This window comes from Salvelinus fontinalis, chromosome 8 (genome assembly GCF_029448725.1).
Source record: "Salvelinus fontinalis isolate EN_2023a chromosome 8, ASM2944872v1, whole genome shotgun sequence".
NCBI classification, from domain to species: Eukaryota; Metazoa; Chordata; class Actinopteri; order Salmoniformes; family Salmonidae; genus Salvelinus; species Salvelinus fontinalis.
The window spans coordinates 32,916,094-32,981,899 of NC_074672.1; the positions used below are offsets into that span (position 1 = coordinate 32,916,094).

The 65,806-nt window shown below is 44.7% G+C and overlaps 1 protein-coding gene across 1 annotated transcript; it reads left to right on the top strand.

Annotated features, from left to right (window-relative positions):
* Positions 1–33,059: 33,059 nt before the first annotated feature.
* On the top strand, positions 33,060–36,451 carry mafba (MAF bZIP transcription factor Ba). Its single transcript, XM_055932865.1, has one exon. It carries the CDS (start codon positions 33,271–33,273, stop codon positions 34,330–34,332), a length of 1,062 nt encoding a protein of 353 aa, XP_055788840.1. The 5' UTR covers positions 33,060–33,270; the 3' UTR covers positions 34,333–36,451.
* Positions 36,452–65,806: the final 29,355 nt, after the last annotated feature.

Genomic DNA, 65,806 nt, shown 5'->3' on the forward strand with positions numbered 1-65,806 from the left:
TGGACCCCCCTGCAGACCGCAAGCCAAGATGTAGCTGGCCCCCCCTGCAGACCGCCGGCCAAGATGTAGCTGGCCCCCCCTGCAGACCGCCGACCAAGATGTAGCTGGCCCCCCCTGCAGACCGCCGGCCAAGATGTAGCTGGCCCCCCCTGCAGACCGCCGGCCAAGATGTAGCTGGCCCCCCCTGCAGACCGCCGACCAAGATGTAGCTGGCCCCCCCTGCAGACCGCAAGCCAAGATGTAGCTGGCCCCCCCTGCAGACCGCAAGCCAAGATGTAGCTGGCCCCCCCTGCAGACCGCAAGCCAAGATGTAGCTGGCCCCCCCTGCAGACCGCAAGCCAAGATGTAGCTGGCCCCCCCTGCAGACCGCAAGCCAAGATGTAGCTGGCCCCCATGCAGACCGCAAGCCAAGATGTAGCTGGCCCCCCCTGCAGACCGCAAGCGAAGATGTAGCTGGCCCCCCTGCAGACTGCCGGCGAAGATGTAGCTGACCCCCTGCAGACTGCCGGCGAAGATGTAGCTGGCCCCCCCTGCAGACCGCCGGCGAAGATGTAGCTGGCCTCCTGCAGACCGCAAGCCAGGATGTAGCTGACCCCCCTGCAGACCGCCGGCCAAGATGTAGCTGGCCCCCCCTGCAGACCGCCAGCGAAGATGTAGCTGGCCCCCCCTGCAGACTGCCGGCGAAGATGTAGCTGACCCCCTGCAGACTGCCGGCGAAGATGTAGCTGGCCCCCCCTGCAGACCGCCGGCGAAGATGTAGCTGGCCCCCCCTGCAGACTGCCGGCCAAGATGTAGCTGGCCCCCCTGCAGACTGCCGGCGAAGATGTAGCTGGACCCCCCTGCAGACCGCAAGCCAAGATGTAGCTGGCCCCTCCTGCAGACCGCCGGCCAAGATGTAGCTGGCCCCCCCTGCAGACCGCCTGGTGATTCCCAGGATGCGCTGCGGGCATCTATGTGGAATCGCTTGAGATATTTGTTGTGGCGACTTTAAGTGACCCAGGCTTCACAGTTGTAAAGAAGTGTGGTGATGCAGACGGCTTGGGAGACGGAGACATTGGTGTAGAGGTGGAGAGCCCTGTTTTGGAAGACCCTGCATCTGAGTTTCCCGAAGGCAGCTGATGCTTGATCCTATTTAGAATTTTGAGTTTGATGCTGCAGTGAGTGTTTGTATACTTCTGACCCACTGGGAATGTGATGAAAGAAATTAAAGCTGAAATAAATCATTCTCACTACTATTATTCTGACATTTCACATTTTTAACATAAAGTGGTGATCCTAACTGACCTAAGAAAGATCATTTTTATTAGGATTAAATGTCAGAAATTGTGAAAAACTGAGTTTTAATGTATTTGCCTAAGGTGTATGTAAACTTCCGACCTCAACTGTATATATAAATATATATATTTATATTTAGGGCAGACACTTCAAAACCTTGTTTATTATTGTTAATTGTTTGACTGTCCTTGTTGCCATTTATTAATGTAAATTCAACGCTGCTTTTTTATGGGCTTCAGTATTAAAGGCAATTTATTTATATACTTAAAGGGTCCAAAAATTCAAAATCAAATAGCTAAATGATCCTTACACTACGCGGCCAACGCTAAGTGGACACCCATTCAAATTAGTGGATTCGGCTATTTCAGCCACACCCGTGTATAAAATCGAGCTCACAGCCAGAGAACCTCCATAGACAAACATTGGCAGTAGAATGGCCCATACTGAAGAGCTCAGTGACTTTCAACGTGGCACAGTCACAGTATGCCACCTTTCCAACAAGTCAGTTCATCAAATTTCTGCCCTGCTTGAACTAATGCACATGATTTTGGAATGAGATGTCTAACGAGCAGGTGTCCAAATACTTAAAACAATTCCATGTCATTTTAGCACCCCCCCCCTCCCCCCAACTTCTTAGACTCTAAAGAATTGCTAAGAATAATGTGCAAATATTGTACAATCCAGGTGTGCAAAACTCTTAGAGACTGACCCAGAAAGGTGATTCTAACATGTATTGACTCAGGGGTGTGAATACACTACATTACCAAAAGTATGTGGACACCTGCTCGTCAAACATCTCATCCCAAATCATTGGCATTAATATTGAGTTGGTCCCACCTTTGCTGCTATAACAACCCTCCCCTTTTCTGGGAAGGCTTTCCACTAGATGTTAGAACATTGCTGTGGGGACTTGCTTCCATTCTGCCACAAGAGCATTAGTGAGGTCGGGCACTGATGTTGGGCGATTAGGCCTGGCTCACAGTCAACGTTCCAATTCATCCAAAAGGTGTTCGAGGGGGTTGAGTCCAGGGCTCTGTGCAGGCCAGTCATGTTCTTCCACACCGATCTCGACAAACCATTTCTGTATGAACCTTGCTTTGTGCACCTGGGAATTTTCATGCTGAAATAGGAAAGGGCCTTCCCCAAACTGTTGCCACAAAGTTGGAAGCACAGAATCATCTAGAATGCCATTGTATGCTGTAGTGTTAAGATGTCCCTTCACTGGAACTAAGGGGCCTAGCCCGAATCATGAAAAACAGCCCCAGACCATTATTTCTCCTCCACCAAACTTTACAGTTGGCACTATGCATTGGGGCAGGTAGCGTTCTCCTGAGCTTGTGTGGACTACCACTTCACGGCTGAGCCATTGTTGCTCCTAGACGTTTCCACTTCACAATAAATCAAATCAAAGTTTATTTGTCACGTGCGCCGAATACAACAGGTGTAGTGCAAAAAAGGTATTAGGTGAACAATAGGTAGGTAAAGAAATAAAACAGTAAAAAGACAGGCTATATACAGTAGCGAGGCTATAAAAGTAGCGAGGCTACATACAGACACAGGTTAGTCAGGCTTGTTACGCACGCCTCTGAGAAGAGGGAACGCAACTCCCTGCTACAACTCAACTCTCTGAAGTGCAAGAGGTATGGACTGTAGGTGCGAGTAAGGATGACACAAAAGCAGAATTTACCGTTTACTAGAATTTATTTTCTTACACGGTAATATGGGGAAAAGGGGCTGGACGGAACCAAAGCAAAGAAAGTAAATATCAAAGTTCCCCCTCTCCTATCTAACCTGCCTACCCACTTAACTTACCTAACTTAACACCGCCTGGTGCCCTAACCAAAATACAGGGGGTGGTCCGCCCAGGTCTTACCTAGTGTGTCTAGACAGTAAATATACTACGGGTATATGTATGCCCGCGGGCCTCTTGCCTAAGCACTCCCAAAGTGCCTTCTCCTTCCCCCCTGGGAACAAATGAAACAGAGTAATTATTAATGATTTCACAAACACTCAAACACAGGACATAGAAAAACTGCTACCAACAACAACAGTACATACCACACTTTCTGATACACAACCCACACTATATCACAATCTAATGTTTCTCTCTCAATCTCCAAATCTCTACTCCTTATCTCATCTCTCTCCAAAACTCTCCTGGGCAGAACACTGGCTTTTATCTTCAGGTGGCAATGGTGATTAGAGTCAGCTGCTTCTTGACGAGGGGGCGGGGTCAGCTCCAATCACCAATTAGCCTGGGGTTGACCAATCAGCTGGTTGGGGAGTACTTCAGGAAGCCATCTCCTGAAACACACACTCAAATACAAAACATAACACAGAAACTGGGGAACGTAACAGGCTGATTGAGGTAGTATGTACATGAATGTATAGTTAAAGTGACTATGCATATATGATAAACAGAGAGTAGCAGCAGTGTAAAAAGAGGGGTTGGGGGGGCACACAATACAAAAAATCTGGGTAGCCATTTGATTACCTGTTCAGGAGTCTTATGGCTTGGGGGTAAAAACTGTTGAGAAGCCTTTTTGTCCTAGACTTGGCACTCCGGTACCGCCTGCCATGCGGTAGTAAAGAGAACAGTCTATGACTGGGGTGGCTGGGGTCTTTGACAATTTTAGGGCCTTCCTCTGACACCGCCTGGTGTAGAGGTTCTGGATGGCAGGCAGCTTAGCCCGTGATGTACTGGGCCATACGCACTACCCTCTGTAGTGCCTTGCGGTCGGAGGCCGAGCAATTACCGTACCAGGCAGTGATGCAACCAGTCAGGATGCTCTCGATGTTGCACCTGTAGAACCTTTTGAGAATCTCAGGACCCATGCCAAGTCTTTTTAGGTTCCTTAGGGGGAATAGGCTCTGTCGTGCCCTCTTCACGACTGCCTTTGTGTGTTTGGACCATTCTAGTTTGTTCTTGATGTGGACACCAATAAACTTGAAGCTCTCAACCTGCTCCACTACAGCCCTGTCGATGAGAATGGGGGTGTGCTCGGTGCTCCTTTTCCTGTAGTCCACAATCATCTCCTTAGTCTTGGTTACGTTGAGGGATAGGTTGTTATTCTGGCATCACCCGGCCAGGTCTCTGACTTCCTCTCTATAGGCTGTCTCGTCGTTGTCAGTGATCAGGCCTACCACACTACAATAACAGAACTTACTACAGTTGACCGGCATCTCTAGCAGGCCTGAAATAGCCAAATCCACTAATTTGAAGAGGTGTCCACATATTTTTGTATTTATTGTGTAGTTCTTTATTATATTTTCAATAAATTAGGATAATGTTCTGAAAACATGTTTTCACTTTGTCATTATGGGGTATTGTATTTAAAAAATATATATATTTAATCAATTTTGAGTTCAGGCTATAACATAACAAAATGTGGAATAAGTCAAGCGGTATGAATACTTTCTGAAATCCCTGTATGATCCTCTTGGACACTAAGTTGTGTATGTCTATTGGTGCGTGTAAAGGGATATCCATATGATTTTATGGACAGTCTGTTTGTTTTTTGTATTAGTGTGCTGTATCATGTGTGTTTATGTGTTTCCATGTGAGTGTGTACATGAGTGTATATGTTAGCGTATGTATGGCCTCCATACTCTAACAGTTGGTGTTGGGTGACCATGGCCTCCATCCTCTAACAGTTGGTGTTGGGTGACCATGGCCTACATACTCTTGTAGTTGGTGTTGGGTGACCATGGCCTCCATCCTCTAACAGTTGGTGTTGAGTGACCATGGCCTACATACTCTTGTAGTTGGTGTTGGGTGACCATGGCCTCCATCCTCTAACAGTTGGTGTTGAGTGACCATGGCCTACATACTCTTGTAGTTGGTGTTGGGGGACCATGGCCTCCATACTCTAACAGTTGGTGTTGGGTGACCATGGCCTCCATACTCTGACAGTTGGTGTTGGGTGACCATGGCCTACATACTCTGACAGTTGGTGTTGGGTGACCATGGCCTCCATACTCTGACAGTTGGTGTTGGGGGACCATGGCCTCCATACTCTTACAGTTGGTGTTGGGTGACCATGGCCTCCATCCTCTAACAGTTGGTGTTGGGTGACCATGGCCTCCATCCTCTAACAGTTGGTGTTGGGTGACCATGGCCTCCATACTCTAACAGTTGGTGTTGGGTGACCATGGCCTCCATACTCTAACAGTTGGTGTTGGGTGACCATGGCCTCCATACTCTAACAGTTGGTGTTGGGTGACCATGGCCTCCATACTCTTACAGTTGGTGTTGGGTGACCATGGCCTCCATACTCTTACAGTTGGTGTTGGGTGACCATGGCCTCCATACTCTAACAGTTGGTGTTGGGGGACCATGGCCTCCATACTCTTGCAGTTGGTGTTGGGTGACCATGGCCTCCATACTCTGACAGTTGGTTTTGGGGGACCATGGCCTACATACTCTGACAGTTGGTGTTGGGTGACCATGGCCTCCATACTCTGACAGTTGGTGTTGGGGGACCATGGCCTCCATACTCTTACAGTTGGTGTTGGGGGACCATGGCCTCCATACTCTTACAGTTGGTGTTGGGGGACCATGGCCTCCGTACTCTTACAGTTGGTGTTGGGTGACCATGGCCTCCATACTCTAACAGTTGGTGTTGGGTGACCATGGCCTCCATCCTCTAACAGTTGGTGTTGGGTGACCATGGCCTCCATACTCTAACAGTTGGTGTTGGGTGACCATGGCCTCCATCCTCTAACAGTTGGTGTTGGGTGACCATGGCCTACATACTCTTGTAGTTGGTGTTGGGTGACCATGGCCTCCATCCTCTAACAGTTGGTGTTGAGTGACCATGGCCTACATACTCTTGTAGTTGGTGTTGGGTGACCATGGCCTCCATCCTCTAACAGTTGGTGTTGAGTGACCATGGCCTACATACTCTTGTAGTTGGTGTTGGGGGACCATGGCCTCCATACTCTAACAGTTGGTGTTGGGTGACCATGGCCGCCATACTCTAACAGTTGGTGTTGGGTGACCATGGCCTCCATACTCTAACAGTTGGTGTTGGGTGACCATGGCCTCCATACTCTAACAGTTGGTGTTGGGGGACCATGGCCTCCATACTCTAACAGTTGGTGTTGGGTGACCATGGCCTCCATACTCTTACAGTTGGTGTTGGGGGACCATGGCCTCCATACTCTTACAGTTGGTGTTGGGAGACCATGGCCTCCATACTCTTACAGTTGGTGTTGGGAGACCATGGCCTCCATACTCTAACAGTTGGTGTTGGGTGACCATGGCCTCCATACTCTAACAGTTGGTGTTGGGGGACCATGGCCTACATACTCTGACAGTTGGTGTTGGGTGACCATGGCCTCCATACTCTGACAGTTGGTGTTGGGGGACCATGGCCTACATACTCTAACAGTTGGTGTTGGGTGACCATGGCCTCCATACTCTAACAGTTGGTGTTGGGGGACCATGGCCTCCGTACTCTTGCAGTTGGTGTTGGGTGACCATGGCCTCCATACTCTTGCAGTTGGTGTTGGGTGACCATGGCCTCCATACTCTTACAGTTGGTGTTGGGTGACCATGGCCTCCAGTTGGTCTTAGCAAGTATTTATGTATGGTGCACACGGTCGCACCAGGTGATTCCCAGGATGCGCTGCGGGCATCTATGTGGAATCGCTTGAGATATTTGTTGTGGCGACTTTAAGTGACCCAGGCTTCACAGTTGTAAAGAAGTGTGGTGATGCAGACGGCTTGGGAGACGGAGACATTGGTGTAGAGGTGGAGAGCCCTGTTTTGGAAGACCCTGCATCTGAGTTTCCCGAAGGCAGCTGATGCTTGATCCTATTTAGAATTTTGAGTTTGATGCTGCAGTGAGTGTTTGTATACTTCTGACCCACTGGGAATGTGATGAAAGAAATTAAAGCTGAAATAAATCATTCTCACTACTATTATTCTGACATTTCACATTTTTAACATAAAGTGGTGATCCTAACTGACCTAAGAAAGATCATTTTTATTAGGATTAAATGTCAGAAATTGTGAAAAACTGAGTTTTAATGTATTTGCCTAAGGTGTATGTAAACTTCCGACCTCAACTGTATATATAAATATATATATTTATATTTAGGGCAGACACTTCAAAACCTTGTTTATTATTGTTAATTGTTTGACTGTCCTTGTTGCCATTTATTAATGTAAATTCAACGCTGCTTTTTTATGGGCTTCAGTATTAAAGGCAATTTATTTATATACTTAAAGGGTCCAAAAATTCAAAATCAAATAGCTAAATGATCCTTACACTACGCGGCCAACGCTAAGTGGACACCCATTCAAATTAGTGGATTCGGCTATTTCAGCCACACCCGTGTATAAAATCGAGCTCACAGCCAGAGAACCTCCATAGACAAACATTGGCAGTAGAATGGCCCATACTGAAGAGCTCAGTGACTTTCAACGTGGCACAGTCACAGTATGCCACCTTTCCAACAAGTCAGTTCATCAAATTTCTGCCCTGCTTGAACTAATGCACATGATTTTGGAATGAGATGTCTAACGAGCAGGTGTCCAAATACTTAAAACAATTCCATGTCATTTTAGCACCCCCCCCCCTCCCCCCAACTTCTTAGACTCTAAAGAATTGCTAAGAATAATGTGCAAATATTGTACAATCCAGGTGTGCAAAACTCTTAGAGACTGACCCAGAAAGGTGATTCTAACATGTATTGACTCAGGGGTGTGAATACACTACATTACCAAAAGTATGTGGACACCTGCTCGTCAAACATCTCATCCCAAATCATTGGCATTAATATTGAGTTGGTCCCACCTTTGCTGCTATAACAACCCTCCCCTTTTCTGGGAAGGCTTTCCACTAGATGTTAGAACATTGCTGTGGGGACTTGCTTCCATTCTGCCACAAGAGCATTAGTGAGGTCGGGCACTGATGTTGGGCGATTAGGCCTGGCTCACAGTCAACGTTCCAATTCATCCAAAAGGTGTTCGAGGGGGTTGAGTCCAGGGCTCTGTGCAGGCCAGTCATGTTCTTCCACACCGATCTCGACAAACCATTTCTGTATGAACCTTGCTTTGTGCACCTGGGAATTTTCATGCTGAAATAGGAAAGGGCCTTCCCCAAACTGTTGCCACAAAGTTGGAAGCACAGAATCATCTAGAATGCCATTGTATGCTGTAGTGTTAAGATGTCCCTTCACTGGAACTAAGGGGCCTAGCCCGAATCATGAAAAACAGCCCCAGACCATTATTTCTCCTCCACCAAACTTTACAGTTGGCACTATGCATTGGGGCAGGTAGCGTTCTCCTGAGCTTGTGTGGACTACCACTTCACGGCTGAGCCATTGTTGCTCCTAGACGTTTCCACTTCACAATAAATCAAATCAAAGTTTATTTGTCACGTGCGCCGAATACAACAGGTGTAGTGCAAAAAAGGTATTAGGTGAACAATAGGTAGGTAAAGAAATAAAACAGTAAAAAGACAGGCTATATACAGTAGCGAGGCTATAAAAGTAGCGAGGCTACATACAGACACAGGTTAGTCAGGCTTGTTACGCACGCCTCTGAGAAGAGGGAACGCAACTCCCTGCTACAACTCAACTCTCTGAAGTGCAAGAGGTATGGACTGTAGGTGCGAGTAAGGATGACACAAAAGCAGAATTTACCGTTTACTAGAATTTATTTTCTTACACGGTAATATGGGGAAAAGGGGCTGGACGGAACCAAAGCAAAGAAAGTAAATATCAAAGTTCCCCCTCTCCTATCTAACCTGCCTACCCACTTAACTTACCTAACTTAACACCGCCTGGTGCCCTAACCAAAATACAGGGGGTGGTCCGCCCAGGTCTTACCTAGTGTGTCTAGACAGTAAATATACTACGGGTATATGTATGCCCGCGGGCCTCTTGCCTAAGCACTCCCAAAGTGCCTTCTCCTTCCCCCCTGGGAACAAATGAAACAGAGTAATTATTAATGATTTCACAAACACTCAAACACAGGACATAGAAAAACTGCTACCAACAACAACAGTACATACCACACTTTCTGATACACAACCCACACTATATCACAATCTAATGTTTCTCTCTCAATCTCCAAATCTCTACTCCTTATCTCATCTCTCTCCAAAACTCTCCTGGGCAGAACACTGGCTTTTATCTTCAGGTGGCAATGGTGATTAGAGTCAGCTGCTTCTTGACGAGGGGGCGGGGTCAGCTCCAATCACCAATTAGCCTGGGGTTGACCAATCAGCTGGTTGGGGAGTACTTCAGGAAGCCATCTCCTGAAACACACACTCAAATACAAAACATAACACAGAAACTGGGGAACGTAACAGGCTGATTGAGGTAGTATGTACATGAATGTATAGTTAAAGTGACTATGCATATATGATAAACAGAGAGTAGCAGCAGTGTAAAAAGAGGGGTTGGGGGGGCACACAATACAAAAAATCTGGGTAGCCATTTGATTACCTGTTCAGGAGTCTTATGGCTTGGGGGTAAAAACTGTTGAGAAGCCTTTTTGTCCTAGACTTGGCACTCCGGTACCGCCTGCCATGCGGTAGTAAAGAGAACAGTCTATGACTGGGGTGGCTGGGGTCTTTGACAATTTTAGGGCCTTCCTCTGACACCGCCTGGTGTAGAGGTTCTGGATGGCAGGCAGCTTAGCCCGTGATGTACTGGGCCATACGCACTACCCTCTGTAGTGCCTTGCGGTCGGAGGCCGAGCAATTACCGTACCAGGCAGTGATGCAACCAGTCAGGATGCTCTCGATGTTGCACCTGTAGAACCTTTTGAGAATCTCAGGACCCATGCCAAGTCTTTTTAGGTTCCTTAGGGGGAATAGGCTCTGTCGTGCCCTCTTCACGACTGCCTTTGTGTGTTTGGACCATTCTAGTTTGTTCTTGATGTGGACACCAATAAACTTGAAGCTCTCAACCTGCTCCACTACAGCCCTGTCGATGAGAATGGGGGTGTGCTCGGTGCTCCTTTTCCTGTAGTCCACAATCATCTCCTTAGTCTTGGTTACGTTGAGGGATAGGTTGTTATTCTGGCATCACCCGGCCAGGTCTCTGACTTCCTCTCTATAGGCTGTCTCGTCGTTGTCAGTGATCAGGCCTACCACACTACAATAACAGAACTTACTACAGTTGACCGGCATCTCTAGCAGGCCTGAAATAGCCAAATCCACTAATTTGAAGAGGTGTCCACATATTTTTGTATTTATTGTGTAGTTCTTTATTATATTTTCAATAAATTAGGATAATGTTCTGAAAACATGTTTTCACTTTGTCATTATGGGGTATTGTATTTAAAAAATATATATATTTAATCAATTTTGAGTTCAGGCTATAACATAACAAAATGTGGAATAAGTCAAGCGGTATGAATACTTTCTGAAATCCCTGTATGATCCTCTTGGACACTAAGTTGTGTATGTCTATTGGTGCGTGTAAAGGGATATCCATATGATTTTATGGACAGTCTGTTTGTTTTTTGTATTAGTGTGCTGTATCATGTGTGTTTATGTGTTTCCATGTGAGTGTGTACATGAGTGTATATGTTAGCGTATGTACTGTATGTGTTTGTAGGGGGTGGATGTGTACAGGAATAGGGCTTGTAAATACATTTGTTTGGGGATAGCGGGTGTGAGGATGAAATATTGTCCAAGCGATATGGAGCAATGTGAAACACAAACACACACGCATGCACGCACACACACACACACACACACACACACACACACACACACACACACACACACACACACACACACACACACACACACACACACACACACACACACTACAGTGAAATATGGTCCTGAGGATGTGGAGCAATGTGAAAAACTCGGCAGCGCCAGGGAATAACAAATCTCCTGGTGTCGCCTCGCCGCAAAATAAATACACTCCCTCATCCATCTGGGGTATGAGTCGCAACAAAGACGCCCCCAATACATACACCATTCCAGTCACACATACACACACAAGCACACACACAGGCATATACGCACACATGCACAAACACGCACATACACACACACACACAGCACCCTATGAATACACATATTCATTTACACATCTGTATAATTAATTTGTTTGTTTGTTTGTTTGTTGATTTAAACGGAAACTGCTAGTGGGTGATAGGAGAGTATTAATTGGTTTTAGAAATGAAATGGGATTTTCTCCCCCTAAATGCTCTCTCTGTCTTAATGCTGGGTTGGGGGGAGGGGGAGAAAGGAGAGAGGAGTGGGGGGTCTCAGGCGTTTTAAGTACTGATCGATCACTGGGGATTAAATAATTAAATATCAGCGTTGACAATTTAAAAGTCTCCACATACATATTGGATTATAGAAGGCAAAGGGGGAGATAAAAGATGCAGCCAGCAGCAACGGATCAGAAGAATTCAACATCCAATACATTACACACACATAATCAAGAACACACACACACACACGCACATGCACATTCACACATACCAGTGGAGGCTGCTGAGGAGAGGATGGCTCATGATAATGGCTGGAATGGAGTGAATGGAATGGGATCAAACACATGGAAACCATATGTTTGATGTATTTGACAGCTTTCCACCTATTCCGCTCCAGCTATTACCATGAGCCCGTCCTCCCCAATTAAGGTGCCACCAACCTCCTGTTATGCACACACATAAAGTAAAGCACATGGACACAAACATGTGTACAAACATATATTTACATTAGTGAACATAAACTGGACGACATACACCCCTGGCGAATGAAAGCAAACCTATTGAGTAACACACACACAAGCGAAACATACAAACACAGACAAGCAAAGGGAGAATAAAGGCAGAGATTTATTTCCCCCAAGTTTTATTAAATTCTCTTTGTTCAATTACTGAATCTATTGTCTTTGCTTATTTAGGTAATTGTGTGTGTGTTTGTGTGTGTGTATTTGTGTGTGTGTGTGTGTGTGTGTGTGTGTGTGTGTGTGTGTGTGTGTGTGTGTGTGTGTGTGTGTGTGTGTGTGTGTGTGTGTGTGTGTGTGTGTGTGTGTGTGTGTGTGTAAGGTCACTCTCTCCCCCCCAGGGATAAATATTAGCCAGTGTTGTTTGTAAACACATGTAGGTGATGTATGGTTATGTACTTAAGAAGGGAGGTTACTTCTGCGCCAGAACGATCCACCAGTACATCACTGAGGTTTAAGACTAGGAGATCGTCCCCCAACAGTGGCGGCATGCAAACATTGTCACCATCTATAAGAACAAGGGTGACAAGTCCATCTGTGGCAACAGCCGGGGGATATCCCTTCTGGCTGTTGCCGGCAAGGTCCTGGCCAAGCTAATGCTACACAAGCTGGTGAACAACATCACAGAGGAACTGCTGCTAGAGTCACAATGAGGCTTCAGAAAGAAACACTCAACACTCAATCATCTATTTTGTGAAGTGCACCAGTCCCTCCTGCAGCAAAGCGCCCCCACAACATGATGCTGCCACCCCCGTGCTTCACGGTTGGGATGGTGTTCTTTGGCTTGCAAGCCTCCCCTTTTTCCTCCAAACATAACAATGGTCATTATGGCCAAACGGTTCTATTTTTGTTTCATCAGACCAGAGGACAATCTTTGTCCCCATGTGCAGTTGCAAAGCGTATTCTGGCTTTTAATGGTTTTGGAGCAGTGGCTTCTTCCTTGCTTAGCGGTCTTTCAGGTTATGTCGATATAGGACTTGTTTTACTGTGGATATAGATACTTTTGTACCTGTTTCCTCCAGCATCTTCACAAGGTCCTTTGCTGTTGTTCTGGGATTGATTTGCACTTTTTGCACCAATGTACGTTCATATCTAGGAGACAGAACGTGTCTCCTTCCTGAGCGGTATGACGTCTGATTGGTCCCATGGTGTTTATACTTGCGTACTATTGTTTGCACAGATGAAAGTGGTACCTTGCCGCGTTTGGAAATTGCTCCCATGGACGAATCAGACTTGTGAAGGTCTACAAATCTTTTTCTGAGGTCTTGGCTGAATTATTTTGATTTTCCCATGATGTCAAGCAAAGAGGCTCTGAGTTTGAAGATATGCCTTGAAATACATCCACAGGTACACCTCCAATTGACTTAAATGATGTCAATTAGCCTATCAGAAGCTTCTAAAGCCATGACATAATTGTCTGGAATTTTCATAGTTGTTTGAAGGTACAGTCATCTTAGTGTATTTAAACTTCTTGACCCACTGGAATTGTGATACAGTTAATTTTAAGTGAAATATTCTGTCTGTAAACAATTGTTGGAAATATTACTTGTGTCATGCCCAAAGTAGATGTCTTAACCGACTTGCCAAAACTATTGTTTGTTAACAAGAAAATTGTGGAGTGGTTGAAAAACAAGTTTTAATGACTCAAACCTAAATGTATGTAAACTTCCGACTTCAACTGTATATATTTTTTTAATTACATTATTTATTTATTTTACACATATTTAATACCATTTTGGGGTAGACACAAAACTACCTTCATACTCCCATTTTTTTATTGGTTACCTTCAGACGAGTCGTAGAGCAAGTGGTAGTCTCCCCTTTCCATAAGTGGACAAAATAGTTTGTTGGCCAAACCGTTTGGACGCTACAGACGTTTACTTGAGAAGACTGATTTTTGGGATGTTTCTTGGTCTGAAAAACACATCTCTAGCTCTGCCACCTTTCACCTCAGATGCAGAAAGGCTACACTGGCGGATGTGGTGAATTGAGATGCATCCCATGCAAAAAGAAAACGATATCTCTAGATTAAACTGACGGATTTTGATGGGGATTCTTTTGCTATTTTTTGTAAATTATTATTCAATAACTCCAGGGGAGTAAAATTCTTCAAGACCTGTCAAGTTGGTTGTTAATCATTGCTTGCCATAGATTTTCAAGCTGATTTAAGTCAAAACTGTAACTTGGCCACTCAGGAACATTCACTGTTGTATTTAAGTTATTGTCCTGCTGAAAGGTGAATTCTTCACCCAGTGTGACTGAACCAGGTTTTCTTCTAAGATTTTGCCTTTGCTTAGCTCTATTCTGTTTATTTTAATCCCCCCCAAAATCCCTAGTCCTTGTCGATGACAAGCATACCCATAACATGATGCAGCCACCATCTTATGCTTGAAAATATTAAGAGTGGTACTCAGTGATGTGTTGTGTTGGATTTTCCCCAAACATAATGCTTTGTATTCAGGACATGAAATTAATTTCTTTGACACATTTTTTGCAGTTTTACTTTAGTGCCTTTTTGCAAACAGGATGTATGTTTTGGAATATTCTTTATTCTGTACAGGCCTCCTTCTTTTCACTCTGTCATTTAGGTTAGTATTGTGAAGTAACTATAATGTTGTTTATCCATCCTCAGTTTTCTCCTATCACAGCCGTTAAACTCTGTAACTGTTTTAAAGTCAAAATTGGCCTCATGGTGAAATCCCTGAGCTGTTTCCTTCCTCTCTGGCAACTGAGTTATGAAGGACACCTGTGTCTTTGTAGTGACTGGCTGTATTGATACACCATCCAAAGAGTAATTAATAACTTCACCATGCTCAAAAGGGTATTCAATGTATGCTTTTTTCCCTTTTTCCCATCTACCAATAGGTGCTCTTCTTTGCGAGGCATTGGAAAACCTCCCTGGTCTTTGTGGTTGAATCTGTGTTTGAAATTCACAGCTCTACTGAGGGACCTTACAGCTAATTGTATGTGAGGTACAGAGATCAGGTAGTCTTTCCAAAATGATGTTAAACATCATTACTGCACACGGAGTGAGTCCATGCAACTTGCTAAGCAAATTTGTACTCATTTACTTATTTAGGCTTGCCATAAAAAGGGGGTTGAATACATATTGACTCAAGCCATTTCAGCTTTTCATTTTTTATTAATTTGTAAAAATGTCTAAAAACAATTCCACTTTGGTATAATGGGGTATTGTGTGTAGGCCAGTGACACAAAATCTCAATTTAATCCATTTTAAATTTAGGCTGTAACACAGCAAAATGTGGAAAATGTCAAAGGGTGTGAATACTTTCTGAAGGCACTGTATATCCTTCCGTTCCTTCTGCTTCCACCTCTCCTCGTTCCTGTGTTAGTACTTACCACCATTCCCCATTTACCATTCCCTTGTTTGGTCCACTGTTTCTTTACCATAGCACTGTAAAAGATCCCCGCTGGGCACACACTGGTTGACGTGGAACCAACGTGGAATAGACGTTGAATTGACATTTGTGCTCAGTGGATCCCATTTGTGTGACCAAGTATCGCTGTAAGTTACTTCATAACATCTGTGTCTATACCTAGAATTAGATAGGTTCAGGTTCCACACCTGGAAATAGATACACCAGAATACTGTACACCAGAATACTGTACACCAGAATACTGTACACCAGAATAATGTACACCAGAATACTGTACACCAGAATATTGTACACCAGATTAATGTACACCAGAATAATGTACACCAGAATACTGTACACCAGAATAATGTACACCAGAATAATGTACACCAGAATACTGTACAACAGAATAATGTACACCAGAATAATGTACACCAGAATACTGTACACCAGAAAAGATTGTGAACAATACAAGTTCCCTGTAGGATCTGGTGTATAGTAGTGTGTTCTGATGATGTCACGTACATTAGCATGTTTGCAAACATGCGCAAACTGGAGGGTTCTGGGGTAGTTGTCTATCAAAATATTTAGTCTTTGCCTGTGGGGGTGGGGGTAGTGGAGGGGGGAAGAGGTGAGGCGTGGAGTTGGCAGTAGGAAGGAGGATGTGGAGAGTGAGTGTTGCTTTGGCATTTCTTTACCCTTTACCTTGGCGAGTCCTGCAGGACAGCTACTGTCGGGGCCAGGAGAGGGGAAAGCCACGACAGAGGCCCCTCCCCTAGAGGCCCCTAGAGAGAGAACCAGGATCCTGATTTACTGTAGACTTGTTAGTCCTGAACAGAAAGAAATTGAGAGAGAGAGAGAGAAAGAGAAAATATGGAAACCTAAAGGTGAAGAGAAATGACGAGAGTTATGGGGAGGGAGGAGGGGTGGAAACAAAGACGGTAATCCCCAAATGAAAGCCATTCCTCACTCCCCCTTCCCAGCTTCCCCTCATCCCTCACTCCCCATTTCAGGGAGGAAAGCCTGTGGTTCCAGCCTCTTAATAAAGTGAGGGGTAGACGTGGTGAAATGCCAAGCACTCTGGTTGAAAATGAATGACCAGGGGGGTGTGTGTGTGTGTGTGAGTGTGTGAGTGTGTATGAGTGTGTTGAAGGGGGTGCTAGGGGTTCCTCTGCCCTGGGTCTCTCCCAGTGTGTTTGAGTAATGATTCAGACTGCCAGTGTGGTGGTGTCGCTCCATCTATAACCATCCTGGGGCTCCTTCTGTATGCCTATGCGACCCCCCCCCCCCCCCCTCCCCCATACACACACACAGTAGATTCATCAGATTGGAAACAGGGCAGTGGGATGGACTGGGCAGCAGGAATGACTCATCCATCCATCCACACAGACACACACTTTCAACAAACACTCACTCATACACTCACACACAGACACACACTTTCAACACACACACTCACACACTCACACACACGCACACTCATAGGAAGAAAATTGAGACACACACAGGTACAGACAGAGAAATATGTGAAACATACACACATGCATAGTCATTGGTAGACACAATGGGATATCCCCACTTAGGATATCTACTGTTACATTGTGTAAGGTGTGTGCGTGTGCGTGTGTGTGTGCGTGTGTGTGTGTGCGTGCATGTGTGACAGTGCATGTGTCGACACAGGTCCATTGACTGACCAACAAACCCTGAAACCTACTTTTCTCATGATAAACCGGCCATGATACCTCTCTCTGTCTTTCCACCACTATTCCCTCCATTCAACATCCTCTCATAAACTCATCCTCTTGTTCCGTTTATTTTTGCCATCTCTCTCTGGTCCTGCTGAGATGATTTTGGGGAGCCTGGGCCTTCCATAATCCACCAGGTCTTTCGCAGATGCACAGAGGTATGAAACACACACACACACACACACACACACACACACACACACACACACACACACACACACACACACACACACACACACACACACACACACAAACACACACACACAGTCCTTGTCTTCCTCCATGTGCATTTCCTCTGATGTTCAAAGGCTAAAGAGGCATCCTAAGCCAGGGGCTGACAGATAAGACAGATGCCATCAGCAAGAAACAATAACCTTAATGACAGAGAAAAGACAATTAAATATGTCTCAGACGTAATGCAGACGAAAGGCAGATTGTGTGTAGCGTGATTCAACTACAGCGCTGGGCATGGACCTGGCCAAGCGTCTACATCTGTAAGTGAGTGGGGGGAGTGGTGAGTTTACTGGAGCCCAGATACCTCATGTATAGATCATGCTCACATGCTTCAAGGCAAGACTAAATCTAGTGGGGGCGGACGGGGGGTTTATTCAAGTCTAGAGAAAATGTCTCGGTGTACATAATCATATGCATGAACAATATAGAGCCTCTTTAAAGCAGAAATGACAGCATTTTAGCAACATGAAATCTCATTCAAATCTGCTCTCATACATCCCCCAGGAAGAATATGACACTTTTTAAAAACATTTTCTGACAAGCGATCACTTAGATATGATCATTTGAACATTTTCATCAACCCTTAGAATGTTTGTGAATTACATATAGTAAGGCAATTATGAAAATTCTATAGCAATATAGAGTGGGAAAGTGACGTTTGGACGATTAATAGACACCGCAGTAAAAAAACGAATAAAATCATGTCTCGTCCAGGACCGGAGTCTACGCAGACCGGTGCACCATAGCCAATCAGAGCTACAGTAGGCCTTTATGTAAAAAAGGTCCCTGCCATCCATGACTTTGAACTGGACTGTGTGTTTACAGGAAGTAGCAATAGCGCGACTTTAGATCATTAGAACGCATTCGCCAAAAGCCACAAAATACACCTGAATGGATTGCTGCAAACATGTCAATACCACGGGAGTCCTCTTACATTTGAGAACGTTACAGTCCTATATGATCAAACAACCATGAAAAGGAATGCTCTCTCCCTCAGTTATACACATCAACAACGACAAGTTCAACAACTAATGCTATCCTGAGCAAGATGAGCTAAAATATAACGAAGGAACATTAAAAAATAAGCCTATTTTTCAGCTAGTTGGCCGTTAAAATTGCACTTTTAAACAATGGGAAACTGTAGCCTACTCGTCCTTCTGCAGCTTGTCTGCCTGGTTAAAGTTGGCTAGCTTGTCAGCTAGCTACTGCCAGACACAAATGAGAGAACACATCACTCTGGACATTTTCCTCGCCCTAGCAGAGCTGGTTGGCTAGGCTAAACAACTAACTGTTGTTTTGCCTACGTTTACTGACCACCGTCATATTCAGTGGGTGTTGCATAAATTCATCAGTTATTCTGCGCTCTGCCACACTCCAACAAGAGTGCTCTGAAATCGGGGTAGATAGCCAGAGTGAATTTGCAAACGCAAGAGATATGCTAACTGGATAACAGTTATTCAAGTTCTTGCTAGCTAACCAAATGACACATGTATATCTAGCTGTGTATAGCCACTGAAATAACGACCCCAAATGACAGCTGTCTAGCTAATCTAAGGCTCTGTTTTTAGCTTGCTACATAAATAGGTATGCTAGCCCATTAGCCACGTTATGACTGACTTGTGATCATTGCCCTTGCTAGTTTGATTGTATTGACATTCCCAGCCTTAGTTAAATTTTCCGTTTTTGTCCAAAATATTGAGTCATTGAAACTGAAACAGTGCATCCCGAATGAAGGCAGCAGGCCAGCTGCGATTTACAATCTGATAGCAATACTTTTTTGGACTACCAAGAAATGTATTGGTGAATTATATTAATCATGCATTGAACTGCATCCATCTCTTCTGCCAACAATGCCTTGGTGTACGTCATGGAATTTTGAGTCAAATATAACCTATTTTTAAAACCTCTTCTAAAGTTGGTTTTGTAACATAAACTGAGAATTGTATGTTTATTACTGATATTATGATTATCTGTTTGTTTCATATCTGCAAAGTAGTTAAAACGCTGTCAGTTCCACTTTAATGTGCTGCCTGGGGTTCTTCCTCAGCATAACTAAAGTAAAATGTTAGTGGTTTGAATGGGCAGGTTAGAATGACCCACGCGGTCAGTGGTGTGCCACTGTCGACTGTGTGGGCAGGATTGATCTGGCATTGTGTGGGCAGGAATTGGGATATTTTTAGGGCTAAGTGCCGAACGTACGTTTTTCCCCCATACTCACACTGCGAATGAAGGGAATCCTCCACCTCTTCTCCTTCTCTCCCCTAACTCAATCCTTTCCGTATTTCCTTTTGCCTTTTTCCTGCTTTCGCCCCTCTCTCTGCACACTCTCCTCCCACTATCACCCCCAGTCAACTGCCTGCTCCCCTCCTCTGTCTGCTCCTATCCTTCCCTCCAAACCCACCTACCTTCTATTCTCCCCCTTAACCCAAGTCCCCTCCCGAGACTCCTCACTCGCTTGCCAACCTTCTCTCACCCCCACTACCCTCCTTACCACCTCAACCCCAATTACCTTTCTCCTCTCCTCTGTCGTCATCCAGTCCCCTCTACCCCATGTCGTTTAAGACAGGTCAGGAATGGAGGGAGCCCTTAGGCCTCTTCTCCCCCCCCCCCCCCCCCCCCCACTCTCACCCTCCCATGCCTTTCCTCCCTCACCCTCCTTGTCCTCCCTCTTCTCATCCCTCCTCTGCCCTCCTCCTTGCCTCTCCTCTCTCGCTCTCTCTCTCTCTGTTACACTCTGGCCCTGTTTCCCTCCTCACCCCTCCGTCCTCCCCCCTGGCCCTGCCCACACCCCTCTGTCCCGGGTCATTTATCATGGGCCAGGAGTGGAGCCCCCGGGCCTGCAGGCCCCTGTCAGCTTCTGCAATCGCCTCTTTGTGGCTCCCAGCAAACAAGTGTTGGATCAGCAAAAGTCTATTAAAGCCTGGTGGGCCTTTCTCAGCCAATTGGTGCTGGGTCACTGAGCTGCTCTCCTCCCTGCTCTGTGCCTCTTTGTGTTGCTGCCGTGCACTGACACAGATCCCCACAAGATTAATGATTTTTAACAGCCATTTGGGTTGAGATACTTTCTCTCTCAAACATTCGCTCTCTCCCTTTCTCTTGGTTCGGTTTCTCTCTATTGCTCTCCCTTCTTCAAATTTTCTCTTTCACCCTTTCTCTTTTGCCAATTTGTGTTCTCCCTCTCTCTCACCCGACTCTTTCCTTCTCTAAATCTTTCTCTCCCTCTATGTTCTAAATCTCTCTCTCTCTGCACTCTATCTCACCCAACAACTTGTCCATAGAGTGTCCCCCAAGCCCTAATCTACTGTGTTCAGTCATATATCCAACCCCTTTCATCACCTAATCCAATCTGGTTACACTTCAGAGTCACTTTCAATAATATACCATCATTAAGTATGTACATGTTCTAATACTAATTTATTACTGGTATTGCTATCATTAGGAAGTTGTAAGCTCCTTGTTTCCCCTAAATTCAGCATTAACCCACTGGCCACTATGGTTATCACTCGGGCTCCCGAGTGGCGCAGCGGTCTAAGGCACTACATTTTAGTGCTAGAGCCGTTAGTACCTCTAGCACCCTGGTTCAATCCTGGGCTGTATCACAACTGGCCGTGATTGGGAGTCCCATAGGGAGGCGCACAATTGGCCCAGCGTAGTCCGGTTTAGGGTTTGGCCGGGGTAGGCCATCATTGTAAATAAGAATTTGTTTTTAACTGACTTCCTTAGTTAAATAAAGGTTAAATAAAAAAAATATCATGGTGTGCCTGGGAGTCCTGGGCCCTCCCACAGCTAATAAGGGCACCTCCATAGGTGTTCAAATATTAATGAGGGCATTCCTGTACACCTTAACAATCCAGCCAGGACACTCACCAAAGGCCCTATCCCAAAACAACCCCTAGCTTTTAGCCCCTACAACCTAAATACTTATATACAGTTGAAGTCGGAAGTTTACATACATACATACAGCCAAATACATTTAAACTCAGTTTTTCACAATTCCTGACATTTAATCCTAGTAAACATTCCCTGTCTTAGGTCAGTTAGGATCACCACTTAATTTTAAGAATGTGAAATGTCAGAATAATAGACGAGAGAATGATTTATTTCAGCTTTTATTTCTTTCATCACATCCCCAGTGGGTCATACACTCAATTAGTATTTGGTAGCAATGCCTTTAAATTGTTTAACTTGGGTCAAACGTTTCATGTAGCCTTCCACAAACTTCCCACAATAAGTTGGGTGAATTTTGGCCAATTCCTCCTGACAGAGCTGGTGTAACTGAGTCAGGTTTGTAGGCCTCCTTGCTCGCACACGCTTTTTCAGTTCTGCCCACAACATTTTCTATGGGATTGAGGTCAGGGCTTTGTGATGGCCACTCCAATACCTTGACTTGGTTGTCCTTAAGCCATTTTGCCACAACTTTGGAAGTATGCTTGGGGTCATTGTCCATTTGGAAGACCCATTTATGGCCCAGCTTTAACTTCCTGACTGATGTCTTGAGATATAGCTTCAGTATATCCACAGAATTTTCCTGTTCTTTGGCTTGCAAGCCTCCCCCTTTTTCCTCCAAACATAACGATGGTCATTATGGCCAAACAGTTCTATTTTTGTTTCATCAGACCAGAGGACATTTCTCCAAAAAGTACGATCTTTGTCCCCATGTGCAGATGCAAACCGTAGTCTGGCTTTTTTATGGCGGTTTTGGAGCAGTGGCTTCTTCCTTGCTGAGCGGCCTTTCAAGTTATGTCGATATAGGACTTGTTTTACTGTGGATATAGATACTTTTGTACCTGTTTCCTCCAGCATCTTCACAAGGTCCTTTGCTGTTGTTCTGGGATTGATTTGCTCTTTTCGCACCAATGTACGTTCATCTCTAGGAGACAGAACGCTTCTCCTTCCTGAGCGGTATGACGGCTGCGTTGTTCCATGGTGTTTATACTTGCGTACTATTGTTAACGTGGTACCTTCAGGCGTTTGGAAATTGCTCCCAAGGGTGAACCAGACTTCTGGAGGTCTACAAAAAATGTTCTGAGGTCTTGGCTGATTTCTCTTGATTTACCCATGATGTCAAGCAAAGAGGCACTGAGTTTGAAGGTAGGCCTTGAAATTCATCCACAGGAACACCTCCATTTGATTCAAATGATGTCAATTAGCCTATCAGAAGCTTCTAAACACATTACATAATTTTCTGGAATTTTCCAAGCTGTTTAAAGGCACAGTCAACATAGTGTATGTAGACTTCTGATCCACTGGAATTGGGATACAGTGAATTATAAGTGAAATAATCTGTCCATTAACAATTGTTAGAACAATTACTTGTGTCATGCACAAAGTAGATATCCTAACCGACTTGACAAAACTATGGTTTCTTACCAAGAAATGTGTGGAGTGGTTGAAAAACAAGTTATTATGACTCAAACCTAAGTGTATGTAAACTTACGACCTCAACTGTAGTTTTCACATGATCTTAAAGGCTTAAGTAGTGGCTATAGCTACACCTGTGCCCTCTGATAGGCTATAGCTCCACGTGCCCTCTGATAGTCTATAGCTCCACCGTGACCTCTGATAGTCTATAGCTCCACTGTGTCCTCTGATAGTCTATAGCTCCACGTGCCCTCTGATGTCATAAGGTGAATGCACCAATTTGTAAGTCGCTCTGGATAAGAGCGTCTGCTAAATGACTTAAATGTAAATGTAATAGTCTATAGCTCCACCGTGACCTCTGATAGTCTATAGCTCCACTGTGTCCTCTGATAGGCTATAGCTCCACATGCCCTCTGATAGGCTATAGCTCCACGTGGCCTCTGGTAGTCTATAGCTCCACTGTGACCTCTGATAGTCTATAGCTCCACTGTGTCCTCTGATAGTCTATAGCTCCACCGTGCCCTCTGATAGTCTATAGCTCCACCGTGCCCTCTGATAGTCTATAGCTCCACGTGCCCTCTGATAGGCTATAGCTCCACGTGCCCTCTGATAGGCTATAGCTCCACGTGGCCTCTGGTAGTCTATAGCTCCACGTGCCCTCTGATGTCATAAGGTGAATGCACCAATTTGTAAGTCGCTCTGGATAAGAGCGTCTGCTAAATGACTTAAATGTAAATGTAATAGTCTATAGCTCCACCGTGACCTCTGATAGTCTATAGCTCCACTGTGTCCTCTGATAGGCTATAGCTCCACATGCCCTTTGATAGGCTATAGCTCCACGTGGCCTCTGATAGTCTATAGCTCCACTGTGTCCTCTGATAGTCTATAGCTCCACCGTGACCTCTGATAGTCTATAGCTCCACTGTGTCCTCTGATAGTCTATAGCTCCACCGTGACCTCTGATAGTCTATAGCTCCACTGTGTCCTCTGATAGTCTATAGCTCCACCGTGACCTCTGATAGTCTATAGCTCCACTGTGTCCTCTGATGGTCTATAGCTCCACCGTGCCCTCTGATAGTCTATAGCTCCACTGTGTCCTCTGATAGTCTATAGCTCCACTGATTCCTCTGATAGTCTATTGCTCCACCGTGCCCTCTGATAGTCTATAGCTCCACCGTGCCCTCTGATAGTCTATAGCTCAACCGTGCCCTCTGATAGTCTATAGCTCCACCGTGCCCTCTAATAGTCTATAGCTCCACCGTGCCCTCTGATAGTCTATAGCTCCACCGTGCCCTCTGATAGTCTATAGCTCCACCGTGCCCTCTGATAGTCTATAGCTCCACTGATTCCTCTGATAGTCTATTGCTCCACCGTGCCCTCTGATAGTCTATAGCTCCACCGTGCCCTCTGATAGGCTATAGCTCCACTGTGTCCTCTGATAGTCTATAGCTCCTCCGTGCCCTCTGATAGTCTATAGCTCCACTGTGTCCTCTGATAGTCTATAGCTCCACTGATTCCTCTGATAGTCTATAGCTCCACCGTGCCCTCTGATAGTCTATAGCTCCACCGTGCCCTCTGATAGTCTATAGCTCCACCGTGCCCTCTGATAGTCTATAGCTCCACCGTGCCCTCTGATAATCTATAGCTCCACCGTGCCCTCTGATAGTCTATAGCTCCACCGTGCCCTCTGATAGTCTATAGCTCCACCGTGCCCTCTGATAGTCTATAGCTCCACCGTGCCCTCTGATAGTCTATAGCTCCACTGTGCCCTCTGATAGTCTATAGCTCCACCGTGCCCTCTGATAGTCTATAGCTCCACGTGCCCTCTGATAGGCTATAGCTCCACGTGCCCTCTGATAGGCTATAGCTCCACTGATTCCTCTGATAGTCTATAGCTCCACCGTGCCCTCTGATAGTCTATAGCTCCACTGATTCCTCTGATAGTCTATAGCTCCACCGTGCCCTCTGATAGTGTATAGCTCCACCGTGCCCTCTGATAGTCTATAGCTCCACGTGCCCTCTGATAGGCTATAGCTCCACCGTGCCCTCTGATAGTCTATAGCTCCACCGTGCCCTCTGATAGTCTATAGCTCCACCGTGACCTCTGATAGTCTATAGCTCCACCGTGACCTCTGATAGTCTATTGCTCCACCGTGCCCTCTGATAGTCTATAGCTCCACCGTGCCCTCTGATAGTCTATAGCTCCACTGTGTCCTCTGATAGTCTATAGCTCCACTGTGCCCTCTGATAGTCTATAGCTCCACCGTGCCCTCTGATAGTCTATAGCTCCACTGTGTCCTCTGATAGTCTATAGCTCCACTGATTCCTCTGATAGTCTATTGCTCCACCGTGCCCTCTGATAGTCTAAAGCTCCACTGATTCCTCTGATAGTCTATAGCTCCACCGTGTCCTCTGATACACTACAGTTCCACCGTGTCTTCTGATAGGCTTTAGGTGTACCATGTCTTCTGATAGGCTTTAGGTGTACTATGTCCTCTGATAGGCTGTAGGTGTAGTTTTCATCAAATTGCTTATACCTATCCAATCCTCTCAGATCTACTCAAGTGCCTATGGGAGTTAAAGTATGCTAGCCACTTCTAATTATTACACATTTCCATGTTTGTACTGCAGTACAGTAGCGTTGTAATTACTGCAGGTTAAATGCATGTCCAGGAGTCCTGTGGTCGTAGTTCTATGGTCCACCTGGGAGATGAATCAGCACAACCTGCAGGTCAGCCGTCCATTCCCCCTAACCCTAACTCTGGCCTGACTCTAAATCGACGGCACCACTGCTCCTAATGCCAGACACACTCACACTACTGTACTTATATGTATCCTCCCATTTACCTGACCGCAGTACTACCACACCCCTGACCCCTCTCTAAAGCCACAGCACCAACGTTCACAGACAGTGTACTTAAGCATCCGTTCATTCTCTCTAACCGCTATGCGACCACACCCCAGGTCCTGCTGTAAACCCAAAGCACCATGGTTGTACTGCCACACACACAGTCATACTGCAGGCTACTGTACTTACTGTAAATATGTTGCCATGGATATTTATACTCTTTACTGGAACAGTGTTGTGTGCATATTCAATCAATGAAAACGCAGAATAGTAGTAGTAGTACTACTATATTTAGCATGTAGTATAATTTGGTACCAGTATAAGTTCTATATTTTCATTACAATTCAACCATTGTTTCATGCACTACAGTTGTTCCTCTGATTAACTACATGGTTAATAAATAAGCTATATAAAATTAACACAGATTTTCATGGTTATTGCAACAATAAAGGTTAACATCAGGTTCTAAGGATGGGTAAACCACCAATGACATTATTTTCTGACCTCGTCCACAGACATTTGTCCTCCAACTTTGAGGCCCATTGAACTATTTTCTTTCATCTTCACTCAATAAAGTAAACAGATGACACATATTTTCCAGAATATTACATGGGGTTGGAAATGTAATATACCCTGTAAGTATGACTCCAGCCCCATGTGCCCACAATTAGACCGAGACATGAAATACGGAGGATACTCCTCGACAGTGACATTTTAATGTTATATTTCATTTCAGGGAAAGAGATATTTTCATGCCAAGAATAATGGTTGGCTGGGTTCTGGATGTCTAGAAAAAAGGCCGACCATGCAGCGTCTCTCTAATAGTTGATGGTGTAATGGAACCAAATGGTCTCCAGGCAGACTAGATGGACGGAGACGCGGGGTGCAAGTGGCTACGATGGATTATGTGCAAATGGATTGCGTTCATTTACTTATACAGGATGAATTATGCGAATTAATAAAAATGTTTTGACGAACTGTTAACATGATTAATTTGTTATAGTGATTGGCAACTATAGACATTTTTGTTATGCTGAGTTATGGGATGTTAAAGTGAGTTTAAAAGTTTTACTGTATATATTGCCTATTCCGGTAAACAAGATTGGTTAAAATACATGTTTTTTACATATTGTGCCTATAGGGATGTAGCTATTAAGGTGATGCCAAAAACGACGGTCATAATTGCCGAATCTAACCGGAGAACGTTTACATCCGCCATGATACTGTAACATGCATTTCACCAAAGGCTTGTTGGAATGGAGCCAGTTCATTTTACATCACCCATTGAAATCCCAATCAAATCTATAATTGCATAACTGTGTAACTTTTTTCTTGGAGGGTCAAACGAGAGCAATATGTCAGGATATTTTATGATCTTTATCCTTTGTTTTATTTACTGCATATCACTCAACCACATTCCCCATACTTAGAATTGGCCTGCATTACAGCACAAACTGAAATTATTTTGGAGACAAGCAGATTGATGTGGTTAGTATTATTTATTTAATCTCTTTCTCTCTTTCTCTCTTTCTCTCTCTCTTTGGCTCACCGTTTCGGTGCCCGCTGAAATTTTAGCGAAAAGGACAGACACAGGAGTAAAACAACAATATTGCGCGACCCCTCCATGCGCATAACACATAACTATGCTACATTCGTGCAAGGCGTGACATTCTAATGACAAAAAAATCTTTGCATACACTTTGATTATCTGACTTTGTCGTGTTGCTCTGTTTTCAACCATAATCCTTTCTCTAGGATAGCCTACACCACAAAGTCCATATATATTCAGATTCAATACATTTACGATATACTATTTAGCCATCGCCACCTGTCCAACTCTCCGTGTCAATGTGACACACACACACACATACACACACGAATGCAACTCTGCTCTAAAAAATAAGCTATATATTCTCCGACCGAGTAGCCTATACCCTGGCCTTCTTCAGGACAGATACATCACTGCATTAGTGAAACAGACCACAGGAACACATTTATTGGATAAGCCTACATGTATCTCCATATGTCTTAAAAAGGTGTCGGCCTAGTGTTGCATTTACATAAAATGCTAACTTAGTTCTTCCTCTGAGTCAGTCTTTATAAAGGGTAAGCATTTGGTGTTCACTGCTAAATCGATTCCCCTTTTCATATTTATGAGAGGCATTTCCACTTATCTCACCACTTGTTCTGTCTTTAAAGACTTCCCCAGTCAATTATCGCTCTCGGGGATGTTAGATACTTTTAGAGGTATAGGCCTGGACACAGCGTAGCCTACATAGAGATGACACGCCTTAATAATACATGTTTTCACTGCAGGTCATCGATCTTCTTCGAGTAAACAAGAATATCTGAGTTACAAGTATTCAACTCTAAATGAACGACAATCTCATCTCGACGGTAGAGATGACTGCACAAAATGTTGTCTTCTTTAAAAATCTACCTTTTTTTAAAAGCTTGTTCAGCTCAAATAACTATGTTTTTGTATTTATCATTTTCCTATGGCTTATCAATTGATCTGCCCATGTTGGAGTCGGTGTTGAGCTGTAGTAACCTGGTCATATTGTGTGGAATGCTTATGATTTAGTTTCTATATGGAGAGGTCATTATCAGACGGGATCATTTTGAAACTAATATTGAAAATAATTGATGACTCCCCCTTGTCCAATTCAATATCAGAGCTAAGGTCTCTACCACTGTGTTTTTATATATATCAAGTCAAATCGACCATAAGTAATTAGGAGCGCTCTCGTGAACTGTAATTTTGCTTGTTTGAATAATATAGTCCAAACTTTAACTTGGTTGGGTTGAATAATATAGTCCAAACTTTAACTGGATTGGGTTGAATAATACTAGTCCAAAATGATGACTATGACTGAACAAAGTAAGCATCGAGATATATAGCCTACAGACAGAGTAAACATGCTCCGGCTTTATAGTAGAACATATTCAACTAACTAAACATACAGGCATATATAATTATTCTAGAATTTTAACTATGAAGTAAGCATGAAGGGTTAATTGCATTCGATAAGGGGCTTGGTTAAATCACAGTCGTATAATTTTCGGCCTATGAACTATTTCTCTCTCTTTCTCTCTCCTAATCATATTGTAGAACTCGAGAAGCGCCAGTGAAACTTTGGGCTCTAGAACCCGGGGGTCATTGGTACACCCTAGCGCGCAATGCTCTTGTCCTCGGTCTAGAGCGCTCTCGCGCACTGTGGCTGAGTGCGTTAAAGCCATGGTGACTCGCGAGGCTCTCGGTGCGCAACACACTACAAAGCATCATTATATATCTGCCCCTCTCTCACACGCAAACACACATGCTCTCTCGCTCGCTCGCTCGCACGCAAACACACACACACAAACACACACACGTTCCTCTCTCTCTTTCCTGGAATTGATGGATGATCTGTAGGGGATATTTGCGTTAATCATTATACCTGCAAATGGGTCCAGCAAACAACCATACACCAATACCCACTTCATAAAGACGAACCGGTCCGTTTCAAATTTGTAAAAGTTTAGTCAATGGAGAAAAATACAGAAGCCTCTGAAACAGAATCATAAAGCCAACAGCTCGAGCCTCTGTTGTTATGCCCAGCCGCAAGACCTGCGCGCGCCACGCCATCCTTACCTACATGTGCTGCTGGAATAGAAGCGCTCTGAAGTACCGCAAGCCAATACACATCCAGTTCGCTGGTGGAGACTTGGCTTAGCTGAAGCCGCCACTCCCAACATTATCAAACCGGCAGGCCTCGTGCCCCCTCGCCCTCATAGTAGCAGGTGCCATGGCCTCGTGCCCCTCGAAGTTACCGGAGCAGGTGCCATGACCTCGTGCCCCTCGCCGTTACAGGAGCAGGTGACATGGCCTCGTGCTCCCGGTGCGAGGCGTGTTGCTGTGGGGAGCGCGTGCCTCCTCACCACTACAGAGTCCGTTGTGCCCTGCACTGTTTAAATGTGAACATTTTAAAGGTGATTTTATTTCTTGTTATTCATTCCTAAAATCCGTAGGACGGGAGACTCATTAGAGGCTAAATAAGCAAACATCAACACTTTTTTTCGCTGTCCATAAGCACACGGATCACTTAATAGATCATTAACCAGCGATATGCTGCTGACATGGACGCTTTTTACATCTCGCGTCTCCATTACAGCCATGCTATTACCGAAGGGGGAGAGCCGACGGCGGCCTGCCTGCCTGCTTGGCTATTACGGCAGGCCGGGGTATATTAGAGCGCATTACACGCTAATGGCGCTGCCTTCAGGTCCGAATAAAACCAACAAGCTCTCACAGTCTCACTGCAGAATTAGAAACATGGTGTTAAACTTTGTTCGACTCGGCCGGGTAGATAAGAGGCTTTTACGCAGTACAACAGGCAGGTCTACGAGTGTAGTTTTATAGCTCATGATAGTGGGTTGGTAGTACTATACCTGTAGTATTTGATGCCTCTCCATTGCTTAATTCATTGTACCCTATCGTGTGGTCTGGTAGCCTATGCACCGGGCGTTTGGGATAATGCTGTCAGGGTTCGGTACGCGCTCTGCCTCTGGGGGTGTTTCAGGGAAAAGTTGTTAAAGAGGGACTAACGCTGTCGCCGGCCCAACGCTGCAGGCTGCAGCCCTATATACAGTACCTTCACTCAGGCAGGCAGCGCGCTTGAGAAGTGCCTGGTGACCTGCTGACATTAGACACGTTATAGATTAATATCTTACGTAGGAAGATGGATTCATTGATTGGTTTTCAAATAATGTAACAATCCCATATATTTTGATATAAAAACTTTTATTGGAAATGTAATTATGTTATTATAGCCTAAGTGAGTAGTATCGTAAACAATAATATCGTTATAGTAATAACCTGCTAATAAAAACAACACATAATAATAATAATAATAATAATAATAATAATAATACACTTTAGGCCAACCATATTCTTAGATTTGTGTGTGTGTGTGTGTGTGTGTGTTTGTGTGGTGGGGTGGGGGGGTGGGGGGAGGGGGGGGGTTGAAGTCTCGATCGCTTCTGTCAGAAAGTAGAATTGCCTATATATTTATCACTGCATAAAACGTCAGTTGATGTCTTTCAGCATTTTGTAGCCTACTCTTATAAAAGCTCGAATTACTTATAGGCCTAACATTGACAATGTGAGAGAACATATCTTCACTTTTTGCTGCTACTCAAGTCAGTCGTGAGTTTATTCGATTTTTATGACATTTTAAAACCAGACAAAATATGGGAACATGTTTCTGTTTTTTTTGTAGCCTAATATGGACTGAATCATGCAAATAACTTCTGAATTATATGAATGGAAAAATGTGTGAGAAGATTGGAATGTGTCGTTTATTTCAGCATCTTGATACATCGTGAAGAAATGCAGAGTTGAAGTTAATGAAGTATTTAAACAAACAGTTATTGGATGGTGTGTGCATGCGGCGCCCGGTCCCCTCCATCTTCAGCCTAATCGATAAGTACTGGCCGGGGCCATGAGCTCAGGCGTGGATATGAGGTGGAAACGGGATAATAATAGAATCGATTCATCAAATTGACTAATTTACAAGTAACTTCCTTCTGCAGGAAATCAAGACATCTCTTAGAACAGATAAAGGCAATTATTCCAATATAAATAAATGCAAAGGCCCACAATTCACACAATTCACTTTTATATTCCTGAAGTCCTTCTTTAATTTTATTGGCCCATAACTATTCGTTTTTCCTTAGAATATGTAATGTGAATGTATAACTTAATTTTACTTTATAATACAGCTACTAATAACAACTACATACAAAAGTATCTAATAAAGTGTTATGTATCAACAAAATCAATTGCTAAAAGAAAAACGGTGAATCAAATGCGTGATTAAATTAGTGTCTAATTGAACGAAAAACCAATATTGCCTAGCGAGGTCTCCGTGCAGCGTACGTTAGAACCACGGAGCGGCAGTCTTGAGCCTCTTTTCACAGTACCTACTCACCAGTGGTGCTTTTCAAAGCTTCAAATGCTTCGCCATATACGCACTACACAATGTTCGAGCCAAGAAAGAGCGTTCTGTCTCTCGCTCGGCCTCCATGCTGATATTACCATTGGCACGATGTCAGAATGTACTTGTATTCTATAGTCTAACAACATAACCTTTTTCTCAATGTCTTTGAATCCGGGAGGATGTTGTCAAGACGTGGAACTTGGAAGTACGTGCATATCTACATTGGAAAAAACACACATACAAAGTATATAATAGTCTAGGCCTATGCCAATAGTCTATATCTGGTGCCAATAATTGTGTATTAGATAGAAATATTAATTGAAGGTCAGAAACAAATCGACTTGACCACAAAACGACAGCATTTAGTGATTCAGAATAAACTATGTTGGTAAAGAACAACATTTGGAGATTCAATTACAAAGGAGGTTTTAAGAACAATGTAGGTTATAGTTCGATTTTCAGAATCATGTTTCTCTAGTTGGAAAATTAGAAATATATAGGTTACGTTTCGAAGAGGCAACAGCTCACTTTCCCCCATTGAAAAGTCAAATGAAACGGCCTGCACGTCTTCAAAACAGGCTACTAAACAACCTCCCAATGCATGTGAATGGGTACTTTGTCATTATTGAATCTTACATTTTACTTCAGGTTTGAAATTGTTTAGTTATTTTGTGCCTTTAAAGGGCTTTACACGCTATGCGTGCGTAAAGGTTACGTTATAATACCGTAAAACACTTTTCACCAAAAACATCAAGTTTTTATGGATCCTTATGTATGCAGATCACTTTATTCTCTCTGTTCACTCAGTGTAAACTGGGAGATAATTGCCGTAGAAGAGGGGAATTATGCCTAAAACGTGGGCTGTTAAACGATAACATGCCATTGGTTCTCCTAAGTGAAGGCATTCAGCTCTTCACTCCCTCTACCCTTTCCACCCCCTCCATCGTAGCTGTCAGAAAGAGCGCTCCGCTCTCCCTCCCCCCCTCTCCTCCAACCTCTCCCCTCCTTTATTCTAATCCAGAAAATACACCGCTCCTTATTGGAGAGGGGCAGGCAAGGGGACCTGCCTTCCAGCCTGACGTCACAGTGCGCTATAAGCATAAAGTGCTGGCAGGCAGTCAGCGCAGTCTGCTGAATACTCGAGTGAGTGTGTCAGGAAGGAAAGGAGAGCTCAAATCTCTGCGGTGCAGAGCTGGAAGGCTGCTTCTCCAAGCAAAAAAACAGACTCCATAGTCTCATCTACTTCTTCTTTTCCTGGCGAAAACAAGGACTATACCTTATATCTACAACGTTGACGAGGACAGGACAGGAGCCTGCGTCAACGACAACTCGGTATTATTTTATAATTTTTATTTATGTGTTTATTTTTTAAGTTCATTTGTTCTGAAAGGACTGACGGTTTACTTTTGCACTGAGACAAAATTATTTCTACATCTACTTCTCGTCTGTTGACCAGAGCCAGCTAGCAGAAAGAAGTAGGCTACATGACGAAAATTCCCATGTCGTTTGCAGTGCACTAGTCTCAAAGTTTGTTCCACTTGTTTTTAGTTTTCTACTTTTTTACCTCTCCGAACGGTGTTATATGCAACAAACAGTACACGAGTCTGCAGCATTGGAGCAGTAGGAAAAACTACTGCACGAGACAAGCGATTGGAGAAGAGACGCTTATTAACAAGTCTGTTTTCACGACGCTGGCAACCACCTTCACCCATCTGCATCAGAGTCGCGGCAGCACCATGAGCGCAGAGCTGAGCATGGGCCCTGAGCTCCCCAACAGCCCTCTGGCTCTGGAATACGTCAACGACTTTGACCTAATGAAGTTCGACGTGAAGAAAGAAGGTCTGGCCGGGCTGGAACGCGCCGGGGTGCGCCAGTGCACTCGGCTCCAGCCCCAGGGCTCTGTGTCCTCCACCCCGATCAGCACACCATGTAGCTCGGTACCCTCCTCGCCCAGCTTCAGCCCCACGGAGCAGAAGAACCATCTGGAGGAGCTGTACTGGATGCCCAACGGCGGGTACCACCAGCAGATCGATCCACAGACGCTCAGCCTGACCCCGGAGGACGCAGTGGAGGCCCTGATCGGAGCCACGGCCCACGGCCACCCCCCACCCCAGCACGTCCAGCAGCAGCTGCAGCAGGGCGCCTTCGATGGCTACAGAGGGCCTCACCAACACCACAACCATCATGGCCATCCCCAGCAGCACCATCATCCCTATGGGGGAGGCATCCCACACCACCCTGATGACCTTTCTGGACACCCGGGGGGTCTCAGCCACCCCCACACCCAGCACCACCACCACCACCACCACAGCCAGGACCCAGACAGCCCGTCCCCCGTCTCTCCAGACTCCCACCAAGCCCTCCACCACCACCGCCACCATCACCACCACGGCCACTCGGGCCAGGGGCACCATGGCTCAGGCAACGTGGAGGACCGCTTCTCTGACGACCAGCTGGTGTCCATGTCTGTGAGGGAGCTGAACAGACACCTGCGGGGATTCACCAAGGACGATGTCATCCGCCTCAAGCAGAAGAGGCGGACCCTGAAGAACCGGGGCTACGCACAGTCCTGCCGTTACAAGCGGGTGCAGCAGAAGCACGTGCTGGAGAATGAGAAGACTCATCTGATAGACCAGGTGGAGGCGCTCAAGGCGGAGATCAACCGGCTGGCACGCGAGAGGGACGCCTACAAACTCAAGTGCGAGAAACTGACGGGAACGGGAGCGAATAACGGGATCCGCGAGGCTGGGTCTAGGCCTACTAGTGACAACCCGTCATCCCCAGAGTTTTTCATGTGAGTTGTTATTATAGCTCTATTGACTCACCCCTACCCCACCACCAACTGATGCTGATGAACAAACAATAATAATCAAATACCCCTTCATATTTACTGTACTAATGACAGTCAACAACTATATTCATATTAGAAGAATAATCCATAAAATAATATTCTCATATCTAACCATCTCTCTCGATCCACGTGACAACTGAGATACAAAGAACAAGGTAGAATGTTGGGTCAACGCCGCGCATCTTTGTAGATTAGTTGCTTGTAGTGAATATACTTTTTTTCATCTTCCTGAGAGAAGAGGGAAGCGGCGGGTGAACTTTTCTCTTTTTAGGCTGTACTGCTTTTACTGTGTCTGTTAGTGGGATGACCGCCCGACCTGGGCCTACACAACAAACAACGCAGAGAGAAGCGTTTTGAGACTCACATTCGACACTGGGCCTGAAAAAGGAAAAGAGAGTTGCTAAACAAGACTCCACATTATGCAAACTTTACTTCTGTCTACTTACATGTTATGCAACATCTCATTTGTTTATTGCCTGCTTGGTTATATTCGAATATATATTGAAACAAAAATCTGCATTAAAATATTAATCCTGCATGCTGGACATGTACGGTAATAATTTCTATTTTGTACTTTCTTTTTGTTTCTCGTGTATGTTAAGAGCATGTTGTTGATCTGCGCTTCTCCATAGTGTTGTGGGGTTTAGAGGAATGGAATGAGGACAGTAGGCCTTCTGTAGCCTTGTAAATATTACGCAACCGCAAAACTGCACACCAAGATAGAGGAGGCTGGTTTTTAACTTCTTTCTTTGAGTTGTGTTTTATTATTTTTTCTTGTTGTTTGATTTTCATTTTGTGGGTATTGATTCAGAGATATGGGCATTTTGCAGTTGCATTTAAAGACAACAAACTTTGTATATTAAGTGCACTTTTTGGATAGCCTAATGATTTGTTTTACGTTTTCATTTTGAGTTTTGTACAGACCCCCTTGAAGGAAGACATACTATTATTCTATAATAATAATAATAATAATAATAATAAGACAAGATAGATGCAAGCTTAATAATAACCTTATGACACATTGGGATAAATAGTGCGAAGCTGTCAAAACAAACGCATAGCTAGAATATTAGCAGATGAGTGATGGTCCTTTGCGCACCACATTTACGCACCATGCATAACTTTGTGTTCTACTCCTAGGATGCATATAGGCTATAGTATATATATATATAAAAACTGTTATACATGTTATTCCATTTCATTTCCGTCTGGTGCTGTAGTCAGCAGAGGTTTTCTTAGCCAGAAATGCCATTATGTTAACTATTGCGTAACCCTAACCCCATTATATAATGTGAAGAACAGGATAGTCACATAATTTCTCAACTTGATTAATGTATTTTATTGGGTGCAGCTGCATCGCATTAACAGTGATATACTATATCTTTTGTACTCTTCCTCGGCAATATCAAGCATTTTTTTAAAACATGTTCAACAACGTTAACCATTTCAGGGGTTTTATGTACAATTAACAAGTATTTAGATTGCGCATGCGTTTCAAAATACGAAGTTTAAATGTATTAATGCTATATGTTTTCCTGATATTTTTTTTTGCTGCCGGTCAGTAAAAAAAAAAGGATTCAGGTTGTGCAAAATCTCGAAATGAAAACTGTTGTGTATGTTATGTTATGTTATATGATGTTTTCGTCTGTTGTATTATTATTTGGTGATTCTGGTTCTGCTGGCCAGATGCATATTAAAGTTTTTATTTTAATGATTTAAATTAACAAACTGTCAGATCATATTGAATAAGCATGGTGCTTGCATTTAAAAACTATTGTTGAAAAGTCATGCATTTAACAATCTCTTGGTTTGTTCCTGATTCAACTGTGTTGAAATCAAATTGAAACTGCAGCAGCGGGTTGTTGTTTTTTTTCTTCATTTCATGTATTTTGCGATGATGATGGGGATCAATTTTCAATCCTGTTTATATAAATAAGATACAAAAAAATATCTTAAATTTGAACTGTTATAGTTCCATTCAGGCTGGTTTCTGTTTCGTCTTATTTTTTGTTGTTGTTGGAAGAAATGGTTTCCTATTTTGCTTATTAAAGTCATTGAAATGGCAATTACCTTTCTCGGACTGTTTATTCTATATACTCTCTCACCCCCCTTTCTCCCCGAATTACGTCATGACCAAATTAACAGCAGGTCATGGCGGCAGGTAGACTGGCGGTTAAGGGCCAGTAACCAAAATGTTGCTGGTTCAAATTCCCGAGCCGACAGGTGAAAAATCTGTCGCTGTGCCCTTGAGCAAGGCACTTAACCCTAAATGCTCCTGTAAGTCGCTCTGGATATTAGTGTCTGCTAAATGTAACATGGAGTAATGTGAGCTAATGCGTAATCTCCGTTGCAAGCTACAGGCGCCTCCGATTTTATACACAGAGCTACACATTTAGCCTACAGTTTTGGAAAAGTATGTTTTTAGGAAGACATGCCTACAGCGTTCTGGTAAATCTTTCCGTCACTAAAACATAGCCCAATTCCTGCCACCCCGGTTTGAGCTGAATGAGTCGGCTGTACTTTAGTCGTAGCCTATAAGCCTACTGAACAGAAATATGTAATGTCCATTATAAGCTAAATACAGTTATGATAGCCTCCGTAACGTGGTATAGGTGAAGGCATTTCCCTAGATACAGTAGTTGATATGAAGTCATAACATTGCGTTTATGAACGTGTAGCCTAAATGTGTATGCCTAAAGTCTACATGCACACTGTTGGAAATACAGACCAGTCTCATTTCTTAGTGAAAAAACATGTCCCTATTGCTTATTACTGAAACAAAGCTGCTGCACATGTTACAGAGGCAAAATGAGTGTAGCAGGCCCACTGTGGCCATAGCCTACTTTACCAGTCTGTGATTGCGTTGTGCAGTCACTGGTAGCAGGCCTGTCGTCAATTCTAGATTAGTCTCTTGATTTGAACACATTGCATGGTAGGAACCCTGGAATTTGACCAAATACTGCGCACAACAGAAGCCTAACCCTTACTGGGACCACCCGTTCATTTCGCGCTGCAGTGCAACCTAGTCTCAGAGCATCTCGTATTATTCTGTAAGTAAATCCGAGACAATCCTTTAAGTATGAAATGTTATCTTTGGTATGATTACATAAGTAAGATGGTTACTTAAGGCAAATAACTTAAATGTCTAGCAACCCAAAGGTTGTGAGTTCAAATCTCATCAAGGGCAACTGCAACTACTTAACATGTTAGCTAACCTTAACCCTTAGCCTAGCTAACATCAGCGAGCTAGCAAACGTTAGCCACCTAGCTAGAATTCGTAACGTATCATAGGTTTTGCAAATTTGTAACATATTGTACGTTTTTCAAATGCGTAACACTTAATATGCATTGTAATTCATAACGTACAGTATCATACAAAATGTGTGATGTACATCCACAAAGTAATATATACCATACAAAGCGTACATTTCATACTAAATGGAGTGTCTCGGATGTACATACAGAATAATAGGAAATGCTTTGAGACCAACAGACAACAATATGAAATGCTCTGAGACCAGGTTGATCAGGGAGACTCTGGGTGCTGGCCTGTGCTGCTGACTTTTGCAGAAATCCCACCTTGCAGGTGCCCACGGTAAAATAAGATCTTTGACATTGCAACTCTGCACAAACGGAAGGGAAAGAAAATGTAACATTTCAAATCCCCAATTTGTGGGAAATATCTTTATGATATTAATACTATAGCCTACACAAGTTGTCTGTGCTTTTAATTTGTATTGGCCCGTCTATTTCTTATAGGCATACACAAACTGCATAGCGGATGCTGCATAACAGTGGCAGAGAAAGGTGAATTCCTTTCTATAGTCCTTGTTCTTTCCCCTGTCACAGGGCTGAATACTGCATTTACCAGAGGCATCAGGCCCATAAGGGGCACAGGGCTGAATACTGCATTTACCAGAGGCATCAGGCCCATAAGGGGCACAGGGCTGAATACTGCATTTACCAGAGGCATCAGGCCCATAAGGGGCACAGGGCTGAATACTGCATTTACCAGAGGCATCAGGCCCATAAGGGGCACAGGGCTGAATACTGCATTTACCAGAGGCATCAGGCCCATAAGGGGCACAGGGCTGAATACTGCATTTACCAGAGGCATCAGGCCCATAAGGGGCACAGGGCTGAATACTGCATTTACCAGAGGCATCAGGCCCATAAGGGGCACAGGGCTGAATACTGCATTTACCAGAGGCATCAGGCCCATAAGGGGCACAGGGCTGAATACTGCATTTACCAGAGGCATCAGGCCCATAAGGGGCACAGGGGCATGTGCCCTCTCAAAATTAATCCTGTTAAAAAATATATATATATTGTTGTGGTTGTTGTTGTTTCTCAGTAATACTACTAGCCACCTAGCAATTTTTTGAAGCTAGCCCAGATAGGTTCCCAATCTCCCAACCGCATAACTGGTTGCCAAGAAGCCATTTCAGGCTATCAAATTAGAGTAGCTAGCTTGTCTAACTACAGGTAACTTCCAAAATAAAGGAAACATAAACTGTAGGGCGTTGGGCCACCACGAGCCAGAACAACTTTAATGCAGCTTGGCATAGATTCTACAAGTGTCTGGAACACTATTGGAAGGATGCGACACCATTCTTCAACAAGAAACTCCATAATTTGGTGTTTTGTTGATGGTGGTGGAAAATGCAGTCTCAGGGGCCGCTCCAGAATGTTCCATAAGGGTTCAATTGGGTTGAGATCTGGTGACTGAGACCGCCATGGCATATGGCTTACATCGTTTAAATGCTCCTCAAACCAATCAGTGACCTCTGGTGCCATGTGGATGGGGGCATTGTCATCCTACGGAGGCATAGCCATGGTAGCCAAGATAATGGCCTGCCCAGCATTTTGATACATGACAGGATGTTAATTGCTTAATTAACTCAGGAACCATGTGTGGAAGCACCTGCTTCCAATATACTTTGTATCCCTCATTTACTCAAGTGTTTCCATTATTTTGGCACTTACCTGTACCTTAGTTGGCATGCATCACCGCCTGGTATGGCAACTGCTTGGCCTCTGACCACAAGGCACTACAGAGGGTTGTGCGTACGGTCCAGTACATCACTGGGGCCAAGCTTCCTGCCATCCAGGACCTCAATACCAGGAGGTGTCAGAGAAGGCCCTAAAAATTGACAAAGACTCCAGCCACCCCAGTCATATACTGTTCTCTCTGCTACCGCATGGCAAGCGGTACCGGAGCACCAAGTCTAGGTCTAAAAGGCTTCTTAACAGCATCTACCACCAAGCCATAAGACTCCTGAACAGCTAACCAAATGGCAACGCGGATTATTTGCATTGACCCCCCCCACCGTTACTGTTATTTTATTGTTGATATTTTTTATATATATATATATTTTATGTTTAAATTTATTGTTTACTTCAGTTTATTTAGTAAATACTTTCTTAACGCTTGTATTTGGTACATGTGACAAATAACATTTTGTTTGATTTGATTTGATGCTTGCTGGCAAGGTTGGTAGAATTTAGGAAAGCAAGCAATAACTACATGTACTAAAAATTCACAATCCTTTCAATCTTTTAGACAGATTTTAGTAGAGAAGCATATTAAGTTTCTTTAAAAAAAGAAACACCATTCAGGGTACAGACAGCTCAAGAGGTAGGCTTAGATATGCAGAAAAATAGACCGATTCTCTTCATAGAATTAAGCACACTGATTATGGCTCAAGATTTTCAAGAAAAATATGTCTCAGCTGTCTGAAAAATGTTAAATTCTGCAACTTCCGGACCACCCCCCAGCCATCCTCACGTACTTTGTGCCCCCTCAGATTTTTTGGGGTGCATGATGCCCTTGCATTGACCTAAAGTTACCTCTGTGTTCCTAAGTGTTGGTGAATGGATTGAGCAAGAATTCAACTTAACTGTTGAACTTATTTCTTAATAATGTTTCTTGATAATTGGTGTGTGAAGATATTTCAATTTTGAAATTCACACTTTAAAATAATACATTTAGAATACAAATCCTGTTTCAATTATAAACTGCTGATATTATTGCTTCCAAGGTGGATGAGATAGCTGCATGTTAGGGATAGACGGCACTGTGTCTACAGAGAATGAATAGTCATCCAGACATCCAGTATATCTATCATCTCTTTTTAATAGATGAGGACATGTATTTATATGTGAATTTAATTAGGCATCCCTTCCTGGTGTCCAAACACATTAAGACACTTATTTAAACAATTAAAACATAAAACACATCAAAAAAATTAAACAAAAATATAAAACAGTACATCATATATGTGGTACTTTCATTTTAAGACATCCCTCAATCCCTTCATCCTTCCATTCCTCCATCCAGATGGATGGACAGCATAAGCAGAGAAGAAGGAGAGGGGAGTATGTGTTGATCTGGGACTGGGTTTAGAGTTTCTGGTGTCAGAACATTATCTGTCCCGTGTCTGCACATTCTCAAGGACATTACCGCCAGGCGGGGAATCCACCAATCAGAGCCCAGGGAATCTCAGTCTTGTTTACATTTTCTGTGTGTTTGAGAGAAGAGAGAGAACAGGAGACAGGCAGCCAACACTACTGTACTGGACTCAACTACCAACACTACTGTACTGGACTCAACTACCAACACTACTGTACTGGATTCAACTACCAACGCTACTGTACTGGACTCAACTACCAACACTACTGTATTGGATTCTAGTACCAACGCCAATGTACTGGACTCAGCTACCAACACTACTGTACTGGACTCAACTACCAACAGTGCTGTACTGGATTCTACTACCAACACTACTGTACTGGATTCAACTACCAACACTACTGTACTGGATTCAACTACCAACACTACTGTACTGGATTCAACTACCAACACTACTGTACTGGACTCAACTACCAACACTACTGTACTGGATTCAACTACCAACGCTACTGTACTGGATTCAACTACCAACGCTACTGTACTGGATTCAACTACCAACACTACTGTACTGGATTCAACTACCAACAGTACTGTACTGGACTCAACTACCAATACTACTGTACTGGACTCAACTACCAACGCTACTGTACTGGATTCAACTACCAACACTAATGTACTGGACTCAACTACCAACACTACTGTACTGGACTCAACTACCAACACTACTGTACTGGATTCAACTACCAACACTACTGTACTGGACTCAACTACCAACACTACTGTACTGGATTCAACTACCAACGCTACTGTACTGGATTCAACTACCAACACTACTGTACTGGATTCAACTACCAACAGTACTGTACTGGACTCAACTACCAATACTACTGTACTGGACTCAACTACCAACGCCACTGTACTGGACTCAACTACCAACACTACTGTACTGGACTCAACTACCAACACTACTGTACTGGACTCAACTACCAACACTACTGTACTGGACTCAACTACCAACACTACTGTACTGGATTCAACTACCAACACTACTCTACTTGGATCAACTACCTACGCTACTGTACTAGACTCAACTACTAACACTACTATACTGGACTCAACTACAGACACTACTGTACTGGATTCAACTAACAACACTACTGTACTGGACTCAACTACCAACGCTACTGTACTGGACTCAACTACCAACACTACTGTACTGGACTCAACTACCAACACTACTGTACTGGACTCAACTACCAACGCTACTGTACTGGACTCAACTGCCAACACTACTGTACTGGATTCAACTACCAAGACTACTGTACTTGGCTCAACTACCAACGCTACTCTAGTGGATTCAACTACCAACATTACTGTACTGGACTCAACTACCAACGCTACTGTACTGGATTCAACTACCAACACTACCGTCCTGGACTCAACTACCAACACTACTGTACTGGATTCAACTACCAACACTACTGTACTGGACTGAACTACCAACACTACTGTACTGGACTCAACTACCAACACTACTGTACTGGACTCAACTACCAACACTACTGTACTGGACTCAACTACCAACACTACTGTACTGGACTCAACTACCAACACTACTGTACTGGACTCAACTACCAACACTACTGTATTGGACTCAACTACCAACACTACTGTACTGGATTCAACTACCAACAGTACTGTACTTGGCTCAACTACCAACACTACTATACTGGACTCAACTACCAACACTACTGTAGTGGATTCAACTACCAACACTACTGTACTGGACTCAACTACCAACACTACTGTACTGGACTCAACTACCAACACTACTGTACTGGACTCAACTACCAACACTGCTGTACTGGATTCAACTACCAACACTACTGTACTAGACTCAACTACCAACGCTACTGTACTGGACTCAACTGCCAACACTACTGTACTGGATTCAACTACCAAGACTACTGTACTTGGCTCAACTACCAACGCTACTGTAGTGGATTCAACTACCAACATTACTGTACTGGACTCAACTACCAACGCTACTGTACTGGATTCAACTACCAACACTACCGTCCTGGACTCAACTACCAACACTACTGTACAGGATTCAACTACCAACACTACTGTACTGGACTCAACTACCAACACTACTGTACTGGACTCAACTACCAACACTACTGTACTGGACTCAACTACCAACACTACTGTACTGGACTCAACTACCAACACTACTGTACTGGACTCAACTACCAACACTACTGTACTGGACTCAACTACCAACACTACTGTATTGGACTCAACTACCAACACTACTGTACTGGATTCAACTACCAACAGTACTGTACTTGGCTCAACTACCAACACTACTATACTGGACTCAACTACCAACACTACTGTAGTGGATTCAACTACCAACACTACTGTACTGGACTCAACTACCAACACTACTGTACTGGACTCAACTACCAACACTACTGTACTGGACTCAACTACCAACACTGCTGTACTGGATTCAACTACCAACACTACTGTACTGGACTCAACTACCAACACTACTGTACTGGACTCAACTACCAACACTGCTGTACTGGATTCAACTACCAACACTACTGTACTGGACTCAACTACCAACACTGCTGTACGGGATTTAACTACCAACACTACTGTACTGGACTCAACTACCAACGGTACTGTACTAGACTCAACTACCAACGCTACTGTACTGGACTCAACTACCAACACTACTGTACTAGACTCAACTACAAACACTACTGTACTGGACTCAACTACCAACACTACTGTACTGGATTCAACTAACAACACTGCTGTACTGGATTCAACTACCAACACTACTGTACTGGATTCAACTAACAACACTACTGTACTGGATTCAACTACCAACACTACTGTACTGAACTCAACTACCAAAACTATTGTACTGGACTCAACTACCAACGCTACTGTACTGGACTCAACTACCAACACTACTTTACTGGATTCAACTACCAACACTACTGTACTGGATTCAACTACCAACACTACTGTGCTGGACTCAACTACCAACAGTACTGTACTGGATTCAACTACCAACACTACTGCACTGGACTCAACTACCAATACTACTGTACTGGACTCAACTACCAACACCACTGTACTGGATTCAACTACCAACACTACTGTACTGGTTTCAACTACCAACACTACTGTACTGGACTCAACTACCAACACTACTGTACTGGATTCAACTACCAACACTACTGTACTGGACTCAACTACCAATACTACTGTACTGGATTCAACTACCAACACTACTGTACTGGACTCAACTACCAACACTACTGTACTGGACTCAACTACCAACACTACTGTACTGGATTCAACTACCAGCACTACTGTACTGGACTCAACTACCAACACTACTGTATTGGACTCAACTACCAACACCACTGTATTGGACTCAACTACCAACACTACTGTACTGGATTCAACTACCAACAGTACTGTACTTGGCTCAACTACCAACACTACTATACTGGACTCAACTACCAACACTACTGTAGTGGATTCAACTACCAACACTACTGTACTGGACTCAACTACCAACACTACTGTACTGGACTAAACTACCAACGCTACTGTACTGGACTCAACTACCAACACTACTGTACTGGATTCAACTACCAACACTACTGTACTGGACTCAACTACCAACACTACTGTACTGGATTCAACTACCAACACTACTGTACTGGATTCAACTACCAACACTACTGTACTGGATTCAACTACCAACACTACTGTACTGGACTCAACTACCAACACTGCTGTACTGGATTCAACTACCAACACTACTGTACTGGACTCAACTACCAACTGTACTGGACTCAACTACCAACACTACTGTACTGGATTCAACTAACAACACTACTGTACTGGATTCAACTACCAACACTACTGTACTGAACTCAACTACCAACACTATTGTACTGGACTCAACTACCAACGCTACTGTACTGGACTCAACTACCAACACTACTTTACTGGATTCAACTACCAACACTACTGTACTGGATTCAACTACCAACACTACTGTGCTGGACTCAACTACCAACAGTACTGTACTGGATTCAACTACCAACACTACTGCACTGGACTCAACTACCAATACTACTGTACTGGACTCAACTACCAACACCACTGTACTGGATTCAACTACCAACACTACTGTACTGGTTTCAACTACCAACACTACTGTACTGGACTCAACTACCAACACTACTGTACTGGATTCAACTACCAACACTACTGTACTGGACTCAACTACCAATACTACTGTACTGGATTCAACTACCAACACTACTGTACTGGACTCAACTACCAACACTACTGTACTGGACTCAACTACCAACACTACTGTACTGGATTCAACTACCAGCACTACTGTACTGGACTCAACTACCAACACTACTGTATTGGACTCAACTACCAACACCACTGTATTGGACTCAACTACCAACACTACTGTACTGGATTCAACTACCAACAGTACTGTACTTGGCTCAACTACCAACACTACTATACTGGACTCAACTACCAACACTACTGTAGTGGATTCAACTACCAACACTACTGTACTGGACTCAACTACCAACACTACTGTACTGGACTAAACTACCAACGCTACTGTACTGGACTCAACTACCAACACTACTGTACTGGATTCAACTACCAACACTACTGTACTGGACTCAACTACCAACACTACTGTACTGGATTCAACTACCAACACTACTGTACTGGATTCAACTACCAACACTACTGTACTGGATTCAACTACCAACACTACTGTACTGGACTCAACTACCAACACTGCTGTACTGGATTCAACTACCAACACTACTGTACTGGACTCAACTACCAACTGTACTGGACTCAACTACCAACACTACTGTACTGGATTCAACTAACAACACTACTGTACTGGATTCAACTAACAACACTACTGTACTGGATTCAACTAACAACACTACTGTACTGGATTCAACTACCAACACTACTGTACTGGATTCAACTAACAACACTCCTGTACTGGATTCTACTACCAACACTACTGTACTGGATTCAACTACCAACACTACTGTACTGGACTCAACTACCAACACTACTGTACTGGACTCAACTACCAACACTACTGTACTGGACTCAACTACCAACACTAATGTACTGGATTCAACTACCAACACTACTGTACTGGATTCAACTACCAACACTACTGTGCTGGACTCAACTACCAACAGTACTGTACTGGATTCAACTACCAACACTACTGTACTGGACTCAACTACCAACACTACTGTACTGGACTCAACTACCAACACCACTGTACTGGATTCAACTACCAACACTACTGTACTGGTTTCAACTACCAACACTACTGTACTGGACTCAACTACCAACACTACTGTACTGGATTCAACTACCAACACTACTGTACTGGACTCAACTACCAACACTACTGTACTGGACTCAACTACCAACACTACTGTACTGGATTCAACTACCAACACTACTGTACTGGATTCAACTACCAAAGCTACTGTACTGGACTCAACTACCAACACTACTGTACTAGACTCAACTACCAACACTACTGTACTGGACTCAACTACCAACGCCACTGTACTGGACTCAACTACCAACACTACTATAGTGGATTCAACTACCAACACTACTGTACTGGACTCAACTACCAACACTACTGTACTAGACTCAACTACCAACACTACTATACTGGTCTCAACTACCAACACTACTGTACTGGACTCAACTACCAACACTACTGTACAGGATTCAACTACCAACACTACTATACTGGACTCAACTACCAACACTACTGTACTAGACTCAACTACAGACATATACTGTGTAAGAGTAGGCCTACTGTATTAAAATAGTAATATTCCTGTTGTTAATGTAATTCAATTTTTATTCTCTCTACTGTCCTGTTCTGGAGTGTAGCAACGTGGTGTCAACTCTGTTACAGACCATTATAGAGTAGGCCTACTTTTTATTGTGATAATAATTGTGTGTGTGTGTGTGTGTGTGTGTGTGTTTGTGTGTGTGTGTGTGTGTGTGTGTGTGTGTGTGTGTGTGTGTGTGTGTGTGTGTGTGTGTGTGTGTGGTCTCAAGGATAGCACACCAACAAGCTCTCACAGTCTCACTTCAGAATCAGATTTTAGTCCAGAAATGTCTAATTTCAGAGGTTAAATTTAGGGATTAATTATGAATGGTTAAGTGAAGGTTAGGGATAGGCTAAAAACATGTGCCTGGCACTTGGATTGAACACAAGACCCTCAGAGCTGGAGCTCGCAGCATTACACCCATCCATCCATCAATCCCATCCACAACACCCTTGCAAAATCCAAGGATATTTGATGCTAATACCATTCACCGTTGCTCCTAGTGGCCGGTTTTGAAGTAATATCCTGACGTATAATTTCACAGTGGATCTTGATCAACCTGGCTGAGCACACAGGCCTAGGCTACAGTACACACTATACAGGCAGGTACTGAAAAGAGGAAGAAACAAGAGACCCTATGTGGTAAAACACACAACCTTGGATTATACTATTTTATCATCATGTACTTTGTTAACCTTCTTTAATGATCAACTTGCATATAAACACATTTAAGGATACAACACATTTGTATGTGGACTATATATTTTAGCTTTGTAAGCACATTTGCACAATAACAACATTTGAAAAAAGCTTCTGCTGTATATCTACAGTATATGCTTGGACTATAGCTGAACAATTGAGTGCTCTCATTTTATTTCCTTGAAATATTCTCCTTCAGAAATACAAAAGGTTATGAATTCTTTAATAAAAAACCACATAATGTTCTTCAGTAATAATATATCCCCCTACCTGGAACCTGTTTCAATATGAATGCATTGCTGTGCCACTTTTTAAAGTGTGTACAACTGTAACCAGTGTTTTCAATAGGTTATTCATGATTACATTTCCAATTGCATGAAATGTGTAAATCAATAGGTGAGAAAGGATTGAACAGTATATGTGTTCACTAATCATAAGTGATCATATTTGTTTGATCGTGCTTTTAAAACCTTTATTGATTTTGTTTATCGGTTTAGATGCATGCATATTTGCAACCTTGGCATTACTGAACACACACACACACACACACACACACACACACACACACACACACACACACACACACACACACACACACACACACACACACACACACACACACACACACACACACACACACACACACACACACACACACACACAATCTCCCTCTTCCACTCTCTCTTTCACTCTCTTTCACTCTCTTTCACTCACTCACTCACTCACTCACTCACTCACTCACTCACTCACTCACTCACTCACTCACTCACTCACTCACTCACTCACTCACTCACTCACTCACTCACTCACTCACTCACTCACTCACTCACTGTCTCTCTCTCTCTCTTTGTCTCTCTCTCTCTCTTTGTCTCTCTCTCTTCCTCTCTCTCTGGCCCTATGCTTCAGGAGCAGCCTTCCACATACTGAATCGTAGTGGTTGCGTGGGCATGTGGAGTAAAGAGGGACGGGGAGATGAAAAGGGAGAGAGAGAAATAATAGACAAGTGAGGAGAAATGAATATGAGAAGGGCATAGAGAAACTAAAACATAGGAGGAAATAGGTGGATGAGAGAGGATGTAAAGGAAGTGGCATTACCATAGAGAGAGGAGGAGAGGAAACACAGAAAGAGGCGAGACAAGCGAAAAAAAGAGGGAAAAGGGAGAGATGAGAGAAAAGAGAGGGAGAGAAGAGGTGATAAAAGAGAGAGATAGGGAAAGAGAGAGAGAGGCTAGCTAGAGGAAGCGGGAAGCCCAGCTCAGCAGAAGGAAGGAAGGAAGAGCCAAGGACACAGTGACCAGGCGTACTGTAATGATTTTAGTCTCCGATCACACATTCACACCCCCCACTGAGATCCTATCTGAATGCAGCATCCACACACACAGCTCCTAGTTTGGCCCGCTGCTAGCAGCACTGAATACCAGGCTCAGCTCCCACAACAAACTCTTCCACGCAGTTACAGGTCACAGTTCCTTAGAACAGAGTTCTCAGCCCTATGTGCCTGGGTCCTTAACCTTAGCCCCAGCCTCAGCCTGATACCTCAGCCTAGGGTTGCAAAACTCCGGGAACTTTCAATAAATTCCCTGGTTTTCCCAAAATCTCGGTTGGAGGATTCACGGAATCAGGAGAGACTACGCCGGAAATCCAGAAGCCTCCAACCAGGATTTCTGGAAAACCAGGTAATTTTTGACAGTTCATGGAATTTTGCAACCCTACCCCAGCCTCATGCCTATACCCCAGCCTCATGCCTATACCCCAGCCTCATGCCTATACCCCAGCCTCATGCCTATACCCCAGCCTCATGCCTATACCCCAGCCTCATGCCTATACCCCAGCCTCATGCCTATACCCCAGCTTCATGCCTATACCCCAGCCTCATGCCTATACCCCAGCCTCATGCCTATACCCCAGCCTCATGCCTATACCCCAGCCCTAACTTCCTGCTTAATACCTCAATCCCAGATCCAACCCCATTTTAGTACTCTAGCACCAAACCTGTACCCTAGCCCCATAACTCAGACACAGCCCTATACCCTAGCCCCAGCCAAGAGTGCAGCATGCCAGCCATCGTAAGGCATTACCAGAGTTGCTTATATGCTCAGGAGCTCCTGAATTCATTAGGCTCTCCCAGCTTTACTCCGAGCACGTTAATCGTGCTATTTAGTCATTATTAAGGCATTCAATTACTGGGGATTATTAACCAATGGGCTCTGTTCTAGTGTCTTTGATGTACCTGTATCATTGCTCAGTGTTTCGTCTACACAATGTATTTTTTTAGAAAGTGTAATGTGTTTTTCACATGTCAGGACTGTTTTAATGTGATTGAATTTGTAGTTACAAGGTATTGGTCATCTGTCTCCAGGTCCGTCTCCAGCTCCATGTCCAGCCCCTTGTCCAGCTCCGTGTCCAGCTCCGTGTCCAGCTCCGTGTCCAGCTCCATGTCCAGCTCCGTGTCCAGCTCCGTCTCCAGCTCCGTCTCCAGCTCCGTGTCCAGCTCCGTCTCCAGCTCCGTGTCCAGCTCCGTCTCCAGCTCCGTGTCCAGCTCCGTCTCCAGCTCCGTGTCCAGGTCCGTCTCCAGCTCCATGTCCAGCTCCGTCTCCAGCTCCGTGTCCAGCTCCGTCTCCAGCTCCGTCTCCATCTCCGTGTCCAGCTCCGTGTCCAGCTTCGTCTCCAGCTCCGTGTCCAGCTCCGTGTCCAGCTCCATGTCCAGCTCCGTCTCCAGCTCCGTGTCCAGCGCCGTCTCCAGCTCCGTCTCCAGCTCCGTCTCCAGCTCCGTGTCCAGCTCCGTCTCCAGCTCCGTGTCCAGCTCCGTCTCCAGCTCCGTGTCCAGCTCCGTCTCCAGCTCCGTCTCCAGCTCCGTCTCCATCTCCGTGTCCAGCTCCGTGTCCAGCTCCGTCTCCAGCTCCGTGTCCAGCTCCGTCTCCAGCTCCGTGTCCAGCTCCGTCTCCAGCTCCGTCTCCAGCTCCGTCTCCAGCTCCGTCTCCAGCTCCGTCTCCAGCTCTGTGTCCAGCTCCGTCTCCAGCTCCGTGTCCAGCTCCGTCTCCAGCTCCGTGTCCAGCTCCGTCTCCAGCTCCGTCTCCAGCTCCGTGTCCAGCTCCGTGTCCAGCTCCGTCTCCAGCTCCGTGTCCAGCTCCGTGTCCAGCTCCGTGTCCAGGTCCGTCTCCAGCTCCATGTCCAGCTCCGTCTCCAGCGCCGTGTCCAGCGCCGTCTCCAGCTCCGTCTCCAGCTCCGTGTCCAGCTCCGTCTCCAGCTCCGTCTCCAGCTCCGTCTCCAGCTCCGTCTCCAGCTCCGTGTCCAGCTCCGTCTCCAGCTCCGTCTCCAGCTCCGTGTCCAGCTCCGTCTCCAGCTCCGTGTCCAGCTCCGTGTCCAGCTCCGTGTCCAGCTCCGTCTCCAGCTCCGTGTCCAGCTCCGTCTCCAGCTCCGTGTCCAGCTCCGTGTCCAGCTCCGTGTCCAGCTCCGTCTCCAGCTCCGTGTCCAGCTCCGTCTCCAGCTCCGTCTCCAGCTCCGTCTCCAGCTCCGTGTCCAGCTCCGTCTCCAGCTCCGTGTCCAGCTCCGTGTCCAGCTCCGTCTCCAGCTCCGTCTCCAGCTCCGTGTCCAGCTCCGTCTCCAGCTCCGTGTCCAGCTCCGTGTCCAGCTCCGTCTCCAGCTCCGTGTCCAGCCCCTTGTCCAGCTCCGTGTCCAGCTCCGTCTCCAGCTCCGTCTCCAGCTCCGTCTCCAGCTCCGTGTCCAGCTCCGTGTCCAGCTCCGTCTCCAGCTCCGTCTCCAGCTCCTTGTCCAGCTCCGTCTCCAGCTCCGTGTCCAGCTCCGTGTCCAGCTCCGTGTCCAGCTCCGTGTCCAGCTCCGTCTCCAGCTCCGTGTCCAGCTCCGTGTCCAGCTCCGTCTCCAGCTCCGTCTCCAGCTCCGTGTCCAGCTCCGTCTCCAGCTCCGTGTCCAGCTCCGTGTCCAGCTCCGTCTCCAGCTCCGTGTCCAGCCCCTTGCCCAGCTCCGTGTCCAGCTCCGTCTCCAGCTCCGTCTCCAGCTCCGTCTCCAGCTCCGTGTCCAGCTCCGTGTCCAGCTCCGTCTCCAGCTCCGTCTCCAGCTCCTTGTCCAGCTCCGTCTCCAGCTCCGTGTCCAGCTCCGTGTCCAGCTCCGTGTCCAGCTCCGTCTCCAGCTCCGTCTCCAGCTCCGTCTCCAGCTCCGTGTCTAGCTCCGTGTCCAGCTCCGTGTCCAGCTCTTTCTCCGATCTGTCTCCCCACTGGAGGGATAGTCATGCAGAACCAGAAATATGTGCTCTTAACTCTCACATTCTAATAGAAAAGGTATTTCATTTATTATCTGAACCGTGGTGTAAAATACATTAAAGTTACGAACACACAACTTACCACCCCACACATACACACATCATAAACACATGTTCTTGCTTCCCTCCTCATTAGCTACCTTGAGTGTATATACAATCATCTCTCTCTCTCTCTCTCTCTCTCTCTCTCTCTCTCTCTCTCTCTCTCTCTCTCTCTCTCTCTCTCTCTCTCTCTCTCTCTCTCTCTCTCTCTCTCTCTCTCTCTCTCTCTCTCTCTCTCTCTCTCTCTCTCTCTCTCTCTCTCTCTCACCCTACCCGCACCAGCAGTCCATAGACCTTCATTGGAAGTGACTTTCCTGCTGTTCCAAATTCGAGTGATTTCCTGGGGAATTAAACCGGCTCTCTCCCCAGGGACACACACACCACTACTGCATTAGCTACAGTTTGCATCTATCGAGTGAAAAAAAGAGAGTAAGAGATGATAATGTGTCTGAATGAAGCTGAACAACAAGCAGCATGTATCTCTCTCTTTGTCTCTCTGTCTCTCTGTCTCTCTCTCTCTCAATGACCTTTCTGTTCTACTTTCTGTTTTAGTCTCAGCTTTAGCTTCTACTGTATTGTAACTCTCTTCCAAGTCTCTTTCCTGCGGTATCTCTCTGTCGTGTGTGTGCTCTAGATTGGCTGTGGGGCTCTGACAGTGTTGGACCTCAGTCAATGGCAATCAATCTTCAGCACCATCTCCCTCTCGTCTCCTCTCCCCCTCATCCCAGCCCAGCCTAGCTCTGCTTGTGTCTGCCTTGGATGGGTACACCATCACTGCATCTGCTATTTATCTGCTGCATGTTGCATTCTTCCCACATACACACACAAACACACACACACACACACACATATCGCACTGATACACAGTTGCAAATAATTGAGAACATGATGGCATACAACCAATTGTTTGCACGCACAAACACAAATGTGCACTCTTCTGCACACACAGACACAGACACAGACACAGACACAGACACAGACACAGACACACACACACTAACACACACACACACACACACACACACACACACACACACACACACACACACACACACACACACACACACACACACACACACACACACACACACACACACACACACACACACACACACACACACACACACACACACACACACACACACACACACACACACACACACATACACACACATACACACACCCCTCTGGATTTCTCAGTCATGTCTAGTTAGTTGAGATTATGCTTTTGTACAATTTACAATTTTCTCTCATTTTAGCTAACACTAACCCTTTTCCTAATCTTAACCTAATTCTCCTAAACTTCCATGTTTATTCTCCTAACCTGCTGCGTAAGTTCGCCGAAACCTGCTACGAAAAGTCAATTCCGACAAAAGCTGGATCCCTTCTAGCCATGACTATATTTCTCTGACCAATCACACAGTGTTGCAGATGTCTCTGTAGTCACTCCACTATTACACTAATGCCACCTAACAATCTGAAACAACAGGCTAAGAAACAAGCTCTCACAGTGTCACTGCAAAATTAGACGTTAGTCCATGATTCTCCAAACGTCAAATTTGTGTGTTTGCTGACACCGTGGTGTTTATCAGTGGGATTGATTATCCCATCCCCATCCACAACACCCTAGCAAAACTCATTCTACTTGATGGTACCGATGCCCCTAGTGGATGGTTTTGACTTGCCTCGATATAGCCATTCATTCTGACTTGGTTAAGTAAAAAAGAAAGGCATTAATTCCGTTTGGTTACCAGTCAGGCATTCATTCCGATTGGTTAGGGTTAAGGTTTGGGAAACGGTTAAAGCAATTCAGGCATTCATTCTGATTGGTTAAGTCCAGTAAATACAACTCCACGGTTTAGTTTAGCCATTAATTAAGACTGGACTAACTAACTCATTGTGAATGGATGGTGCAGTGGTCTAATTTGGGATATTTTTGGATATTATCTTGATTGCCATTTTGATATGAATACCTTTATTTTCTGAATTGACTTTGTTATGACATAGCTTTCTACACAACAGCAGGAAATAGTTTTTTTGTGGTCTGTTTAGTAATCAAAGATGTGCTAATGAGTCTATACATAGACGGTCACAACCAGTCAATGGAATATGCTCGTCCAAATGATAAATATCTATAGGCCTGGCTACAGAAAGTCGATGAAAGTGAACCATGTGTACATCCCTGCTTCCGGGAGGTGAAACACAAATCCGGGTGGGATTGATCATTGTCTGGACGTTCCCGGGATGAGGCTATAGGGAGACGATAGGAGCAGACACAGAGCAGTCAATGATACGTTTGAACCGCTAACCTCGACCGCAAACAGGACACTGGTGTCTCCTCGCTCTTTTAAAGAGACACTTCCTGGGCTTGCTCTGGTATGTGTTGGGTCGTCAATATATGGCCATGCTTGACAGGACATTGTTGCCTGGCCATGCCGGACAGGACATCGCTGCCTAGCTATGCTTGACGGTACATCACTGCCTGGCCATGCTTGACAGGACATCACTGCCTGGCCATGCTTGACGGGACATCGCTGCCTGGCCATGCTTGACAGGACATCGCTGCCTGGCCATGCTTGACGGGACATCGCTGCCTGGCCATGCTTGACAGGACATCGCTGCATGGCCAGGCTTGACAGGACATCGCTGCCTGGCCATGCTTGACGGGACATCGCTGCCTGGCCATGCTTGACGGGACATCGCTGCCTGGCCATGCTTGACGGGACATAGCTGCCTGGCCATGCTTGACGGGACATCGCTGCCTGGACATGCTTGACAAGACATCGCTGCCTGGCCAGGCTTGACAGGACATCGCTGCCTGGCCATGCTTGACAGGACATCGCTGCCTGGACATGCTTGACAGGACATCGCTGCATGGACATGCTTGACAGGACATCGCTGCCTGGACAGGCTTGACAGGACATTGCTGCCTGGCCATGCTTGACAGGACATCGCTGCCTGGCCATGCTTGACGGGACATAGCTGCCTGGCCATGCTTGACGGGACATCGCTGCCTGGACATGCTTGACGGGACATTGCTGCCTGGCCATGCTTGACAGGACATTGCTGCCTGGCCATGCTTGACAGGACATCGCTGCCTGGCCATGCTTGACGGGACATTGCTGCCTGGCCATGCTTGACAGGACATTGCTGCCTGGCCATGCTTGACAGGACATCGCTGCCTGGCCATGCTTGACGGGACATTGCTGCCTGGCCATGCTTGACGGGACATCGCTGCCTGGCCATGCTTGACAGGACATCGCTGCCTGGCCATGCTTGACGGGACATTGCTGCCTGGCCATGCTTGACAGGACATTGCTGCCTGGCCATGCTTGACAGGACATCGCTACCTGGCCATGCTTGACAGGACATCGCTGCCTGGACATGCTTTGCATGGACAGCAGACAATTAAATTGTGCCAGCTGAGAAAACATTTTGCGTGGCAGTGCAGAGGAACGTCGGCCGAGGACGTTGCCTGGCCATGCTTGACAGGACATCGCTGCCTGGCCATGCTTGACGGGACATTGCTGCCTGGCCATGCTTGACGGGACATCGCTGCCTGGACATGCTTGACGGGACATTGCTGCCTGGCCATGCTTGACAGGACATTGCTGCCTGGCCATGCTTGACAGGACATCGCTGCCTGGCCATGCTTGACGGGACATTGCTGCCTGGCCATGCTTGACAGGACATTGCTGCCTGGCCATGCTTGACAGGACATCGCTGCCTGGCCATGCTTGACGGGACATTGCTGCCTGGCCATGCTTGACGGGACATCGCTGCCTGGCCATGCTTGACAGGACATCGCTGCCTGGCCAGGCTTGACAGGACATCGCTGCCTGGCCATGCTTGACGGGACATTGCTGCCTGGCCATGCTTGACAGGACATTGCTGCCTGGCCATGCTTGACGGGACATTGCTGCCTGGCAATGCTTGACAGGACATTGCTGCCTGGCCATGCTTGACAGGACATCGCTGCCTGGCCATGCTTGACAGGACATCGCTGCCTGGACATGCTTTGCACGGACAGCAGACAATTAAATTGGGCCAGCTGAGAAAACATTTTGCGTGGCAGTGCAGAGGAACGTCGGCCGAGGAATTCAGATGGAGCCCTTGGAAAGATGATACCCAATAAAACACAACGCTGTATCAACAAAAAACGGATTGCAACTTGCAAAACATGCGGGAAGATAATTACAGACGGAGGCGCAACAATTTCCAACTTTGTTCGACATTTGAAGCTGCACAAAGAACGGTAAGTCATGGTTAATATAGCCGACAGCTATATATATTATTACTTTACTAGTGTATCATGTAGTGTTAAATCAATGAGCCTCCACACAGTCAGTCAGTGCGGGAACATGATCATTGCACCCAAGATTGAGCTACAACTGGCTAGGCAGTTGGTAGCCTAAATCCTGCCTGATGTTACTGCTGTTCCTAAAACCATTGACATACGTTAGCCTACTGTAACCACACAGAGAGAGTGTGTGTGTGTGTGTGTGTTAAGGTTGGGCGATTGTGTACAAGCCTACATCGCCCGATTGCGCCCCATAGCGATCCTCGATAGTCGATCACTATTGGGGGGTGGTATTTCTCATGGCTACGCATGTATTTCCATGGAAATATCTAGTTTATTTGGAAAGTAATAAATATATAGATATTTTTAAAAGCATTCATGATTTGCATAAATGTAATATACTAACTATTACTCTTGTTAAAAATATGAAATGGAATGACATTTGGTGAAGATCACATCATGACTTGTTAAGGACTCGAAACTCAAAGTTTAGGACTTGTGACTTGACTTGATACTTAACGGTCTTGACTTGAGACTTGACTCGGACTTGCCTGTCTTGACTTGGGACTTGATTTGGGACATGAGTGCCTAGACTTGAGACTTACTTGTGACTTGTAAAACAATGACTTGGTCTCACATCTGGTATCATCACAACACACTAAAACATGACCCTCACCGTATAAGACACCGGTAACGGTATCACCACAACAGACAAAACATGTCCCTCACTGTATAAGACACCAGAGTGATATTTAGTCATTTTGAATTCCAACAAACCTTAGGAGTGAAATTTATCAAATGTATGAAACTGTAGGAGTACAGTGGCTGTTTATAGAGTGTATTGTGTATCATATCTGTGTGGCATCCTGCGCTGGCCTGTTGCAGCCTCTCACATGTGGGGAAAATAATTGGATGGATCCATTAGTAAATAAAGTGCAGGGGAGAGAGGGAGGAGGATGGATGGAGAGGGATGGAGGGAGGAAGGAGAGGAGAGGAGAGGAGAAGGGAGGTGGTGGGAGAGACAGGTCACTCATCTTTACAATCAACACAGCAGAGAGAGAGAGAGAGACGCAGAGACTGAAGAGTACACTCTTGCTGGTCTGATATCTCTCTCTCTCTCCCTCCTTCCATCTATTTTTCTCCCTCCCTCCATCTCTCTCTCCTTCTCTCTCTCACTCTCTATTTCTTTGTTGTCTGCTCTCTTTAGTTCTTTCCCTCATTCTCTCTTCTCTCTTTCTCCCTCGTTCTCTCAGCCTGTTTTTACGGGCTGATCCCTTTTTAGATTTCCTCGTTTGGAGTCGCCACAACGCACCCCGCTGCCAACATCTGTAAGTGGTTAAGAGGCAAGAGACAGTATGGAAAAACATAGAACAGAAAAAACAGCAGAACAGCACTGTACCAAGGTCAGATTACAGACACATGTTCATCCCAGCTACATAATAATATCTGAACCGCGATCAGATTCAGACGCTGTCTGCGGAGAGGGATAACAGATAACAACAGTACTAGGGCAAGATACAACACAGACAGCTGCTAGGGGTCTATCCAGATAGATAAATAACAACTGTACCTGGGTCAGATACAAACACAAACAGCTCATAGAGGTCCAATAAGCTCTCACATTCTCATTGCAGAATCAGAAGTTGAAACCCTTGTCCATGAACGTCAAATTCCAAAGGTTAAATGTAGGCATTAATAACGGATGGTTAAGTTAAGGGTTGAGGTATGGGATAAGGTTAAAACTAGTGCCTAGCACTGGGATTGAACATGCACCCCTCAGTGCCGGAGTTCCTGCCTAAGCCCATCCCCCATCTACATCCACAATGTCCTAGCAAAACCAAAGTCTACTTGATGGTGATAGTGCTCATCGTTGCCACTCGTGGCCAGTTTTGATGTCCTCTCCTGATGTCCTGCTTACTTGGATGGATGTCTAATTTCACAGTGGAACTTGAGCGATCCCTCTGAGGGATCTGTCCAGAGAGAAAAATAACTGAACCAGGATCAGTTATAAACATAGATAAAACACAGAGAGCTGAAAGAAAGGTTTGCCTAGTCAACTAATAGAAACTATATCTTATCTAATATATATCTAAAAACACAACAGTAGGCCTTACAAGCCATGGCTCAATACTCTGTGCTCTGTGTGTTGTAACACAGTTTCACATTAACAGGGCAGCTGAGCAGTAAGAGAGCTTTGGGCCTCCTCAGCTGAGTTTATTGGGGATTGACCCCAATCGCCCGTAGATTGTGTGTGTGTGTGTGTGTGTGCGCGTGCGCGTGTGTGCATGTGTGCGTGAACCTGTGTGAACGTCCTTTGCATACATATGACTTGGATAATTGCGTGCACACGTGTAAGTGTGTAGTTTAGGCAGATTTAAACAGATTATGTTATTGAGATTAGAGGTAGTAGATACACCCATTGCAGGTGATGAGAAAGAGAGAGAGAGAGAAAGAGAGAGATAGAAAGAGAAAGAGAGAGAGAGAGAAAGAGAGAGAGAGAAAGAGGGAAAGAGAGAGACAGAGAGAGAGACAGAGAGAGAGAGGGAGAAAGAGAAAGATAATTGTATATACACTCAAGGTAGCTAATGAGGAGGGAGGCAAGAACATGTGTTTATGTGTATGTGTATGTGTATGTGTATGTGTATGTGTATGTGTGTCTGTGTCTGTGTTTGTATGTGTGTGTGTGTGTGTGTCAGTCTGTGTGTGTATGTGTGTGTGCGTGTGTGCGTGCGTGTGTGTGATTTGCGGCAGGAACATGTGTGTGCAATTTGCGGCATAAGCACATAACATTTAATTGACATAATGTCTCTATGTCTTCTGATTGGAGGAGAGATGTCCTCTACAAGTTTCTGAGGGCAAAGAGACAGATGTGGGAGAGAGGGAGAGAGAGAGGGAGAGGGAGAGGGAGAGAGAGAGAGAGAGAGAGAGAGAGAGAGAGGGAGAGAGAGAGAGAGAGAGAGAGAGAGAGAGAGAGAGAGAGAGAGAGAGAGAGAGAGAGAGAGAGAGAGAGAGAGAGAAAGAAAGAAAGAAAGAAAGAAAGAAAGAAAGAAAGAAAGAGAAAGAGAAAGAGAAAGAGAAATATGGAGTGGTATAGGGGATGAAGAGTAATTCGTGGGTCTACCTGGTCTATCAGACCTTGGCTGTGAGGGACTTCACACCAACATAGAAGAGGGGTGGAATAAATAGAGTCGTGGGTAAGGATGGATGAACTGCACCTAATAATGTTGAAGATGATCGCAAAAAATATTTTTTAGGCATTGATTTAGGAAGTGTTTAATTGGTGATGCTAGGTGGTGTAGGTGCCCTTGGAGATGCTAGGTGGTGTAGGTGCCCTTGGTGATGCTAGGTGGGGTAGGTGCCCTTGGTGATGCTAGGTGGTGTAGGTGCTCTTGGTGATGATAGGTGGTGGAAGGTGGAGGTGTAGAGTGAGGTAATCCGCTCTGCCATCCACACCCCTGCACCACTTCTCCAGGGGTGGGGTTCCAGGAATTCTCAGTCTTAGAACTGTCTGCCAGAAGCCAGCAGGGTTCTAAGTACCTGGTACAGGGTCAGCACTTTACCCTGTGTAAAAATACCATCGCTCCACACAGCTCCAGCCCTAACAGGGAGGAACCTGCCTCCTCACACCCAGCCTGACTGGGGTAGGGTGTGTTGGCTTCCCCCTCTGGCCAAGCCACAACCATTACTGTACATGGGGCTCCACTTTAGTTTTCTAACGCAGTGTTCTTCAATCCTGGAGACTGACATATATATTCCAGCACCAACACGCCTGATTTAAAATTGATAATGTAAAGTGAATTGGTCATGAAGAGTGTCACACAATGTCTATCTAGTCATAAAACAGTTACTGAATGTATTGTCTTTGAAAATGAGTTTTGCACCTAACATGAGTTCCTTTCTGCCCACCATAACAAAATGAGTCTGGAGCATTGTTCATGTGTTTCCAGACTGGAACATTGTACATGTGTTTCCAGACTGGAGCATTGTTCATGTGTTTCCAGACTGGAACATTGTACATGTGTTTCCAGACTGGAATATTGTACATGTGTTTCCAGACTGGAACATTGTACATGTGTTTCCAGACTGGAACATTGTTCATGTGTTTCCAGTCTGGAATATTGTACATGTGTTTCCAGACTGGAACATTGTACATGTGTTTCCAGACTGGAACATTGTTCATGTGTTTCCAGACTGGAACATTGTACATGTGTTTCCAGACTGGAACATTGTTCATGTGTTTCCAGACTGGAATATTGTTCATGTGTTTCCAAACTGGCACATTGTTCATGTGTTTCCAGACTGGAACATTGTACATGTGTTTCCAAACTGGAACATTGTACATGTGTTTCCAGACTGGAACATTGTACATGTGTTTCCAGACTGGAGCATTGTTCATGTGTTTCCAGACTGGAACATTGTTCATGTGTTTCCAGTCTGGAATATTGTACATGTGTTTCCAGACTGGAATATTGTACATGTGTTTCCAGACTGGAACATTGTTCATGTGTTTCCAGTCTGGAATATTGTACATGTGTTTCCAGACTGGAATATTGTACATGTGTTTCCAGACTGGAACATTGTTCATGTGTTTCCAGTCTGGAATATTGTACATGTGTTTCCAGACTGGAATATTGTTCATGTGTTTCCAGACTGGAACATTGTTCATGTGTTTCCAGTCTGGAATATTGTACATGTGTTTCCAGACTGGAACATTGTACATGTGTTTCCAGACTGGAACATTGTTCATGTGTTTCCAGTCTGGAATATTGTACATGTGTTTCCAGACTGGAATATTGTTCATGTGTTTCCAGACTGGAACATTGTTCATGTGTTTCCAGTCTGGAATATTGTACATGTGTTTCCAGTCTGGAATATTGTACATGTGTTTCCAGACTGGAATATTGTTCATGTGTTTCCAGACTGGAATATTGTTCATGTGTTTCCAGACTGGAACATTGTACATGTGCTTCCAGACTGGAATATTGTTCATGTGTTTCCAGACTGGAACATTGTTCATGTGTTTCCAGACTGGAACATTGTTCATGTGTTTCCAGACTGGAACATTGTTCATGTATTTCCAGACTGGCACATTGTTCATGTGTTTCCAGACTGGAACATTGTTCATGTGTTTCCAGTCTGGAATATTGTACATGTGTTTCCAGACTGGAATATTGTTCATGTGTTTCCAGACTGGAATATTGTTCATGTGTTTCCAGACTGGAACATTGTACATGTGTTTCCAGACTGGAATATTGTTCATGTGTTTCCAGACTGGAACATTGTTCATGTGTTTCCAGACTGGAACATTGTTCATGTGTTTCCAGACTGGAACATTGTTCATGTGTTTCCAGACTGTTACATTGTTCATGTGTTTCCAGACTGGAACATTGTTCATGTGTTTCCAGTCTGGAATATTGTACATGTGTTTCCAGACTGGAACATTGTTCATGTGTTTCCAGACTGGAATATTGTACATGTGTTTCCAGACTGGAACATTGTTCATGTGTTTCCAGACTGGAACATTGTACATGTGTTTCCAGACTGGAATATTGTTCATGTGTTTCCAGACTGGAACATTGTTCATGTGTTTCCAGACTGGAACATTGTTCATGTGTTTAAAGACTGGAACATTGTTCATGTGTTTCCAGACTGGAACATTGTTCATGTGTTTCCAGACTGGCACATTGTTCATGTGTTTCCAGACTGGAACATTGTTCATGTGTTTCCAGACTGGAACATTGTTCATGTGTTTCCAGACTGGAACATTGTACATGTGTTTCCAGACTGGAACATTGTTCATGTGTTTCCAGACTGGCACATTGTTCATGTGTTTCCAGACTGGAACATTGTACATGTGTTTCCAAACTGGAGCATTGTACATGTGTTTCCAAACTGGAGCATTGTACATGTGTTTCCAGACTGGAACATTGTTCATGTGTTTCCAGACTGGAACATTGTACATGTGTTTCCAGACTGGAACATTGTTCATGTGTTTCCAGACTGGAACATTGTACATGTGTTTCCAGACTGGAACATTGTTCATGTGTTTCCAGACTGGAACATTGTTCATGTGTTTCCAGACTGGAACATTGTACATGTGTTTCCAGACTGGAACATTGTTCATGTGTTTCCAGACTGGAACATTGTTCATGTGTTTCCAGACTGGAGCGGAAGAATAGAAAATCTTCACACTTACTCTTCTTTACAAGTTACTTTTTCTCCAGTATCTATGTATCTAGGCCCATTAAAGGCCTGTTCCATGGAAACTATGTGCTATGCGTTGCTAGGCAGGAAAGACAGAGGGAAATGACTGTGGTCGGACTGTGGTTGGAGAGAAAGATGGAGCGAGAGAGAGAGCGAGAGACATAGTGAGAGAGAGACACAGAGACAGATAGTGAAAGAGAGAGAGAGAGAGAGAGAGATAGATAGATAGATAGATAGATAGATAGATAGATAGAAAGATAGATAGATAGATAGATAGGTAGATAGATAGATAGATAGATAGATAGATAGATAGATAGATAGATAGATAGATAGATAGATAGATACATGGGAGAAGTGATTTCCAGCCAGGTCACCGTGATACAAGTCAGTATCCGACATAAATCCATGTCTGAGGATGTCGGGACGTGAAGTGGAAACTGGCCACTAGGGGCAACAGTGAGCGCTGATACCTGGTTGGTTTTGCTAGGGTGTTGTGTATGGGGATGGCAGATGCGTCGGATTCCGAAGGTTGCAAGTTTGAATTCAGCGATAGAAAGTTGTTTTGAGATTTTTGTTTAAAGCCTATCACAAACCTTAACCCTTACCTTTAATGCCAAAACTTAACCCTAACCTTAAGAATTCAAAGTTAATGCCTAAACCTAATCTTAAACACTTTGAAATTTGACATTTGCAACAACTTCTGAGAAACATGGATTTACTTCTAATTCTGATGTGAGACTGTGAGAGCTAGCTGGAGTTTCTGATGCCTATCTGGGGCAATTATTCAGTGTTATTTCAATGAGTATAGATGGAGAGGAAACTAAATGTACTGTTTACAAAAAAATACACACACACATACACACACACTCACGGCCTGTTCCAGATGAGTTGTTGTGTGTAATAATATGCTGGTGGGAATGTGCCACTGCATGTTAAGACTGTCTTCACGCTTTGGTTGAGGAACACAGAGCCTCTAATTGATGCTAAACAAACTGCTGACCCAGACTGAGGCTGATGGTCTTGTCACTGCAACACACTGGCACACACACACACACACACACACACACACACACACACACACACACACACACACACACACACACACACACACACACACACACACACACACACACACACACACACACACACACACACACACACACACACACACACACACACACACACACACACACACACACACACACACACACACACACACTGGCACACACACACATACGCACTCACACAAACATACGCACGCACACACACACACACGCATGCACGCACGCACGCACACACGCACACACACACACACACACACACACACACACACACACACACACACACACACACTCACACTCTGGCACACACACATACACATACGCACACACGCAAACACACACGCATGCACACACACACACACGCATGCACGCGCACACACACACACACACACACACACACACACACACACACACACACACACACACACACACACACACACACACACACACACACACACACACACACACACACACACACACACACACACACACACACACACACACACACACACACACACACAGAGAATGCAATCTTCCACATCTACAAACCATGCTGTACATACACTATAACATGATTAAATGCACCATCACATCACTCAAGATACAGTACCAGTCAAAAGTTTGGACACACCTACTCATTCAATGATTTTTCTTTATTTTTACTATTTTATACATTGTAGAATAATAGTGAAGACATCAAAACTATGAAATAACACATATGGAATAAAGTAGTAACACAAAAAAGGGTTAAACAAATCAAAATATATTTCATATTTTAGATTCTAGCTATCCTAGCTATCCTTTGCCTTGATTGCAGCTTTGCACACTCTTGGCATTCTCTCAACCAGCTTCATGAGGTAGCCACCTGGAATTAATTTCAATTAACAGGTGTGCCTTGTTAGAAGATCAATTGTGTAATTTATTTTCTTCTTAACCCGTTTGAGCCAATCAGTTGTGTTGTGACAAAGTAAGGGTGGTATACAGAAGATAGCCCTATTTGGTAAAAGACCAAGTCCATATTATGGCAAGAACAGCTCAAATAAGCAAAGAGAAATGACAGTCCATCGTTACTTTAAGACATGAAGGTGAGTCAATATGGAAAATGTTAAGAACTTTGACAGTTTTTTAAGTGCAGTCGCAAAAACCATCAAGCGCTATAATGAAACTATATCTCATGAGGACCGCCACAGGAATGGAAGACCCAGTTACCTCTGATGCAGATGCATAAGTTCATTAGAGTTACCAGCCTCAGATTGCAGCCCATATAAATGCTTCACAGAGTTAAAGTAACAGACACATCTCGACATCAACTGTTCAGAGGAGACTGCGTGAATCAGGCCTTCATGGTCGAATTTCTGCAAAGAAACCACTACTAAAGGTCACCCATGAGAAGAAGAGACTTGCTTGGGCCAAGAAACACGAACAAAGGACATTGGACCAGTGGAAATCTGTCCTTTGGTCTGGTGAGTCGAAATTTGAGATTTTTGCTTCCAACCGCCATGTCTTTGTGAGACACAGAGTAGGTGAAGGGATGATCTCCGCATGTGTGGTTCCCAACGTGAAGCATGAAGGAGGAGGTGTGATGGTGTGGGGGTGCTTTGCTGGTGACACTGTCTGTGATTTATTTAGAATTCAAGACACACTTAACCAGCATGGCTACCACAGCAATCTGCAGCGGTCCGCCATCCCATCTGGTTTGCGCTTAGTGGGACTATCGTTTGTTTTTCAACAGGACAATGACCCAACACATCTCCAGGCTGTGTAAGCGCTATTTTACCAAGAAGGAGAGTGATGGAGTGCTGCATCAGATGACCTGGCCTCCACAATTATCCGACCTCAACCCAATTGAGATGGTTTGGGATGAGTTGGACCGCAGAGTGAAGGAAAAGCAGTCAACAAGTGCCCAGGATATGGGACCTCCTCAAAAAGCATTCCTCATGAAGCTGGTTGAGAGAACGCCAAGAGTGTGTTAAGCTGTCATCAAGGCAAAGGGTGGCTACATTAAAGAATCTAAAATCTAAAATATATTTTGATTTGTTGAACACTTTTTTGCTTACTACATGATTCTATGTATATTTCATAGTTTTTACAATGTAGAAAATAGTAAAAATAAAGAAAAACCCTTGAATGAGTAGGTGTGTCCAAACTTTTCACTCATACTGTATATACACACAACCACATGACAATATTCCCACTCAAATTCCTCTTTGGTAAGTTATGGATGCCTGAGAATTAAGTAAAGCCATCCTGTCCCTCCTTGGTGTCCTTGGTATACTGAGGTGTACTTGGGAGTGTAAAGGGAGGAGGACAGTTGGAGTGTGGGGGATCTTTGGGTAGGTGGGGGGCCTGCGGGGGCAAACTTTTTCTCATCCTTTGCCACACATGCGCACACTCACACACGAGAGCACACACACACACATGAGAGCATACACACACACACACACACACACACACACACACC

Excerpts from the sequence above, each read along its gene's own strand:
- mafba (XM_055932865.1), top strand. The coding sequence starts at position 33,271 with ATGAGCGCAGAGCTGAGCATGGGCCCTGAGCTCCCCAACAGCCCTCTG.